Source organism: Rana temporaria, chromosome 7 (genome assembly GCF_905171775.1).
Source record: "Rana temporaria chromosome 7, aRanTem1.1, whole genome shotgun sequence".
In the NCBI taxonomy this organism is placed as follows: Eukaryota; Metazoa; Chordata; class Amphibia; order Anura; family Ranidae; genus Rana; species Rana temporaria.
In genome coordinates this window covers 106,007,978-106,080,066 of record NC_053495.1, presented here as the reverse complement: position 1 = coordinate 106,080,066, position 72,089 = coordinate 106,007,978, and the positions used below count along the sequence as shown (strand labels likewise).

Sequence of the window (72,089 nt, the reverse complement as noted above, 5' to 3'; positions counted from 1 at the left end):
TTTAAAATGATAGTGTGTGGGTAAAACGATGTTTAAAACAACGTTTTTAAACCCGCACATGTTCAGAAGCAAGTTAAGACGCGAGCTTGAATGGAAAAGAGTGCCGTCGTATGTGCTGAACGTAACCGCGCTTTGCTAGAGCATTTTGAAAAAATGATGGTGTGTAGGCAATGTCGTTTTTTAAAATTAAGTTTGAAAAACGTTGTTTTTTTTCATGAGAAAAAACAACGTTTTTTTACAAGACAAAAAATGACTGTGTGTACGGGGCATTACACCAAATCAGCTGGAGGCCAGGGCAGCTCCAGAATATGTAGAAATGTGCCTGTAGCTTGGCCCCTCTATCCCTAGAGGAATTATAACATGTATACATATTCTTACTTTAGGTTCATTGCACATTGTGAGCATCTTACTGCTACATCTCACTGAGCATCTCACTGTAAGATATCCATCATCATCTAGCACTTTCCACCCCAGACGTAATGTCCCTGGTCTGCCTCTTTTATTCATTGATTTCATAGACATTATGAAGCAGCTGTGAAGCTACCAAGCTCCAATGCTTGTTTGATTGACTCAGAAGTCTGCACAAATTTAATTTGGGGCATCCTTGCATCCTCTGTAACAAAAACTTTGCACATGGACACAGACAAACAGCTAGTTCTTCACAAAAACAAAAGGTAGGAATATGCAACAATGTTAAAATCCCTGCAATGTACAGTGCCTTGAAAAAGTATTCATACACCTTGAAAATTTCCAAATTTTGTCATGTTACAACCAAAAACATAAATGTATTTTATTGGGATTTTATGTGATAGACCAACACAAAATGGCACATAATTGTGAAGTGGAAGGAAAATTATAGAATGTTTTCAAAACAGTAATGGTAATATTGTATTATCACAAAATATTTTTTTTGAATGCATGAAACTTCTTTTTTTTTTTTACAGATTCCATGGTAACAAAATAGAATGTGTTAGTTGGCAATTTAGAATGCATTTAGCAGTTTTTTTTTCAGAATGCAGCATGGAATTACAGAAACAAAACAACAATAATTTAAGGTCAACCGTTCAGCCTACTGACTAAATGCAGCAAAAACAAACTGGTACACCTGTTGAAATTATGATGTTTTCTGAACTTCAAAATTTTAATAGACTATAATCATTTTGGCCAAGTAACAAAATGAAAAAAAGTAAAAATTTACATTACAAAAATAGTGCACTTTTCTCAGGTATAGTGAGGGATTATGATTATTTTTAGTTTGAAGCATAGCTATGGTTTTATCTATGGATGTAAAATTATTATATTAATTTCCACATTGTAATTCAATTATTTATGGCCCACTCCTGTTATTATGAATGATATATACGTTTGTAAAGCTGAAGTCTTAGTAATCCCACACATTTATTTCTTTGAATTATTTGATATGTCACACATGTCACAGAGCCTACCTTCTGAATAGAGGTGCTGAGAAGAGGAGTTTCAGGAAGCACAGCTTGTAGGCAGCAAGGTACCATGAGATATGTAATCATTAGAATTTGAAAGTAAATCAAATGAATCAGCAGAGGAGAAGCTTCAAGCATTCAGGGAATCCAAGAGGTTATGGAAAGAGATGGCCAGCAGATAAGCAGAACAAACAGATTCCTCTATGAGCTGCCTAATAGGGACTTATTCCTGTCATGTACAAAAATAGATGCACAACCCAAACAAACTAATAATGTGTAAAAACAAACATATGCTTTGAAACAATATATGTGCAAACAACAACAACAAATATGTGCTGTGATTAACTAATTGCCATATTATGTGTTTAGTCCATAATAATGCTATAATCCATGCACATAGTAATCAAACGATTACTATGTTCACCAAAAAAAAACTAGGAAAAAAAAACAGCCAAAAGAACAAAGCGCCGCTTACCAGATATGATGGATCTCAAATTATAGAGATTGTATGGGCACACACAGGAGGAATCACTCAGGCAGAGATGCGGTTCGTCCAATGTCCGGATCCTTCCTCCTAAGTCTGCTCTTCCAATGCGGCAAAACGCTTTGTTGGACCCTTAACAGGGCAGGTACACTCATGGAGTGTATTATAGAAGGTAAAAAAGAGGCTTCATGGTGCAGTACTAAAATCAGGGTTTTTTCCCAGTTGATGCCTAATACAGAGAAACATGTCGGGTGGAGCTATAGGATCTGATGTCACCACGCACCAGCTGGCTGGCTTGAGCTCATGGAGTGTATTATAGAAGGTAAAAAAGAGGCTTCATGGTGCAGTACTAAAATCAGGGTTTTTTATCTCTAAAACTGATACGATACTGACATCCAAGTAAACGGTTTTCAGTGTATTAATAAAATTACAGCCGCGGCTCAAGCCAGCCAGCTGGTGCGTGGTGACATCAGGTCCTATAGCTCCACCTGACATGTTTCTCTGTATTAGGTATCAACTGGGAAAAAACCCTGATTTTAGTACTGCACTCTTTTTAGTACTGCACTCTTTTTTACCTTCTATAATACACTCCATGGGCCGGATTCAGAAAGAGATACGATGGCGTATCTCCTGATACGCCGTCGTATCTCTGAGTTCCGCCGGTCGTATCTATGCGACTGATTCAGAGAATCAGTTACGCATAGATATCCCTAAGATCCGACAGGTGTAAGTGTCTTACACCATCGGATCTTAGGCTGCAATTCCAGGCTGGGCGCTAGGTGGCGCTTCCGTATTTTTAGGCGAGCAATATGCAAATGAGGATTTACGCCGATTCAGAAACGAACGACCGCCCTGCGCTTTTTTTTAAGTCGTTTGCGTTTGGCTTTTTCCGGCGTATAGAACCCCTGCTATATGAGGGGTAGCTAATGTTAAGTATGGTAGTCGTTTCCGCGCCGAGTTTTGAAATTTTACGTTGTTTGCGTAAGTCGTTTGCGAATACGGCTGGATGAAATTTACGTTCACGTCGAAAGCAATGACATCCTTGCGACGTCATTTAGAGCAATGCACACTGGGATATTTTACGGACGGCGCATGCGCCGTTCAAATAAAACGTAGAAAACGCGGGGTCTACACAAATTTAAATAAAACACTCCCCCTCCATACACATTTGAATTACGCGGCCTTACGCCGCAACAATACGTTACGCCGCCGTAACTAAGGGCGCAAGTTCTTTCTGAATAAAGAACTCGCGCCCAAAGTTAGAGCAGCGTAACGTATCGGAGATACGTTACGCCGGCCGGACAGATACGCCATTGTATCTGAATCCGGCCCCATGAGTGTACCTGCCTGAGATTCCCCATGATATTCCTCCTGTGTGTGCCCATACGATCTCTATAATTTGAGATCCATCATATCTGGTAAGCGCCGCTTTGTTCTTTTGGCAGTTTTTTTTCTTGGATGTTTTTGGTGAACAGAGCAATCATTTGACCATTTGAAGAGTCCAGTCCTCACGGATTTGCATGGATTATAGCATTATTATGGACTAAACACTTATAGCCAGATTCAGGTAGATGGGGGCATCTTTGTGCCTGCGTAACGCAACGTATATGCGCTACGCCGGCATAAGTCAGAGAGGTAAGTACATGATTCACAAAGCACTTGCTCTCCACGTTGCGCTGGCGTAATGTAAATGTGAAGGCGTAAGCCGGTGTAAGTGTAAGTGGGTGTGAACTTATGCAAATGATGGCCTGAGCATGGAGCAGTGGATTACGCCCGGCGTATCTTCCACGGAACATGCGCAGTGATGTCGACGTATGATCACTTCCTTGTGCGCATGCTCACAACTACGACGGCCAAACTTCCTGTTTTACGCCGGCCTACCGGCTTACGCCGAGTGCATAAATACGCCCAGACATGCGCCCGTCCTAGGCAAAATTATATCCTGCTTTTTCCCCCCCTGAACAAGGTAATTTTTCTTTTCTTTATTACTGCTCTCTTTTGCTGTGCTATGGCTGCTCCAGTCAGCAAGAGGAAGATACATTTTTCTCCCCAGGAGAGGGCAATCGTGATTGCTGGCATGGAGAGATATGAGACCTTCCTCCATGGTGCCCAGAGTCAGGATACCAGCCACGCCAAGAAGCAGGAAATCCTGGATACGATCGCTTCTCAAGTTAGTGCCCTTGACAATGGCACCCGCAGCGCCAAGGACATAAACAAAAAAATAATTTACTTGAAGCTCCGTGTGCGGGAGAAGCTGTCCACCATTCGGAAGCACCAGAGTGGCACGGGGGGTGGATCACCCTGCAATATTGTTTTGACCCCGGATGAGGAGATGGTCGCCCGGTGTATACAGAGGGAGCAGTTGGAGGGAGTTGAGGGCTTCGATTCCCGTGACGATGCCTCGAGGACAGGTATGTGTTTTATATCCCCTATCCGGTGTGTAGCATGTGAGGGGGTGGAAGGGAACTTGTGACAAGTGTGTGGGTCCCCCAACATGTGACTGCTTATGTCATGCACAGATGTGCAGGAGGAAGAGGGCCCATCTGCTGGCGGTGGCCGTCCCACCATATCGTCCCCGGAGCAGCCTCAGCAAGACCCCCAAGATCCAGCGGGGGAGGGGAGTGCCCACACCTCTCCTCTCAAGGAGGTGGTGGAGGAGTCGGTGGACCTAGGGCAGATAGGTCTGATTATAGAGGAGTCTAGTGTCCTGCCTGGGCCCTCTCACAACTCCCCTCCCATCAGGGGAAGCCCCTCTGTTTCTGCCACCAGCAGGGGAACACCCTCAAGGGGCTCACCCTACACACGCTCGCAGACGTCTTCTGCCACAAGAAAGGCATCAAGGAAGAACAGGGGTGTACCTATCAGTGTCCAGGACCAAATAGTCCTGGACCAGGGCCAGCAGACCCGGCATATGGGGGCCATCCAGGAGGAGGTGGCCAAGGTTGAAAGCCTTACTGAGGCCGTCAACGCCAACATGGCTGCCATCCAGGAGGAGGGGAGACAGAGGCAGCGTAATCAGCGGCATAACATCACCCGCCAGCTAAGGATGCAGTCCCAGACAAATGTCTTTCTGAACCAGATTGCCGTGGCCTTGGAGAGCAGGCAGCCATCACCTGCCAGGAGTGGCCCACCCGGGGATGAGCCACCTCCAGATGTCCCATCCCCCCCACCCCAGGCTCCCCCCAGGCAGCTGAGGAGCCAGAAAGTGCCTTTATTTTTTTAGACTATTATTTCTATGCTCAGGTCATGAGTTTTATTTTATTTTTCTATTTCTATGCTCAGGTCATGAGTTTTATTTTTTATTTTTATTTCTATGCTCAGGTCATGAGTTTTATTTTTTTATTTTTATTTCTATGCTCAGGTCATGAGTTTTTTTTTTAAAGCACACAGTGAGGAGTGCTGGCTACAGTGTGACTGGTGTGTGAATGGGGGGGGGGGGTGACACTCCTGCCAGTAAGGGGTGTCACCCTCAGTCGTTGGGGAGAAGTTATCCCCACAACCCGTGTGAATGTGGTATGAATGTACAGCGACATAATTGGAGCCTTGGCGTGGCTCCCAAGTCCTGCATGGTGGACTTGGGCTAATCCAATATGATGTGGATGTGATGTGTGTGTGCTAGGGACCACAGTGGTGTGCATGCGTGCATTCTCCTTGTGCCATGATGAATGTGTGTGTTTAACGTGCAAACATGTCTTCTGTGAGGCGTCTCCTGACTGCTGCTCCCTCAGCAGACGGCTACCCTCGGTTAGGGGGGGACTGTGTGGTTCGGGGGTCAGGTCATCACGTAGGCCAATCTCCAGGCCCTTTTGCATGGCGTAGTTGTGTAGAATGCAACATGCACCGATGATCTGGCACACAAAGTTTGGGGAATACAACAGGGTCCCCCGGGACTTATCCAGGCATCGGAAACGGGACTTCAGGAGGCCAAAGGCGCATTCCACCACTGCACGGGTATGTATGTGTGCAGCATTGTAGTTTTGCTCTCCTGTGGTTTGGGGAGTCCGGTATGGAGTCATTAGATGGGGTCCAAGTGCATATGCAGAGTCACCTGGAAGGGAAAAGACAGAAGGATGTTAGTCGTGCATGTGCCCCTCGTGATGTCTGCATCATGGGGTCGGACAGTCATGCCTGACACCCATGTCACTCACCAACCAGCCAGCTGTCCCTATACACGTTCTGTTCAAAATCCGTTGGGATGCTGCTTTGACGGTATATGTAGCTGTCGTGGCTGGACCCTGGGTGTTTGGCACGGACATGCCATATGAGGCATTGGGCATCGGCTATCACCTGTACGTTGATGAAATGCCAATGCTTCCGATTGCAGTATATGTGCTCTGTGTCACGGGGGGGGGGCGTAGTGCAACATGTGTGCAATCAATGGCCCCCACGGTGCGTGGGAATCTGGCAATTCTGTAGAAATCCTCCATTGCCTTCTGCTGCAGATGCTCCTGGGTGGGTCTGATGAAGTGGTGGGACATGCTTTTGAGGATTGCGGGGACAACCTGGTGCACACATCTGCTCATGGTGGATTGTGACATCCCAGCCACTACTCCACTTGTACGCTGACAAGATCCACTTGCAAGAAAATGCAATGTTGCCAGTACCTTGACCAGTGGCTGCACTGCATGTGCACGATGTGTCTTGCTGGTGATGTCATCATGCAGGGTTCTGGCTAATTCGAGGATGGCATCAGGGCTGAATCTGAAGATGCGATACACCTCTTAATCACCCATGCCAAGACGTCCATGCGCGTGCGGTATATCCTCTCCCGTGCCCTCCTACGGGTCGGTGGACCCATTAGTAGTTCTAGGACCACGGCTGGCCCTGGCATGTTGGCACACAGATGTGTTGTCCTGCAAGTGTGGATGCTCAGCTTGCTCAGCTCGTCCATAACGCTGCTGCTGTAGCTGCTCTCCAGCTGACCTGTGCACGCCTGGTGCAAAGATATTCCAGCTTTTTGATGGAATAACTTTAGGCCTGACGTACGACTTACGCACACCGCGCGTAGCCTGCGTCAGGCGCACTTACATGCGTGAATTGGCGTATCTCCCTCATTTGCATATTTGAATAGGAAATCAATGTGAGCGCAAGATGCGTCGAGCGTAAATATGCGCCCACGATACGCCGGCGTAGGAAAGTTACGTCGGTCGGAGGAAGCCTATTTTCAGGCGTATCTTGTTCTGTGGGTACGGAACATAAATGCGCCGGCGCATATTTACATTTACGCCGCGTAAGTCTTTCTGAATCTGGCTACTAGTATGGCAATTAATTAATCACAGCGGGCCAGATTCTCAAAGGGCTTACGACGGCGCAACGCCATTTGCACCGTCGTAAGTCCTAATCTGGCCCGGCGTATCTATGCGACTGATTCTTAGAATCAGTTACGCATAGATATCCATTATATCTGACAGGCGTAAGGCTCTTACGCTGTCAGATCTTAGATGCAATTTTTTTTCCCGCCGCTAGGTTTCGCCGACGTCGTTTTCCCTATCGTCAATGCAAATTAGCTATTTACGCGAGATTCCCGAACGTACGCGCGGTCGACGCAGTGAATTTACGACGTTTCCGTAGCATTTGCGATGCATAAAGTTGCCCCTGCTATATGAGGGGCAACCATTGTTAAGTATGGCCGTCGTTCCTGCGTCGAAATTTAAAAATGTACGTAGTTTGCGTAAGTCGTCCGTGAATGGCGCTGGACGCAAATTTACGTTAACGTCAAAACCAATGACAACCTTGCGACGTCATTTAGCGCAATGCACGTCGGGAAATTTTAGGGACGGTGCATGCGCAGTACGATCGGTGCGGGAACGTGCCTAATTTAAATGGTCCACGCCCCCTACCTGGATCATTTGAATTAGGCGGGCTTGCGCCGGAGGATTTACGCTACGCCGCCGCAACTTTACAGGCAAGTGCTTTGTGAATCAAGCACTTGCCCGTAAAACTTGCGGCCGCGTAGCGTAAACGAGATACGTTACGCCTGCATAGTTTTACGCCAGGATACGAGAATCTGGCCCAGCATGTTTATTGTTGTTTGCACATATAGGGCCAGATTCTTGTATCCTGGCGTAAAACTTACAGGATACTATAAATGTGGTAAGTGTCAGGTCTGCTCCCTCAATGGTTGCAACTCTAGAAGGACTACTTTTAATTCTACCCGTACATCGAAAAGTTATGCCATTAAACCATTCATTACATGCTCCACAACTGGGGTAGTATATATGCTCCAGTGCCTTTGTGGGCTTCAATATGTGGGCAGGACCAAGCGTCCCCTACAGGTTTGTTTAAACGAGCATATTAACAACATTCGTTTAGGCTATACCAAACATTCTGTGTCCAAGCACTATTTAACTGTACACAACAGAAATCCCAAAAATACTATTTTTTTGGGGATAGATAAATACAGTCCCCACTGGAGAGGAAGTCATCTGGTGAGAACCATCTCCAAGTTGGAAATGTCTTGGGTTTACAAGTTAAAGTGCTATACACCCTTCAGCCTAAATATAGAAGTGGATGTCAACTGCTTTATAGCCAATTCATAATGGTTAGTGTCTGTATTTTTATATTTATTCCTCACGTTTGTTTTTTCAGTTTTAAAATGTTTTAAGAAAGTTTTTTTTCCTACATTGGGATGTCAAATGTTTTCCATGTGTGGGAAGCAATTTTTAATAATATGTTTGTGATCATGGATGAATGTGAGCTCGATGTGGTGTTTAATCAGTTAATTTTTGATACTTGGGCGGATATATATGTTTTATTAATATTGGCCCAGATTCAGGTAGATTTGCCCATTAATTACACCTGTCCAGCTCAGCTGAATTGCTCTGCGCCGGGGCAATTTGGCAAGATTGCCACCTGATTCAGGATGTCTTTTGTGTGGTAATTTGCTCCTGTGTAAGGCAAAATTGAGGGCGCAAGTGAAAGTGGGTGTGCCCCTATGCAAATGATGGTCTGTCCGCTCAGCAGTGGCTTGCGCTCGGTGCACGCATGCGCAGTTCGACCGCTCCCGTGTGCGCATGCGTGCAACTGCGCCTGTCCTACTTTCTGGGCAAATCCTGCCCACCTGCTTGCACTGAGCAAATAAATAGGGGCAGACCTGCGCAGGTCCTGTGCAAAATTACATCCTGCTTTTTCCACCCCCCCCTGAGCAAGGTAATTTTGTCCTTTATTGGAGATGGCACCTCCTCAGAGGGAAAAAAAGAGGAAAGCGAACTTTAACTCCTCTGAGATGGAGGTAATGCTGGCGGCACTTACTCGCCATACTACTGTGCTGTATGGTGCCCAGCGGAAGCACACCACCGTAGCCCAAAGGAGGGCTATCTATGATGCCATTACTTTGGACATAAATGCCCTGGGCAATGAGGAGAGGACCTGGGAGGATATTCAAAAAAAGATGAACGATATGCGGTGTAGGGTCCGGGATAAGCTGGTGATTATCCGGAAACATACCAGGGGCACGGGAGGAGGACCAGCCTGCCCAATACGTTTAAATCCGGAGGAGGAGATCATATCTCAAAGTTTGCCGCTGGAGCAGGTGGAGGGAGTTCCAGGATATGACTCCACTGTTGGGGACTTGGGGACTGGTAAGTGTGTTTTATCTCATATTTGCTGTGTATCATGTGAGTGGGTAGAAGGCAGGGCCGGACTGGCCTACCGGGATACCGGGAAAATTCCCGGTAGGCCGCCTGCTGTCAGTCAAACTAATCAGCTGTGGGCTACGGCCGCGGCCGCCATCGCGGCCGCACTTTGCAATTATGCAGGGGTGGACGCCTGCCCTATGCATAGGTGTAGTCACTCCAGTGTCAAGTTATGTCACATTATGTGAATAAAAAGCAGCGGCGGGCCGGCCGCCGGCGGGTTGCGGCTGCCATGCTCGCCGCTGCACTTTCCTTCCTGCACTGTGTGGACTGGAGGCTGGAGCGATCATGTGTCGAGGGAGGGGAGGAGCCGAGCAGGAGAACTGATCATCATATCTAGTTCCATCGTCCCGTGCGGCGCCAGCACCGCCCACACGCTGTGGGGGGGGGTCAGACCGGTGCACCCCCCCGACTGAAGCAGAGAGCGCCGCGAGGTAAGGCAGCGGCACAGAACACACAGGGAGAGCCCGAGATTGTGGCTTGGGGGGGGGGACAGTAAGCACACCCGGCCCAATTATCCCCTTCTCTCCGTGGTCGCGGCAGCGAATGTCACAGCCGAACCGAGCAGAGAGTAGCCGCCTCCCCCTCCTCCTGCATGCACAGCACTGTGTAGACATAAAGGAGGAGAGGGAGGCGGCTACTCTCTGCTCGGTTCGGCTGTGACATTTGCTGCAGCGACCACGGAGAGAAGGGGATCCCGGGTGTGCAGACTGGCACAATGCACCATCTTCATTACCTTTGTTTAGTGTGCAAGTGACACAGAAAGTGGTAAAGCTAATGCAAGAAACAGAAGGGTGATTTAGCAGATATGTGAGTTAATCACGAGTGGCTGACAAAAACTAGCAATGCTTTGGAATGAGAAATGGTTAATGAAGAAGTCTCACTTCTATTTTTAATGATGTGTTCTGTTTGCCAGGGAACGAAGTACATTTAATACTTTGCCCTATCTTCCTATGTGATATCTAAAACTTGCTGTAGAGTCCTACAGACCACCCCACTTCCCTCCATCCAACAGCACTGTGTAGACATAAAGGAGGAGGGGGAGGCGGCTTCTCTCTGCTCGGTTCGGCTGTGACATTCGCTGCCGCGACCACGGAGAGAAGGGGATCCCGGGTGTGCAGACTGGCACGCACCCCCCCCCCCTGCCCCTGCAAAGTCACAGGCCCTCCAGTCTCCATGTGTGTTTTGATGTAGGGTGGGGAGGGGGGTCTGATGATCGAACTAAGGCCCCTTTCAGACGTACGGACGAACGGTCCGTTTATTACAAGTCCGTTTACGGACTTGTAATGGTTCCCTATGGGATTGCAGACGTTAGCGGATGATGCATCCGCTAACGTCCGCAACCATCCGCGTCCGCAAAGATCTGCTTTTGCGGATGGAAGAAAACCCTATTTTTCTTCCGTCAGGCGGAACGGATCGGATGAATACGGACACACGGTCCGTATTCATCCGATTCCCCATAGGGGAGAGCGGAGGAGAGACAGGGCGGTCTCTCCACTGTGTGCGGGGACCGCCCTGTCCGCCGACAGCTCAGCGGGGATCCCCGCTGAGCTGACAGACACACACGGATCGGATCAATTACGGATCTGCTCCGTGTGAAAGAGGCCTAACCCCAGGAGAAGTCAAGAAAGCGCCTTTGCTCCTGCATGCCAAACCTGGCAATACTTAGCCCAGGTATTTTGTTATGATTTCATGTAGATTGAAACTTCAGAAGCCGTAAGATGTTTCACTTCATGGCCACTGGTCTGTTTTTAGCCTTATGAATTATATGTATACCAAAACGTTTTTTTTTTTAGGGGGAGTAGAATAAAGAAGGGTTAGAACCTCATTTTAATTTCTGTCTGTTTTCCTACTAGGTAGCTTCTCTGTCTGTCCCAATGATCACTGAATGTGAGGGAAAATTCAAAGTTGTAACCAAAACAAGAGGTGATCCTGAAGCCCAACTCTGGGGCTGTACTTGCACTGCAAGGGTTACTTTCTGGCTTTATCTAGGGGTGAAATAAACACTTCTACTCATCTGATCCTCTGCTTCCCAGCAGATGGCTCTCCAGGGGTCTGTACTGTAGTGGGGACCTACACTGTAGGGTGGTATGTGTAAAATGCAGGGGTCCAGAACTGTTAGGGGGGTATCTGTGTAACATACAGGTGTCCAGAGCTGTGGGGGGCTGTGTAATGTAAAGGGGTCCAGAGGTACAATGGCTGTGTAATGTAAAGAGGTCCAGAGGTGCAGGGGGCTGTGTAATGTAAAGCGGTCTAGAGGTGCAGGGTAATGTAATGGAGTTCAGAGGTATAAGGGCTGTGTAATGTAAAAGGGTCCAGAGGTGCAGGGTGCTGTGTAATGTAAAAGGGTCCAGAGGTGCAGGGTGCTGTGTAATGTAAAAGGGTCCAGAGGTGCAGGGTGCTGTGTAATGTAAAGGGGCCCAGAGGTGCAGGGTGCTGTGTAATGTAAAAGGGTCCAGAGGTGCAGGGTGCTGTGTAATGTGAAAGGGTCCAGACGTGCAGGGTGCTGTGTAATGTAAAAGGGTCCAGAGGTGCAGGGTGCTGTGTAATGTAAAGGGGTCCAGAGGTGCAGTTGTGGAGACGGGGTACACATAAGTGACAAAAAGATATTGAAGGATGCAGGGAGCACAGTGGGGTGTTTTTACATGTTATGGTGGGGGGGAGGTGCCAGATATAGGATCCGCCCCGGGTGGCAAATGCTCTAGGTACGCCTCTGTTAACAAATGCTATGTGTAGGTGAGAATTAAAATAATCATACAGTGAATGAAAGTATATAGTCCAATTGCAGCCTCAGGTCTAAGGCTATATGATGTCTGACCGGTAAGGCCACATGAAGGAGATCACATAAAAACATAAAACACAATAGTCTCTAGTGGGAGAAGTTCTATTGATTACAGTCAGGGCTTATGGATGCAGGTTCTTGCAGTGAGGAAAGGTGTTCCTATACAGCTGATACAGCATTCGCGGTGGTCCCGGTGCTCCCCCACAAGGGTCCCCACTCACCAGATCCAACTCCCCGCCAGGAGTACACAGCATGTAGTATAGGCTTCCCAGTTTTCCACTATACCTACATATACCTACTACATGCTGTGTAGCCCTGGCGGGGAGTTGGATCTGGTGAGTGGGGACCCTTGAGGGGGAGCACAGCGGAGTCTGTGTGTTTTCATTTGTGTCATATCTTTACATAATACACTCTTCAAATGTGCTTTAAAATGTTTCCTTTTTATGAATAAGAAAATAATGACGTTATGCTGTGGGGCTGGTATGAAATTATTTCCAGGGCTGGTTTTCATTCCCAGTCCGGCCCTGGTAGAAGGGAACATGTAACAAGTTTTTTTTTCTCATATTTGCTGTGTATCATGGGAGGGGTTAGAAGTGAACATATGAGGGGGTAGAAAGGAACATGTAACAAGTTTTTTTTCTCTCATATTTGCTGTGTATCATGGGAGGGGGTAGAAGTGAATATATGAGGGGGTAGAAGGGAACATGTAACAATTTTTTTTCTCATATTTGCTGTGTATCATGGGAGGGGGTAGAAGGGAACATGTAACAAGTGTGTGGCTCCAGCAACATGTGTTTTTTTGTGTCATCCACAGATGTTGAGGATGAAGCTGGGCCGTCGTCGGCTGCAAGGTGACCCACGCCATCCCCACATCACCAGGTGGTACAGTCAACCCCCATGGAGATACTGGCCATGTTGGTGGAGGAGGAGAGTGAACATAGGCCAACTATGGAGGAGGAAGTGGAGGAGGAGTCCATTATCCTCCACCTGGAGGACTCTGTCTTCCTCCAGGAGGATCCCACCATCCCTGACCTCCCCACCACCCCTCCGACCATAACGTCATCCCCCTCCAGGGCAAGCCCCTCCAGTGTCCCTCCCTCCAGTGTCCCTCCCACCATTGTCGCCCCCTCCAGTGTCCCTCCTTCCAGTGTCCCTCCCTCCAGTGTCCCTCCCTCCAGTGTGGCCCACTCCCCTTCTTCTCCCTCAGTACGGGCCCCAGCCTCTCCTCCCAGGAAGGCTCTTTGCAAAACGAGGGGTGTACCCTCCAGCCTCCGAGAGGGGCTGCATGAGGAACAGGCCCAGCAGACCTGCCATATAGGGGCCATGGTGGTTGATTTGAGGCGGGTGACGGACAGCCTGGCATCCTCCTCCTCCTCTGTGCAGCAGGCCCTCACCCTGCATGCTGACCAGGGGAAAAGAGACACAGAGAGCCTGGAGGAAGTCAGTGCGAACTGTGGAGCCATGGTCACCTGCATGGTTGAGCAGCAGGACGCCACCGCTTTGCTCACAGCGGAGGTGAGCAGGTTGGCAGGTGCGGTGGAGGCCAACACTGCTGCTGTGCGGGAGGAGGGGAGACTTACCCGGTGGCACCAGAGGAACAATACCACCCGGCAGCTGCGGATGTTGGCACAAACCAACAATGTGCTCACCCGCCTGGCCAACGCCATGGAGGGCAGACAGGCACCACCTGCCAGGAGTGAGGAAGTAGGGGATGCTGCTCCTCCCCCCTCCATCCCCACCCCATGCTCCATCCCCACCCCAGGCTCAACCACGCCGACTGAGGAGCCAGAGCCGGGGCACCCTTGGCACGAGGATGTCTAAAAAAAAAAAATTATTTTCCTGTCCCTTTTTTTTTTTTTTTATCCCTTGGTGCTCAGATAAGGAGCTTTTTCTATTTACTTTGATTATGCTCATAATTTTTTGATTTTTGGATATTTTTTTTTTGCTCAGGTTATGAGCTTTTATATTTTTATTTTATGCTCAAAGTTTGAGTTTTTATTTTTTTTGTAGTCCCTACACACGGTGAGGAGTGTATACTACAGTGTGACTGGTGTGTGAATGGGGGGGGGGTGTCGCTCCTGCTTGAAAAGGGGTGTCACCCTCTGCCATGTGAAAGGTGTATGAATGGACAGCAACATAATTGGAGCCTTGGCGCGGCGTTGCTGCTCCCTAATACCATGGGGTATCCTTGGGTCTAATCCAATTTTGGGTGTATGTGGGGTGTGTGTGCTAGGGAACACAGTGGTGTGCACGCGTGCATTCTACTTGTGACATGATTAATGTGTGTGTTTAACGTGCAAAGAGACGTTCCACTAGACCACTCCTGACTGCTCTTCCCTCAGTAGATCGGGTAGAGTTGCTTGGGGGGGGGATTGTGTGGTTCGGGGGTCAGGTCATCACGTATGTCAATCTGCAGGCCCCTTCTCTCTGCAAAGTTGTGCAGAATACAACATGCCCCGATGATCTTGCATACAAAGTTTGGGGAATACAACAGGGTCCCCCCGGATTTATCCAGGCATCTGAAACGGGACTTAAGGATGCCAAATGTGCGTTCCACCACTCCACGGGTACGTGCGTGAGCTTCATTATATCTTTCCTCTCCTGGGGTTTGGGGGTTCCGGAATGGAGTCATGAGATGGGGTCCCAGTGCATATGCCGCGTCACCTGGAAGAGAAAAGACAGGAGGATGTTAGTAATGCATGTGCCCCTCGTGATGTCTGCATCATGGGGGGGAACAGTCATACCTGACACCCATGTCACTCACCAATCAGCCAGCTGTCCCCATACATGTTCTGTTCAAATTCGGTGGGGATGGGGCTCTGACGGTAGATGAAGCTGTCATGACAGGACCCGGGGTGTTTGGCACGGACATGCCATATGAGGTCATGGGCATCCACTATGACCTGAACATTGATGGAATGCCAGTGCTTCCTATTACAGTATATATGCTCTAGGTCACGGGGGGGCCGTAGTGCCACATGGGTACAATCAATGGCCCCCACAGTGCGTGGGAATCTGGCAATTTGATAGAAATCTGTGATTGCCTTCTGCCGCTGGACCTCCTGGGTGGGTTTGATGAACTAGTGGGACATGCGTCTCAGGATTGCAGGAATAACCTGGTGCACACATCTGCTCATGGAGGATTGTGACATCCCAGCCACAATTCCACTTGTGCGCTGAAAAGATCCACTTGCCAGGAAATGCAGGGTTGCCACTACCTTGACCAGTGGCTGCACTGCATGTCCACGATGTGTCTGGCTGGTGATGTCATCATGCAGGATTGTGGCTAATTCCAGGATGACTTCAGGGCTGAATCTAAACATGCGATACACCTCCAAATCATATACACATATTCGCCAGCACACCAAGGATCATTTAAAAAACGTCCAAAAATGTAATGCATGTTAGCGATCCAGAAAAAGCAACGTTTCGAGGTCACGCAGGACCTCTTCGTCAGGCAAAAGATACAAATACAATACAGCAAACAAATATATATATAGGAAACTGTCACCAATAAAATCATGTGAAAAAAATAAAACCCACCCATCCCAATCACCTCCTCCCCCTCCCCTCCCCTCCCCTCCAATAAGGAACCTTCATTGAGTGCCTATTAGAAACCAGCTGATTGTAAACCAACAAAACAACACAAGCTGAGAGTCACATGGGGTACCTATCCCCCGCTGTACTCACGCTTGCCGTGGTGATCGCACAACTATTTCATTGTATATTACCCCCAGAAGGATTAATCAATCCCATACCTTTAGAAGGAGCCAACAGTCCACCCTCAAGCTGTATCAGCGATCGCAATCACGATCGCACAGCTGTTGCCTCGTGTACTGCTGTGGGAACGCCATCAGCCAATGATATCCTGCGATATCACAGAAGGCGCCGTTGTGCGGCCGCCGTCGTCATAGAAACAATGATATCGAGGCGCCGCACGTCGGCTCGGCCTATCAGTTCAAGCTGATGTGACAGCGAGGCTTGGAAAGCAAGCTGAGGTCACATGGTAAAAGGGGCCAAGGAGAGTCACTAAAGGGAGGAAGTGCGCTGCTTACCCTGGATAAGAAGTACTAAAGAACAAATCAGATATAAGAAAAAAGAATTAAGAAGAAATACATGCTATTAATCACCAGTACAAATAAGCAGACAAAAATAAAATTGAATGATAACAAAAGAAAAAGAGATTCAAAAAGAAGAGGGGGGGGGTAAAAAGAAGGAGGGAAAAGAGATGAAAAAAAGAAAAAAAGAGGAGAAGGGGGAGAAGAATAAGTAGAACAAAAAGAAAGGAAAAGGAAAAACGTATGGATAGCACTCACATGGGCCACATCTGTAGTAGTATGAGAAAAAAGAACAATATCTAGCAAGTGGACATTGATGGTCAGACTTTCAGGCCAAGGAAGTATTTTTTTTTAAAATTATATTTAATAGCATATAAATACATAAACAATATTACAAAATGATTTAACAAAAAATGACCACTGTATATTCCTCAGAAGTCGCCAACGCACGTTTCGCCGTGGGGCTTCTTCAGGATGAAGACGAGGAATGCATGTTTAGCAGTAAAACAGAACTTTATCTGTAATGATACAGTGTAAGAAATTAATAACGTACATTTATAAAAAAATCAAATTAAAATAGATGAATGTCTTAGTATATATATTTACATGACAAATGGTCCTTCAACGGAAATATCCATGAGGCATATATGACATATGTAGAGGTAGAAAGCAGCAAAGTCAGCGATAAACTTTGGTAGAAGTTTTTTTCAAAAAAGCCAGGAATCTGATTTAGAAAGGTATACATATATATATATATATATATATATATATATATATATATATATATATATATACAGGCATACCCCGCTTTTACGTACACAATGGGACCGGGGCATGTATGTAAAGCGAAAATGTACTTAAAGTGAAGCAATACCTTTTTTCACTTCTAAATGTGTGCACTGCATTGCAATAGTCATTTACAAGCATAACTGATATGAATAATGCATTGATAACTAAAATAAACACAATATTCAAATAAAAATTGTAAGCTTACCCCATCTCGTTGTTGCAAGGCCAGAGCAGCTGAGATAATTCATTGTGGTAGGAAGGGTGAAGGCATACAGGTATCTTCTGTTTCACTAGTCAAATCTTCAAAGGCGAGACGCTTTCTTGCTGGCGAAATGGGTATACTACAAGAAGAAATCAGAGTAGGAGCAGGACTTGATGGTGATGTCAGAGCTGGAAATGGACTGTCAGGTATGCAGGTATCTTCTGTTTCACAAGTCAAGTCTTCAAAAATGAGGCGCTTTCTTGCTGGAGAATTGGGTGTACTACAAGTAGCAATAGGAGCAGGACACGGTGGTGATGTCAGAGCTGGAAACAGACTGTCAGTTGATGATGATCCGCGTGCTGATGGACTTTTAGAAAAGTATGTTTCTATGGAGGTTTGAAGTGTAGCTCTCTTTTTCTCCCTGTAGATTTCTTTGTAACAGGCATAAGCCCCTGAGATGTTAGCATTGACTTTGGAACTTCTTTCAAAATCCCTATCATGCTTTTCAAATAGAGCCATGGCGCTATCAAGATGACAGAAAGCTTCAAAGAGAATTTTTGTTGTTAAACCTTCAGGCTGATGATCAATGATCTCAACCCCATCCTGCACATCTTCTTCTCTCTCCTCTTCAAGTTCTAGAAGATCTTCATAGCTGAGGGACTCAGTGTGGGACGCAAGCAGTTCAGCAACATCTTCTGGCTCCACTTCCAGCTCTAACTGCCTTGCCATATCTACAATATTTTCAGTAACAGTAGCTACATGATCTTCACAGCCTTCTGAATCATCAACTAACTGTGGGCATAATTTGTTCCAGGCCCTTTTCATTGTGGTTTCCTTTATGTCATTCCAAGCATCTCTTATAGTTTTAATGCAATCCAAGATGTTGTAGCTTTTCCAGAATTTGGATAGGACTTCTTTACCGTCTCCTTCTTCTTTGTCTATTGCTGCAATACACTTACTGAATGTTCTTTTTAAGTAGTTTAACTTGAAGGCGGCAATGACGCATTGATCCATTGGCTGCAGTAGTGAGGTAGTATTTGGTGGTAGGAACTGCACTCGAATGTTAGGGTTCAGCTCATCTAGTGTTCGAGGGTGTCCAGGGGCATTATCAACAAGCAGCAAAATGTGGAAAGGGATATTGTTGTCCTTGCAATAGGCTTTCACCTCTGGAACAAAGCAGGTGTCAAACCAATCTTCAAAAAGGGCTGCAGTAACCCATGCTTTTTTGTTAGCTCTCCAATGCACTGGAAGCCTAGTTTTAACGTAGTTCTTCAAAGCTCTTGGATTTTCCCATCTGTAAATTAGCAAAGGCTTTAGCTTTAAGGTACCAGAAGCATTGCCACCTAACAGAAGGGTTATTCTATCTTTAGCTGGCTTGTAGCCTGGCATTGATCTTTCCTGTATTGCGATAAAGGTTCTTGCAGGCATCTTCTTCCAGAATAGACCAGTCTCATCCACATTAAAAATCTGATCCATGGAGTAGCCTCCATCTTGAATAATTTTGGCAAGCTCTCTTGGATAGCTTTCTGCAGCCTTATGATCTGCAGCAGCTGCCTCTCCTTGTATTTTAATGTTATGTAGGTTAGACCTTTTCTTGAACCTATCAAACCATCCACGGCTTGCAGAAAATTCTGCATCCTTTGCTGTCTCACCTTTCTTAGCCTTCAGGTCATTGAACAGACTTAAGGCTTTAGTTTGTATAATTGCCTGGTTGACAGGAACATGACGTGTAGTCTGATTTTCTATCCAAAGTATTAAGAGTCTCTCCATGTCTGCAACAATGCTATCTCTTTTTCGAATTGTTGTTGTGTTAACAGGTGTAGCACTCTTAATTTCTGCAAGAAGTTTTTCTCTGTTTTTTATGATGGTGTTAACTGTAGTCCGAGTGTAGCCTAGCCTTCGGCCTATTTCAGCTTGAGTTACACCTTCATCATACAACTTAATCATTTTAGCCTTCATATCCAAAGTAATTGATTTACGGCTTTTTTTGGTACTATCTGCCATTATTCAATGCGTACCTGGCAAGCAATGCTGGGCTGGCTGGCGGACACCTCTGGGCAATGCTGGGCTGGCACCTCTGGGTCTTGGTGCTGGCTGGCAGGCACCTCTGGGCCTTGGTACTGGCTAGTGGGTACCTCTGGGCCTGCCCATGTGGAAGTAAAATATATTTTAAATATATTTTAAAAAAACATTCTTAATATATTTTTCTCAAATATATTGCCATATATTTGAAATGCTACAATTTTGGCCAGATTCAATATATTTCAAAAATATATTTCAATATATTTGTGAATATATTATGGAATGCATTGTGAAATATGTTGCAAATATATTCATAAATATATGTTAAATGTACTTCTGAATACATTTAGCAATATATTTATGCAACCATAAATATATTGCAATGTGCATTTTGGAATGCATTGTGAATATATTCAGAAATATATTGCTAAATGCATTCAGAAGTACATTTCACATATATTTATGAATATATTCACAATGCATTCCAAAATGCACTTTGCAATATATTTATGGCTGCAAAAATATATTGCTAAATGCATTCAGAAGTACATTTAACATATATTTATGAATATATGTGCAACATATTTCACAATGCATTCCAAAATATATTCACAAATATATTGAAATATATTTTTGAAATATATTGAATCTGGCCAAAATTGTAGCATTTCAAATATATGGCAATATATTTGGGAAAAATATATTAAGAATGTTTTTTAAAATATATTTTAAATATAAATGTAAATGTACTTCTGAATGCAAAATTTTAAAAAATACATTCCTATTACATTTTGAAATGCTGTGTATTTATATATTGTATTTTATATATTGTAGGCTTATAAAACTAGCAAACATTTGGAAAAAAAAAACAATAACACAGTACAATACACACAACTTTATTATCATGTAAATATACAAAAACTACAACACAGGGAATAGAAAGTGGTGTTAACTGTGGTAAATGACATTAATGACATAAAAGTTTGTGGTATTCTGCAGAGGTTCCTGATGTTTCCCTTCAGGTGATATTTCAACGCCGCAATTTTTCTCGTAACAGCGTCACTGATCACAGCTTATGAAGTCCCAGGAAACTTTGCCAAAGTAGCAGCTTTAAAAAGAAAATGGAAAATATTAGACTTCTTAGATTTTCCCTGTGAATCTAAAGCCTTAGACCCTTTTCACACTGCAGCGCTGCTAAAGCTCCGGCGGTTTTGCAATGTTTTTGTAGCACTTTTTAGGCGTTTTTTTTTTTTTAAAGGGAAAAAGACCAGTTTTTAATGCGCTTTTAGGGTGCTTTGGAAGCACTGCCCATTAATTTCAATAGGCAGGTGCATTTTAGGAGCGCTATTTATAGCGCTCCCAACCCGCCCCAGATGCTGCTTGCACGACTTTTTATAATGTTGCGCAAGCGCAATGCCCCAGTGTGAAATTACTCATTGCACTGAAAGGGATGCAGTTTTATGAGCTTTTTAGAGGCTATTTCTAGCACTAAAACGCCTGAAAACTGCCTCAGTGTGAAAGGAGTCTAACAGATGCAGCTGAGTAAATAAAACTAACAAAATTAAGCATGTATAAAAACATCAAAATATTGTAGACTTTTCAAAAATCAGTATAAAAATCAACATCTTGCCTACAACTTGCCTTATTAGTTCAGACTACTACCAGACTGAGCAAGATATCTCATTTTGACACAACAGTCAAATTGGCTTACAGTCTACATGTCAAAGCTGATGTTTTCATAGGGTCTAACTGTACCTGCTTCTCTCCATCTGTCAGCCGCTTGGAGGCACTGCCTTAAAGGTTACTTTCTATTGAAGTGGTTGTAAAGACACAAGGGTTTTTACCTTCATGTATTCTATGCATGAAGATAAAAAAAAAAAACTTCTGTGTGCAGCAGCCCCCTATACTTACATGAGCCCCCTCTCGATCCAGCGATGTCCACGAGAGCCTTGTCTCTTCAGGGACTTGCACTGCTGATTGGATTTCTGTAGCGGTTGGAGCTATTGGCTCACGATGCTATCAATCACAGCCAGTGAGCTAATTAGGAGATGGGGTCAAGGCAAGGCTCAGTGTGTGATTGCACACACAGAGCTATGGTTCAGGAGCACTGGCATGGGACCTGAGAAGAGAAGGATCTGAGCTGCTCTGTACAAAAACCCTTACACAGAGCAGGTAAATAGGAGTAGGACATGTTTGATATTTAAAAAAAAAAGACGTTTTAATGTTTCGGTACCAAAAGAAAACCTACCTGTTTAGGCCTTGAGTACGACACTTGACAAGGAGATGAGCTCAACTCTTCAGACGGGACAGAAGGTGATGCACACGATACACCCACACAGGATGAACTTCCACCATCATTCTTCAGTGCTATTAGCTGCGCTCTTGTGGTTTTCAAAGTATCCATTACACCAGGCAAATCTATGGAAATGCATAAAAACTTTTTAAGTAACATAATGGCCTATTTTCTCACTATATCCATTCATTTCATTTGTTAGAAATTAATGACTTGTGGAAAAATTTACTTTTACATGATTAGAGGGTTTCCTCCAGTCTGCTGCTGACCCCCCCACTAGATCAAAAATATTCCAGGAGGGTTCCACCCAAGGTAAAAGTAAGGATGTTCCACAAAACAAAAATCCTACTTGTGTATATAGTATGTAGTTACCTCACTGATACTATAATGAATGTAGTACAGTAAACTCCCAGTTACCCAACGAACCCCATTGGTACTGTTGTTTCTGGTTGCTTGAGAGCTAATAGTAACTCTCAAGCATCCACCTCCTATGGCACCCTGACCCCCACTTAGAAGCTAAAGGGGGTAGGGATTGGGGGCAGGGTTTTACCACCCCCAAATTCACATGTGAATGAGCCTTAAAAGTGCTATTGCCAAATGCAACTAAGGGCTCATTCACAAGTGCGGTATGCAATGCTCCTCTGAGAAATTCTGCAAGGTGGTGAGGAGGCAAAATGTTAACACCCATAATTGCAGTGAAAGGCACGTGATTGCAGCGCGGTAGTACGGCAATTATAGGTTTTAGTCAGGTGTGAGGAGGCAACATTGGAGGACACTGTGCCCAGTGATCTTTGACTTCTCCCATGTTGTTCAGGTAGATCTCCACCTCTCTAAGGCCCCGTACACACGAGGGGATATCAGTTGGAAACGGTCCACCGGACCGTTTCCAGCGGAGATTCCTCCTCCGGATTTTGATCCGATGGCTTGTACACACCATCGGATCAAAATCCGCGCGGAATACATCCGCGGTGATGTGTCGCCGCGACGATGACGCGGCGACGTGCGCGATGCTGGAAGGTAAGTACTTCCACGCATGCGTCGAATCATTACGACGCATGCGAGGGAGGGGAGCGGACGGATTGATCCGGTGAGTCTGTACAGATGACCGGATCAATCCGCTGGACACGATTCAAGCGGATAGATTTCTTAGCATGCTAAATATAAATATCCGCTAGGCCGTACAGACGACCGGATTTGTCCGCTGGAACTGATCCGCGGATCAATCCCAGCGGATAGTTTCGGTCGTGTGTACGAGGCCTAACTCTGCCATAAAACACTGTAGAATGAAAGGGAAAATGATTGGTCAAACAGAAAATAAAGATAAAAAAAATCAGTACTGGTGGAATAACACACAATAAATAGATAAAAAATGAAAAGACTGCGCCAATATAAAAAATTCGATTAAAATACAAAAATTTCACCAATACCAATTCACATTGAAATATTGGCATCCAGGGGCTGATATGCCAAAAACGGTGCACAATAATTAACCAAAACAAAAAATCAGAGTGCACGGAAAAATTAGTATATAAATTCACAAAATGAATGTCCAATTATATGTATAAACATTGAGAGGTTAATACGCCAAATTGGTGATCCCAAAATTGTATGCCAACAGCACACAATTGGCAAACCAAACCTCAAAAGTTCTTAATGATATCGCCACAAAACTCAAACACTGATGACCAAATGAATAATGAAGGATGATGCAGATATGATGATCAGATATGATGATCAGATACAGTGCCAGTTGAATGCGGTGATATAAAAAAACGGAAGGTGCCCACCACCGTAATTAAGTTGTCCGCTTACCAAAGGCAAGTTGTCTCAGTTGTTGGTTTCCTTCTTCCAAGTGCCTATTCTGGTTTTCCATTCACCAGCTGTCAGTCTTGGTCAGGTGCTTTGACAGCGGCTGGCGGCCCATCTGTCAGAATCCCCCAAAAAAATAAAAAAAATTAGCTTTCCACCTCCACACCCCATCCACCCCCCCTCACACACACACACCCCATCCACCACCCCCCCACACACCCCAGACACCGCTAACCTCTTTCTGCACACTTTATTTGATGGCAGCTGAATGTAAACAGCAGGTAGTGGGGGAACCATAGCCAGACTGCCATTGGCTGTTTAAATTTTAAAATTAGGCTGACTATTGCGCCCCCTTCCCACTGCCTGCTGTCAATCAGCAGAGGAAGACCTGAAGAAGTTCTCCTTTGCTGATTGACAACAGGCAGTGGGCGGGTGTAATAGCCCACTAGCTATTGGCTACTGCAATTTAAAATAGTCAATAGCAACCTGGTTATTGATTCCCCTGCTATCTGCTCTTTTTTCCTGTATTCTGACAGTGGCCAGTGGCTGTTAGAATACAAAAAAAGGCCTAGGTGTCAACTGATATCAGGCTACTTCTGGGGCAGCTGGATGTAAACAGAATATCAGTACCTCATATTGTTATCGGCCTGAAAGGTGGCCCATAATTGGTATCTGTATGGAAAAATCCATATCTGTTGGCACCTAGTAGCAGGGCAGATAATAATATGCAAAAGGGGAGGGAGACATAAAACATTGGTAGCACTGTGCCCTGACATTATAATGGGGTATATTTACTAAAGGCAAATCCACTTTGCACTACAAGTGCACTTGGAAGTGCAGTCGCTGTAGATCTGAAGGGGACATGGAAAAAAAAAGCATTTTTGCTTGTACATGATTGGATGATAAAATCAGCAGAGCTTCCCCTCATTTCAGATCTTCCCCTCCGATCTACAGCGACTGCATTTCCAAGTGCACTTGTAGTGCAAAATTGATTTGCCTTCAGTAAATCAACCCCTATGCTGCATGGTGAGTGGATATAGAATGGAAGCCGTATAATATTATATGCAGCAATGTGCACTGAAAGTATGCTACACAGTTACTGGATATAACATGGAAGCCATATATATTATATCAAGCAGGGTGCACTGAAAGTATGCTACACAGTTACTGGATATAACATGGAAGCCACACATATTATATGAAGCAGAGTGACATGCTGTGGAAGAGGAGCTCTATAATATTACATTACTGTGCACATGCTGCATGGTAACTGGGAAGGTAAAAGCACACAGAATGATAACTATTCAGCAGGAAATAGACAAATACAACTTAACTCATGCACCAAACTGTCACAATTCTAATATTATTTGATAGAAGACATACCTTTAATCCAGGAGAATCCATCCAGGAGAATACAGAGTATCTCCACCATGCCATGCTTTCCTTTTCAGACTAGGCCTTACAGGAAGTGAGAGGTGGAAGTTCACCACCCCTCTGGTTCCCACCCAGCTTACTTCCTGTCTTCCTGTATTATGATAGAAGTCTGTCTGTTTGAAGAGTTTTTCCCAGGGCAGGATTTACATATTAGAAGATTGAAGGCACAGAAATCACAGACCCACATCCCAATAAAAGGAATGAAAAAAAAGAAATGAGAAAAATATTTATACATGTAAGTAAGTGATGGGAGAGGCATTCTAGCTATATATATATATATATATATATATATATATACATACACACTGTATCTTCATTCTGCTATATGTGTGTGTCAGATATACTCTATGTGTGTGTGTGTGTATATATATATATATATATATATATATATATATATATATATATTATATACACACACACACACATATATACTGTGTATATACACACACAAGAATGCAGCTCTCATCACTTCCATATTTATCTTCCAGCCTAGTATTGGCACATGACAACAGTGCAGCTTGGGCAGGGATATGACACTTAAAGCGAAGTTCCACCCAAAAGTGGAAGCTCCACTTATTTGCCTCCCCCCCCCCCTACTTTGCCACATTTGCCACCTTTCGGTGGAGGGGAGCAGGTTCCTGTTTTTGACAGGTACCTGTCCCCACTTCCGAGAGATCTCGCTGCGGCAGATGCGTTTCCGATGCTTTTCTGCATGCGTGTTTTTGATGCATTCCAGGGCATGTTTGGTGTGTTTTTAAAGCATTCCAGTGCATTTTCCTCCTTTTTTTTCTTAACCTAAGATAAGGACATGTGTGTTCCAGTGCGTTCAGGTGCATTCTAGTGCGTTTTTGATGTGCTTTACAGTGTTCCAGTACAGTCCAGTGCAGGAAAAATGCAGAATGCTCTACTTTTTTTCTGGAACTGCAAGCACTGGTGTGAATTATGCCATTAAAAAACATATATCCTACTTTCCATGCAGAAAAAAACCGCACTGGACTGCATGTGGTGTGAATTGGCCCCTATAGGGAATGGCGGCAGCAGCAACCGAGAGCCAATGGAAACATTGGCTGGGGTACCAACATCGCCGGATTCCAGGACAGGTAAGTGTCCTAATATTAAGTCAGCAGCTGTAGTATGTGTACAGTATGGGGGTTATTTACTAAAGGCAAATTCACTTTGCACTACAAGTGCACTTGTAAGTGCAGGCGCTGTAAATCTGAGGGGTAGATCTGAAATGAGGGGAAGCTCTGCTGATTTTATCATCCAATCATGTGCAAGCTAAAATGCTGTTTTTTTATTTTCCTTTCTCCCCTCGGATCTAAAGGGACTGCACTTCCAAGTGCACTTTCCTTGCAATTTCAAGTGCACTTTGCATTTGTAGTTTGCACTTGTAGTGCAAAGTGGATTTGCCTTTAGTAAATAACCCCCTTTGTGTAGCTGCTGAGTTTTAATTTTGTGCTGGGGAGAACTTTAATATCCCAATTCCTTTTATTTGGCTGCTGGAATTACCCTTCGGCAGGTCCAAACAATGGACTGGACTTAGTATAACAATAATATACAGTATATATACTATATATATACTATATTGCCAAAAGTATTAGGACACCTGCCTTTACACGCACATGAACTTTAATGGCATCCCAGTCTATAACAGATTCAATTCCTCTGGGAAGGCTGTCCTATGGGAATGTTTGACCATTCTTCCAGAAGCACATTCATCCCAAAGGTGTTCTATCAGGTTGAGATCAGGACTCTGTGCAGGCCAGTCAAGTTCCTCCACCCCAAACTCGCTCATCCATGTCTTTATGGACCTTGCTTTGTGCACTGGTCCAAATCATTTGGTGGAGGGGGGATTATGTTGTGGGGTTGTTTTTCAGGGGTTGGGCTTGGCTCCTTAGTTCCAGTGAAGGGAACTCTTAAAGCGTCAGCATACCAAGACATTTTGGACAATTTCATGCCCCCAACTTTGTGCGAACAGTTTGGGGACGGCCCCTTCCTGTTCCAACATGACTGTGCACCAATGCACAAAGCAAGGTCCATAAAGACACTGATGAGGGAGTTTGGTAATAATAGTGTAACTTCTGATTCATGGATTAAACAGAACATTGATGATTTCTATCCGGAGTTTCTCTCGGTACCCTGTAAGCAGACAAGACCCTTGGACTGTGGAGGTGGATGTCTGTGAAGGTTCTTATTCATTCAGGACAATCAATAAATCAAACTAACTGGACTTGCTGTATTTTAAGACGTTTTGCTGGTCCGCCGACAAGTGTTCTCAATTCAGAATGACATTCTTTGGGAATGGAAAGTGGATGCGAGAGGTTTATCTGCTTTGTATTAAATGGATTATGTGCTTAATATCTTATAAAAAAATAATAATATTTTATTTGAATCTTTTGGTTTTTATTTTATTTTTTTATTTTAAAAGGAGTAAAACAAACCATTTTAAAATGGGAGTGGCTCTCTTATAAATGTATTCAGAATGTTATCTATGTCATAGAAAATGTCAGAAAAAATATATGTTGAAATGTCTTTATTAGACATTAAGGGGCAGATCCACAAAGATCTGCCCGGCGCATCGTATCTGAGATACACTACGCCGCCGTACCTTACCTGGCTTTGGTTCGAATCCTTAAAGATTTCGCGCCGTAAGTTACGGTGGCGTAGTGTATCTCAAGCGGCGTAACGGCGTGGAATTCAAATGCGGCGAGTAGGGGGCGTGTTTCATTTAAATGAAGCGCGTCCCTATGCCAAACTAACTGCGCATGCTCCGTTCCTAAATTTTCCGCCGTGCATTGCGCTAAATGACGTCGCAAGGATGTCATTGTTTTGACGTGGACGTAAATTACGTCCATCCCGATTCACGGACGACTTACGCGAACGTAAAAAAAAAATTCAAATTAAACACGGGAACGACGGCCATACTTAACATAGCAGGTTTAACTATATTCCACCAAATAGCAGCTTTAACTATACGCCGAAAAAAGCCGACTAGAGACGACGTAAAAGAATGCGATGGCCGCTCGTACGTTAGTGGATTGTCGGAAATAGCTAATTTGCATACTCGACGCAGAAAACGACGTGAACGCCACCCAGCGGACGCCGAAGAATTGCATCTTAGATCCGAAGGCGTACGAAGACATACTCCTGTCGGATCTAACCCAGATGCCGTCGTATCTTGTTTTTAGGATTCAATACAAAGATACGACGCGGGAAATTTGAAAGTATGCCGCCGTATCAGTAGATACGCCGGCGTACTCGCTTTGTGAATCTGCCCCGAAATATTTTCAGAAAAACATATTTTAAAAATATATTTTCTAATATATATCTTTGGAAAATACATTTAAATTATATTTTTGGAATGAGAGGTTACAGCAGTATGCTGAACCTGCATGGGATAGCGCAGAGGGAGAAGTGGGCTGCCGCGCTCCGGGGTAGTAACAGCATCTGATTGGTGAGTTGCGGCAGCCCCCTTCCCTGATAGGTCCGTTCGCGTGAGGTATTCCCCGCGCTGAGCGAGCCTATATAAGGGAGCGGCTGAGGCGATTCGCTCAGTCACGTCTCCTGACGAGCAGCGACGCCCGCCTCTCCCTCTCTCTCTCAGGATGAAGCGCGGGATTCCGGACAGCCGTGAGGAGCTCCTATGCAGACTCCTTGAGAAGGCTGAGAGCAGGGGAGGGGAGGAGTGGTTGAGGCGATGCCTGTCAGAGGAGGGTGGCTCTGCCTCGTCCGTTCCCAGCCCAGCTGCAGTACCAGCAACGAACGAGGGCGCCCCCAGGAAACAGCCTGGGAGAAAGAAAAAATGCAAAACCAACAATTTAGCTCCTCAAGCTGAGGGAGCAGCAACAAGAAGTGCTTCTTGCCAGCAAGGGAGCAGCGCTGCCTCTTCCCCCCCTCCTGGGGACTTGGGTGAGCATGTTTTACCTGAAGTTGTGTACAGAAATGTTAACCAGTTGTCTACATATTCCAGTCTGATTGAGTCTTTATCTGTCATTGTGCAGCAGTTCAAAGGGGCACATAGTCATGGTGCGGATTTTGTTTCACAAAATGTCAATATGTATGTACAACCAGGTGAGAGTCTGAGTACTCAGACAGGCACAGCAAGTCAGAGTGCACAGGAGGCTGGTGCTGGAAATAGCGATAATGCTCTTGACATGGAGGAGATTGGTGTGGTGTGGCATGAGGCTGGTAATCCCTTTCTGCTGGATAAAGATGCTATTGTCAAATCAAATGTGAGGTGTCCTTCTATACAAAATACGTTACCCCTCAGAGCCTCTGCTGCTATGGTCAGCGAGTCATCCTTTAAGGAACCCCTCCCTTGCAGTTTATCCCCGCTGGGTTTTCATCTGGCAAAATCAGTCAAGGAAAAAATTTGGAGGGGTGAATATCTGGACATGTTATCATTATTGCCGTCTTCCAAGGAATTCTTGGATAAGTCTGACAGACAGTCCAGCGAAAGTACGGAGGAGGATAGGAGGAGAGCGGTACCTAAGACCTTCCAAAACTGGCTGCAAGCATTCTGTATTTAGGCAGCAGTTATGGGCGAGCGCTTCCCTGGGAAGTGTTCAGGTTTATTCCAACACCTGGATATCATTGCGGAGGCCTTTCGCCACTTTGGCGGCTCCGCATGGTTCTCCTATGACGAGAATTTTCGTCAAAAACTGGCTGTGCACCCCTCGTTGCACTGGGGGGCTAAAGACGTGGGTTTATGGCTGAACCTTATGCTGCCACCAAGGCCCCAGTTCACCCCTCGCCCTTCGCCTAATGCTCAGAGTCCGTTTCGGAAGGGTGTATGCTTTGCATTTAATGAGGGTCAATGTAAATTTTTATTAAATTGTAGATACAGACATGAGTGTTCTTATTGTGGTGGTACTCATGCGGCAAAAAGATGTTTTCGTAAAGCTACCGCAAGTTCCTCTCATACAGGACCCAAGGACACACATGGGAAAGGCCCCGACTCCGGTGAGCCTGGCAAAAATGCGCCCCTGGCTCGAGCGCTATCCAGACCTCAGGATGGCGGCTCTTCTAACTGAAGGTTTTGCGGATGGTTTCTTAGTGCCATCCTTTAAGGGCCCAGGGTGTGTACCAGTAAAGAATTTAGTATCCGTATCCATGCACTCTAACATAGTAATTGAAAAATTTTTCAAAGAATTGTCTGAGGGTAGGGTTGCTGGTCCCTTTAATGACCCGCCATTCTCTAATTTTCGGTTGTCCCCGTTAGGCATTGTACCCAAAGAAGAGGAAGGAGCGTTCAGACTGATCCACCACCTATCTTATCCCCCGCGTTCGTCACTCAACGACGAAGTTGCCTCTGTGGAGGCCCCGGTCTGCTACGCCTCATTTGATGAGGCTCTGTGTCTTTTGAGGCAGGCAGGACAAGGGGCTGTGCTAGCAAAGGCCGATATTAAGTCGGCTTTCCGCCTTCTTCCCGTGCATCCACAAGGTTTCAATTCATTGGGGTTTCAATTTTTGAATCAATATTATTTCGACAAATGTATGCCAATGGGGTTTTCACTGTCATGCTTTTATTTCGAGGCCTTTTCCTCCTTTTTACATTGGGTCGTGTCGGTCATTATCCCTCAGGGCCTCATCCTACATTATCTAGATGACTTCTTGTTTTTAGGTCCCCGGGGGTCATCAGTGTGTATGGAATCTTTACAGGTTTTCTTTGACGTTTGTCATGACTTTGGAGTGCCATTGGCACATGAGAAGACAGTTTTTCCTACTACGGTTATCGAATTTTTGGGTATTACTGTTGACTCTGAACGAATGGAATTCAGGTTGCCACAGCAGAAGATTCATAAGATGAAGTCAATGATTGCAACCTTTCTTGTAAGAAAGAAGGTGTGCTTAAAGGAGGCACAGTCTTTGCTGGGGCTTTTTGCTTTTGCGGCCAGAGTCATCCCTATGGCGAGGGTTTTTTCGCGCAGGTTCTCGTTAGCCATAAAGGGTATGGTGAACCCTTACGCTCATTTCCGGATTTCAAAAAGCATCAAGGATGATCTAAGAATTTGGGATGCTTTTTTAAATGAGTTCAATGGCTCCTCGGCCTGGCAAATAGACTTTATTAATAGTTCACAGATGGAGTTCTTCACTGATGCAGCTGGCTCTTCTGGGTTCGGGGCTTTCTTGGATGGGCGCTGGTGCGCCCAGTCCTGGCACCCTGATTGGCTCCAGGAGGATATACTTCAAAATCTAGTTCTGTTAGAACTTTTTCCAGTAATAGTGTCGGTGGTTGTTTGGGAAGACATCTTTAGGAATCGTAGAATTTTAGTTCATACCGATAATAAAGGTGTCTTTTTTGCCATCAATACTCTGTCCTCTAAGTCTGATCCCGTTCTGAAGTTATTACGTTTCCTTGTATTACATTGTATGAACTGTAATATATGGTTGAGAGCTGAGCATATTGCAGGTAAAGAAAATAACATAGCAGATTCTTTATCTCGTTCACAGTTCAAGAGATTCCGAGAGTTGGCGCCATCAGCGGATCAACGTGGCACCCCTTGCCCAGACTTCCTCTGGGGCTTAATTTGGGAATAATATTCCGGAATCTCAAGGCTTCAGTAGCAGAAAACACCTGGAGGGATTATAGGCTTTCATGGCACAAATGGTGCTCGTTCTGTCAACCATTGGGTTTGGATCCATTATCTGTATCTTCTTACGTGGCTTTGTCTTTTTTGTCCTTTCTCATTCAAGCTAATCTTTCTCCGGCTTCCATAGGTAAAATATTGGCGGGAGTTTCATTTTTCCTTAAGTTTGCAGGCCTTCCTGCTCTTACTTCTTTCTTTCAGGTCACTCAAGTTCTGAAGGGACTTAAGAGGTCTAGGCCCTCAACGGATAATAGGCGTCCCATATCTATCCCCCTTTTGATCGACCTTCTGGGGATTCTTCAAGATGTCTGCTCGTCTAGTTTCGAGTCTTTTCTTTTCAAGGCCGCTTTTTCTATCGCATTCTTTGGAGCCCTCAGGTTAGGCGAGTTCACAGCAGCAAACAGAAACTCTTTTTCATTTCTCAGTTTTTCTCATGTCCAGTTTGACGACGGTTCTATTCGCCTTTTTTTGTCCAGGTCCAAGTCCTCTCAGGTTGGTCAGTGGTTTTCCCTATCTAGATCTCCTAATGAGGCTATCTGTCCTGTGTTTCATGTTCGTAATTATCTTTCGGTCAGACCATTTAGTATCGATTCCTTTTTTATCCACGAAGACTTGTCATCATTAACAAGGTATCAGTTTTCAGCTGTGCTGGCCTCCTGTTTGAAGCGTTTGAACTTAGCTGGGTACCATTTTTCTTCCCATTCTTTCAGAATTGGGGCGGCCACCACAGCTGATTCCCTAGGTTTTTCGGAGAGTAGCGTTAAGAAGGTGGGAAGGTGGGGCAGCAATAGATATAAGTTATATGTCCGTCCCAGTCTTCTATCTCTATGATTTTCTTTCAGATTTGTCCAGGAAAATCGCTTGGGTCATAGGTCACTCCTACGTGTTCTGGGCTTACAAGCACTCCGGATCCAGATCATACTCTGCAAACCTGGGACTGGATCCCGATTTATTTCTAATTTTATGGTCAGGTGTTAGAGGTATGCGGTGGCGCAATGTAAAAGACCACTTAGTTTATTTGTCCTCTATCTGGCCTCAACCCCAAGTGATAGTTATCCACGCAGGGGCTAATGACTTGGGCAAGTTTAACACATGGGACTTGTTGTGTGAGATAAAAAGGGATCTCCATTCCATAGCCCTAATGTTCCCGGGGTCGGTGTTAGCATATTCCGAGATGGTTCCCAGGCTGTTATGGTCTCCGCATGGCACCCTTTTTTACATAGATAGGATTTGTAGACGCCTTAATAGGACAATCCATGGTTTTATGCCTTCAATTGGTGGCTCTTCCTTTCGCCATTTCGAGTTAGAGGGTTTTTTGCCAGGGTTGTTTCGGGAAGACCAAATTCATCTGTCAGGCATAGGCCTGGACATTTTTAATATGGGTATCCAGAACATGGTCGAATCAGCCACGGTGGTGGGGGGGCCTTGGCCAACAGCTTCGCGGTTGGCCTCGGCCGGTGGGGAGTAGTCGTCCAGCTTTTGCTGGATGGACAGCAATTAATTTGATTTTAAATTTTAAGTTTAGCCAAGTTGGCCTTTTGTAATTTAATTTATTTATTGAGAATTTTTTGTAACCCCACCCCCACATTTTATGGATGACACCGTGGCCAATTTTACCAAAGCTAAATAAAAAAATGTTGTATCAAATTGTTGTTTGGTCTCTTTATTAATACCTCTGTACTAGCCCATGAGAGGTTACAGCAGTATGCTGAACCTGCATGGGATAGCGCAGAGGGAGAAGTGGGCTGCCGCGCTCCGGGGTAGTAACAGCATCTGATTGGTGAGTTGCGGCAGCCCCCTTCCCTGATAGGTCCGTTCGCGTGAGGTATTCCCCACGCTGAGCGAGCCTATATAAGGGAGCGGCTGAGGCGATTCGCTCAGTCACGTCTCCTGACGAGCAGCGACGCCCGCCCACCCTTCCCTGTCATGTTTGTCATAATAAGTCATGTTGTCGTCCGTTTTGGGGAAGTAGTCGTCCAGCTTTTGCTGGATGGACAGCAATTAATTTGATTTTAAAGTTTTAAGTTTAGCCAAGTTGGCCTTTTGTAATTTAATTTATTTATTGAGAATTTTTTGTAACCCCACCCCCACATTTTATGGATGACACCGTGGCCAATTTTACCAAAGCTAAATAAAAAAATGTTGTATCAAATTGTTGTTTGGTCTCTTTATTAATACCTCTGTACTAGCCCATGCATTTACAAGTATATTTAAAGATATATGTTCAAATGCATTTTTTTTATATGTTCAAAAATATCTGAAACATATATTTACAAACATATATTTTCACATATATGCCTTTGGAAAATATATTAAAATTATATTTTTGGAACACATTTACAAATATATGTAAAAATATATGTTGAAATTACTTTTTTTATGTGTTAAAAAAAATCTGAAGAATATATTTTAAAAATATATTTTCCAATATATGTCTTTGGAAAATGCATTTAAATTATATTTTGGAATGTCTTTACAAGTATATTTAAAAATATATGTTTAAATGCATTTTTTTAGATGCTCAAAAATATCTGGCAAATATATAAAAAAAAATATATTTTCAAATATATGCCTTTGGAAAATATATTTTAATTTACATTTTTGGAATAGATGTAAAAATATATTTGCATACGCCAATATATTGTAAATATATTTAAAATATATAAATGTTTTTAATAAATATATTGGAAATATATTTTTCTTCCATATGGGTGGTACTGGCTGGCAGGCACCTATGTGCCTTGATGCTGGCTAGCAGGCACCTCTGGGCCTTGGTGCTGGCTGGTGGGTACCTATGGGCCTTGATGCTGGCTGGTGGGTACCTCTGGGCCTTGGTACTGGCTGGCAGGCACCTATGTGCCTTGATGCTGGCTAGCAGGCACCTCTGGGCCTTGGTGCTGGCTGGTGGGTACCTCTGGGCCTTGGTACTGGCTGGCAGGCACCTATGGGCCTTTATGCTGGCTAGCAGGCAACTATGGGCCTTGGTGCTGGCTGGCGGGCACCTCTGGGCTGGCAGGCACGATAGGTACCTGTAACAATGAAAATAACAGTGGGGGGGTCAGGGGCTATGATGTGGGTAAAGGGCTGGTAGTGGGGGGGGTCAGGGCCAATAGCAGGGGGGGCGTACGGTACTTACGATTATGCAGACTGTGGCTGGTGAACAGCTCTGGGCTGGCGGCACCTCTGAGCAGCGCTGGGATTGCTGACAGGCTGGTGGGTACCTCTGGGCCTTGGTGCTTGCTGGCAGGCACCTCTGGGCCTTGGTGCTGGCTGGCGGGCACCTCTGGGCTGGCAGCCACGATAGGTACCTGTAACAATGAAAATAACAGTGGGGGGGTCAGGGGCTATGATGTGGGTCCAGGGCTGGTAGTGGGGGGGGGTCAGGGCCAATAGCAGGGGGGGCGTACGGTACTTACGATTATGCAGACTGTGGCTGGTGAACAGCTCTGGGCTGGCGGCACCTCTGAGCAGTGCTGGGATTGCTGACAGGCTGGTGGGTACCTCTGGGCCTTGGTGCTTGCTGGCAGGCACCTCTGGGCCTTGGTGCTGGCTGGCGGGCACCTCTGGGCTGGCAGGCACGATAGGTACATGTAACAATGAAAATAACAGTGGGGGGGGTCAAGGGGCTATGATGTGGGTCCAGGGCTGGTAGTGGGGGGGGGTCAGGGCCAATAGCAGGGGGGGCGTACGGTACTTACGATTATGCAGACTGTGCCTGGTGAACAGCTCTGGGCTGGCGGCACCTCTGAGCAGCGCTGGGATTGCTGACAGGCTGGTGGGTACCTCTGGGCCTTGGTGCTTGCTGGCAGGCACCTCTGGGCCTTGGTGCTGGCTGACGGGCACCTCTGGGCTGGCAGCCACGATAGGTACCTGTAACAATGAAAATAACAGTGGGGGGGTCAAGGGGCTATGATGTGGGTCCAGGGCTGGTAGTGGGGGGGGGTCAGGGCCAATAGCAGGGGGGGCGTACGGTACTTACGATTATGCAGACTGTGGCTGGTGAACAGCTCTGGGCTGGCGGCACCTCTGAGCAGCGCTGGGATTGCTGACAGGCAATGCTGAGCACCTATGCTGAGCACCTCTGGGCCAACAGGCAATGCTGGACTGGCTTGCTGGCAACGCGCAGGACGTTTTGCCTCTTCCCTCACAACTCTGGGCGGCAGCTCCGCCCTCCAGATCATACTGCAGCTGCGCGGCGCGGGAATGTCCGTAATTGCGAGGCACTTTACGTACACTTGCGGGCATGTCCGTACTCGCGAGTGTACGTAAAGTGAGTGTCCGCAAAGCGGGGTATGCCTGTATATATATATATATATATATATATATATATATATATATATATATATATATATATATATATATATATATATATATATACATATTAGATAGGCCCCTTATTGCATGGTATCCATTATTCTCAGTGTTATGGAGACATATGACCAGATATAGGGAACGAAAAAAGGCAGAAAAGGAGAGAGAAAGAAAAAAAGAGAAAACAAGAAAAAAAGGGGGGAGAGGAAAGTTAGCACCAAATAAATTTGGAAAAACAGAATAAGTTATAATAAAAAAGAGAAAAGAGAAAAGGGAAAAAAGAAAAGATCCAATTTGTCATTAAGATACTGATTGAAAATTAACAATCAAACCATTCTACCACAGTAGTCACCTTTTCAGTAGTCACTAAGGGTTAAACACAATGGTCCGTGGGTTTAAGGGTAGATCACCCCACCCAAAAAATACAGCTCAAATGCACTGAAAACATAAGAGAACAGAAAAAGATTTAATGACCAATTATTAACAGCCATTGCTGAAAGAGTTAAACTAGAAATGTCCAGAAATAAGGGCCCGAATTTACCTATTCTGAATGGTCTCAGGCTTGCTGGGACAACAGACAGTGGCAGGATAGCAAAACATATAGGTCCAAGGAACGCCTTAGCCAACGGTACCGTCTAAAGGCAGCAGTATTGCAGTCCAAATAAAGGCCTATAAATAGTGAGGCGATATACATATTGTAATAGAGGCCCCCATGTAATCACAACAAGCATGGAAGTAACAACTTTAAAAGGTAAAGGTATTAACACTTACCACAGGGCAGCGTGTAGTGCTCACGTCTGTGTCCCAGGGTGCACACAGAGGCAACACATCGCAGCTGCAGCTCAATCTATCTTAAATAGCCGACGCCGTTGCGTTGACGTTCAGCGTGTGATGTCATCGGAGCGCGCCGTATACTTGAGGCGGCGCATAAACAATGCCCAAATCCCCACAGCGCGCTGAGAAAACATACAGTGCCGCCGCCGACCTCGGCCAATCACAGGCCCAACACCAGGGACACCGGCGCGCACACATCCAGCAACGGCCCAGAGCCACAACAAGGCAGCCCAGGCACGCCCCAACCCCGAAATCTACATAGCAATGGGCGGGCACAGCATGAGACATAGGACAGACATAAAGAGCATCATATCGCCCTGTGCTTGCCATCTAGTGGACAAAAACAAAAATTACACCCCATGCTGAAACACAGAGGCTGACCATAGCCAGGTCATAATCCCCGGAATAGGTATATTACATTTGTAACAGACGCAAACATGTAATTATATAGACAAATAGAATCAGAAAGTATAAAGGGAGGGGAGATATGTCCATACAATAGAACAACGGACATTCCATGCAAAAAATAAAAAGGAGCTCAAAAACTGAATCAAATTTCATTTCCGGAGTTGTCCATATAGGGACAATTTTTGAAAAAAAGATTTTATATGTTTAAGTAAAACACAGCATCGTCTATTAAAGCTTACTAGAAAAAAGGGGGAGGGGGGGGGCAAAACCCTGTCAACAGGGTTATGCTGGTCACATAGGCCCCTAGTGCATCCGCAAAGGGCCCTTCAGTCAAGCAAAATCAACAGAAAGACATCATCTAATTAAAATAATTAATACATAAGCTGTATATATGTGTAATGAACCGCGTGGTTACATATTACTTCCTGTATTGGTATGGTAGTCCCATTACCATTGTGTTGGATTTGACAGTACATATTATACATGTTGTTAATTCAATAAAGACAGTATTATTATTGTTTATAGTTCTTCCAATCATTATTGGGATTGGGGCTAAGAGTAGCACCCAACTACCATAGATGTGTATTTTACTCTTCTACTTAGAGTGAGTAGGGGAGTTTAACACAGATGTTTCGTGTTTACAGAGTTCGTAGCGCCAACTTTAGAATCAGGTACATAGCAAAAATAGATAGATTATCAAATGACAGAATATTTGACCTCTATACATAAAGAAATGACTTGAAACTCAGTGAATCATTAAGTCCTGGCCAGCAATTTGCTTTGAGGCGATAGATCCACTGAGTTTCACGCTGTCACGCGCTGAACGTCGACGCAACGGCGTTGGCTATTTAAGATAGATTGAGCTGCAGCTGCGATGTGTTGCCTCTGTGTGCACCCTGGGACACAGACGTGAGCACTACACGCTGCCCTGTGGTAAGTGTTAATACCTTTACCTTTTAAAGTTGTTACTTCCATGCTTGTTGTGATTACATGGGGGCCTCTATTACAATATGTATATCGCCTCACTATTTATAGGCCTTTATTTGGACTGCAATACTGCTGCCTTTAGACGGTACCGTTGGCTAAGGCGTTCCTTGGACCTATATGTTTTGCTATCCTGCCACTGTCTGTTGTCCCAGCAAGCCTGAGACCATTCAGAATAGGTAAATTCGGGCCCTTATTTCTGGACATTTCTAGTTTAACTCTTTCAGCAATGGCTGTTAATAATTGGTCATTAAATCTTTTTCTGTTCTCTTATGTTTTCAGTGCATTTGAGCTGTATTTTTTGGGTGGGGTGATCTACCCTTAAACCCACGGACCATTGTGTTTAACCCTTAGTGACTACTGAAAAGGTGACTACTGTGGTAGAATGGTTTGATTGTTAATTTTCAATCAGTATCTTAATGACAAATTGGATCTTTTCTTGTTTCCCTTTTCTCTTTTCTCTTTTTTATTATAACTTATTCTGTTTTTCCAAATTTATTTGGTGCTTACTTTCCTCTCCCCCCTTTTTTTCTCTTTTTTTCTTTCTCTCTCCTTTTCTGCCTTTTTTCGTTCCCTATATCTGGTCATATGTCTCCATAACACTGAGAATAATGGATACCATGCAATAAGGGGCCTATCTAATATATATATATATATATATATATATATATATATATATATATATATATATATACCTTTCTAAATCAGATTCCTGGCTTTTTTGAAAAAAACTTCTACCAAAGTTCATCGCTGACTTTGCTGCTTTCTACCTCTACATATGTCATATATGCCTCATGGATATTTCCGTTGAAGGACCATTTGTCATGTAAATATATATACTAAGACATTCATCTATTTTAATTTGATTTTTTTTATAAATGTACGTTATTAATTTCTTACACTGTATCATTACAGATAAAGTTCTGTTTTACTGCTAAACATGCATTCCTCGTCTTCGTCCTGAAGAAGCCCCACGGCGAAACGTGCGTTGGCGACTTCTGAGGAATATACAGTGGTCATTTTTTGTTAAATCATTTTGTAATATTGTTTATGTATTTATATGCTATTAAATATAATTTTTAAAAAAAAATACTTCCTTGGCCTGAAAGTCTGACCATCAATGTCCACTTGCTAGATATTGTTCTTTTTTCTTAAAAGAAAAAGAGAGATGCATGAAAGAAAAAATACAAAATAAAATAAATAAATAAATAAATCATAATGAAAATGCTAGTAAATAAATAAATAAACAAATAATAATAAATAAATAATAAATGAAAAAAGAAATGAAAAAATATATAAATAAAAAAAATAAAAAAAATAAAAATAAATATAAAAATAAAATAAAATAAGAATAAAAATAAAAAACAAAATGAAATGAACAAATACTGATGAAAAATATATGTGAATAAAAATAAAAATAAAGAAAAAGAAAAAGAAAGAAAAAAACAATAAATAAAAATAAAAAAAAATAACAATAAAATACCTAAAGAAAAAAAAAATACTAATACTAAAAATACTAAAGAAAACTAATACTAAAGAAAACTAAAAGAACATAATAAAAATGAAAATACTAAAGCAGAAAAAGCCAAAGGAGAAAAAAAGAAAAAAAGAAGAAAGAAAAAAAGGGAAAAGGACGAAAAGGGGAGAAAAAAGGAAAAGAAAAAGAAAAGAAAAAAGGGAAAAATTACCATAGAACAGAAAGAAAAGACAAAAGATAAAAAGTAACCAGGGTGTGCAGCCTAAAAATGAAAAGTGCACGATATAACATGCAGACACAATGCAAAGAGCTAATCATCCGGGTGAAAACACCAACAGAAAAATGGTCGCTACAAACGAGCTATATCAATGTACACCCTGTCAAAACCTGCCCAAAGGTCAAAGTTGATGGGGTCATCGTCCATACATAGCGAAATGCACATTGTCTACATTGTTAACCTGAAAAAAGAAAACAAAAATATAGTCTAAAAGAAGCCCACAGGGGCTTGAAAAAAATCAATGGTATAGGCAATACCATATGGTGTGCTATTCATAATAAGCAATGGCAAAACAAATCACTCATGTCAAAGATGTTCCTGCGCACTCGGTATATCCTCTCCCGTGCCCTCCTACGAGTCGGTTCACTCAGTAGTATTGCTAGAACCATGGCTGCCCCTGGCATGTTGGCACACAGATGTGAGGTCCAGAAAGTGTGAGTGCTCTGCTTGCTGAGCTTGTCCGTATTGGTGCTGCTGTAGTTGCTCTCCAGCTGACCTGTGGCCATCTGTTGCTAACTTGCCCCTGCTTTTATAATGTGCAAGTTTGCCCGGGCCGAACAGCTTGCGCGCTTGTTGTGCAAACTGCGCCTCACACGCGCAGATTTTTGAATCAGCGTTAGTTCCTCATTTGCATATTTGCTGAGGGAAAACAATGAGAGCGCAAGTTGCCCCCTGCGCAAAAATGCCCATTAATTGCGCCGGGGCAGAGAAACTGCGTCCCTTGAAAAATTCCTAATTTCAGGCTTAGCTTGTTTTCTGGGTCATCCGCATATTTGCCTGGGCGCAAATCCGTACTTGCGTGGCGCATATCGCGATTGCGCCCACGCAAGTCGTACCTGAATCTGGGCCACTCAGTATTTGCCAGGTGATAAAATTAGATTTATTTATTTTTGATGCCTGACTAGTATGGTGCAGTCAATTACGAGTCATTTGTATTTATTTCCTTTTTATCCAACTTGTTAGATGCCTGTGATTCCATATAATTGGGCACACATTACCCATATTATGTCAGTCTTATTTTCAATTTTTGTTTTTAAACCATCAAGAGATAAGGACAAACATGTCTGAGGGCTGACGACATTTAGTTTATACTGCTGGTGGCGCTGTTTTTGCGGTTTCCATATTGTTACTAGGCAGCTGGTGTCTTGTGTTGTCGTTATAATTACCCAACACATTTGAGACGCTGCTAACATGTATTTACAGATAGCGCTATTTTTTATTTGCAATTTAAATTAGTGTTTTTAATGTTTTTATAATTTCCCTTACTTAGCTACATTCTCTCCTGTTACAACTGGTAGAGGTTTCCATTAGTTAAGATGTCCGACATGCGATCGGATGTTTCACCACATCGAGGCTACATCCGACGTTTTTTGTATTTACTCGGTGATTCAGAGCATCGCCTGTATCCCGTGACCAAGTCCTGTCGTGACGAAACGTAGGGAGGCGGCGTTCTGACGTCACTGCGCATTTTCTCTACCCGGATACGGGCTGTGTGTTCCTAAGCTGGCCGGCTTTTATATGCTCTGCATTCTTGAACAAATTGTAAGTGCAATTTCACTTATTTTTACTGAATAAATTAAGGTTTTACACTATGTGAGCCCCTTTTATTCTTACATACCCTCGGATGGCATATCGGGAGTCTTTTTATCCACACCAAGGATACGGGTTACCAGGTTTCCATCATCTGTCCAATTTCATATTGGACACCATCGATCCATGTCTCTTACCAGGCTGTTTTTGATCTCTTATAATTTTGAGATCATCTCCATTCGGTAAGAGGCTTTATTTGACTGTGGTGGAGGTTCTTTCCTTTCAAGCACTTTCTCGTGTGGATTTGCTGTATACACTTGGGAGACTGTTTACACAGAATTTGCCTTTTTTGGCGGACTTATCAATTTATGATTTTTATTATTCTGAACATTCATGTGTTTTTACCACTCAATATTTCTACACTTTAGCACAATCTTTTCTCTTTTTTTGCATATTGTTGGTGTGGTATAACACTTTTTTGATCGCTGCTTCTCTTACATTTAAATAAGCGCAATATTTTTTTCCTTACTATTTTGTTCATATACATATTATTGCTGCTGTTTTTCTTCTTGTCACTCATTCATTTGAATATTTGGATCTTGTGTGAATCTACTGTATTTGGACTGATGGATATCTTTGAATTTAGAGCCAACCGGGTTGTCAATACGGAGGGTGTGTTTGAGGCCTTTAACCACTTCCTTACTGGGCACATATACCCCTTCCTGACCAGGTGAAATTTCAGCTTGTGGCACTGCGTCACTTTAACTGACAATTGCGCGGTCGTGCGACGTGGCTCCCAAAACAAAATTGATGTCCTTTTTTTCCCACAGATAGAGCTTTCTTTTGGTGGTATTTGATCGCCTCTGCGGTTTTTATTTTTTGCGCTATAAACAAAAAAAGAGCGACAATTTTGAAAAAAAAACAATATTTTTTACTTGTTGCTGTAATAAATAGCCCATTTTAAAAAAAAACATTTTTTTTCTCAGTCTAGGCGATACGTATTCTTCTACATATTTTTGGTAAAAAAAAAAAAAAATCGCAAGAAGCGTCTGGTTTGCGCAAAAGTTATTGCGCTTACAAAATAGGGGACAGAATTATTATTATTTTTTATAATTTTTTTTTACTACTAATGGTGGCGATCAGCATTTTTTTCATGACTGCGACATTATGGCGGAAAAATCGGACACTTTTGACACATTTTTGGCCCCATTTACATTTATACAGCGATCAGTGCTATAAATATGCACTAATTACTGTATAAATGTGACTGGCATTGAAGGAGTTAACACTAGGGGGTGAGGAAGGGGTTAAATATGTACCCTGAATTATGTTCTAACTGTGTGTGGAGGGGGGTGACTGGGGGAGGTGACCGATCTATGTCCCTATGTACAAGGGACACAGATCGGTCTCCTCTCTCCCCTGACAGGACATGGATCTCTGTGTTTACACACAGAGCTCCACTTCTTGTCCCTGCAGCCGCCGATCCCAAGTGCCTGACGGACATCACGGCCGCCAGGCACTCGCATCAGCATCGGCATCTCAGCTATGCGGCGAGCACGCGCGCGCCGCCGCCGGACGCGCGCAGGCCGTAAAAACACGGCCAGTTAGAGAATTAGAACCACCCTGCGGCCGTATAAAGTCGTACGGCTGTCGGGTAGTGGTTAAAGATGGGGACGGTGACCTGGGGAGTCTCTTCATGAGACTCAGAAATCTCACTGTTTCAGAATTGCACACCCAGTGGGACATTGTCTTTTTAGACACATATCTGAAACAACAGATAGTACCCCGGAGTCTTCGATGGGAAATTGCTCCCCAAAAAGGAGAAAGCTATCTTATTGGTTGGTACAATGTTTTAATGATGCCGGTTTGAGCCTTCTCAAGTTCCTAGGTGAGCGTAAGGCTAGCAAAATGAACAGGTTAGATGACAAAATTAAGTTAATTAAAGACAAACTGGTTCCCTTTATGTCATCAGATGAATATTTAGATAGATCTAAAAACCTGCTTAAAGTGCTGGAAAAAGAGGAGAAGGAACAAAAAAAGAAAAAGAAATACAATAGGGATATTGCAGATTACCATTCAGTTCTTGTCTTTGACTGGCAGAAAAAACTTTTAGCAGAGGAACAAGGTTTGTCTAATTCAGCAATGGATACAATCCCTCCAGTTATGGGTAGCAGCGTTATGGCCGGTACCCCTATGTATTCCTCTGTTGTTAGTGGAACCCGAGGACGACCTAAAACTGGTGGTACCCCGGGAGGGTCCTCTAAGAAGGGCAAACTACCCTTTGTTGCTTACCCTAATAACATGGGAAGTAATGGAGGGGGACAGAGAGGTATTCCTTTTCCTCCTCCTGGCTTTTGCCCTCGAGGTGGGGCATACCCACGCTCAGGAGGCACTAGTGTTCGGGGTAGAGAGGGGGCATTATCGACCGCCAACACCTGTAAATTATATGGTTGGCAACCAGTCAGGAAATCATTATCAGGACTACCAGGGGCCAACTCAAGTTAGAGCACCCAATTACAACTCATTGCCAGTTTACAAAGACAATGATGTCGTCCACTACACAGGGGACTATGAAACAGGATATAATGTGTTAACACACAATAGTTTTTTGCCCCTGGGAAATAATGTCGACTTAGAAGGAGGTGTTTATCAGACCCCGGTGGAGACCTATGGAGACATTGGTGCCAGCAGAGGGCACTACCCCTTTGAGGACATTCAGTTGGATGGTCAGGGACAATCGCAATGGGGTTTTTCCCGCGTAGGACAAGGCGTAAAAAGGTTGGGAGAACTAAAAGAGGGACCAGAGGGGGGTGGCGCATTCAGTCCCAAAAGGCCGAGAATGTAGTTGGTGTGGGTATTTTCAATCTTAGCGCCCATCCCGGCCCTGAATTGGCTGTTTTAGACAAAGGTCTTAAGTATGCCCCTCCAAAAAATTTAAATAAATTCACCACCTATATGGATATACACAAGTATGTTCGAAAGCTAAATGTTCAGCGCTATATAGCTTCTAATCCCTTTAATCCCTCCAGAACTCTCCTTCACAATTATGTTCATTCAGGTTTATCAAACGCCTCCACCCACAATCCACCTGGCCATTTGGCGCCCTCTTTGAAGGTTTTTAGGGACCTTGTTTTAAAAGATTTGGAGGATATCCAGGTTAAAAATGTGAGGAATAAACAGAATATTGAATTGGGTATAGAGTCCCTTTGTGCTAATAAAAATTTTATCATCCGCCCCGCGGATAAAGGTGGGGGTATTGTGGTCCTTAACAAAGAGGACTACATGAAGGAGATGTACCGCATACTGGCGGATACTGATACCTACACTCCTTTACCTCTTGATCCAGGCAACAAATACAAAAAGAGGTTAGCCAAGCTTGTTACTAAGGGTTCCAGCCTTAATATTCTCAATAAAAAAAGAAAAGGCCTTTTTGATTCCTGAGTCTCCTCGGACTCCAATTATATATTATCTCCCAAAGGCACATAAGAATCCTACTTGCCCCCCGGGATGGCCTATAGTAAGTGGAATTGATTCCATTACCTCCCGGGTGGACAAGTATATAGATTTTTACTTACAACCTTTGGTGCGCAACATGCCTTCATATGTCAAAGACACAAGACATATTATCAATCTGTTGAGGGATCTCACTCCTTCTGCCAACCTGTGGATGGTTACGGCAGATGTTACCTCATTATATACTGTGATTCCCCACCAACTAGGCTTGGAAGCAGTTTTACATTTTTTAAAAAGAAATTCAGACTTGCCTAACAAACAGGTCCTGTACATCATGGAGTTGTTGGAATACGCTGCCTCCCACAACTACTTTTGGTTTAATGGCCAATTTTATAGGCAGGATGGAGGTGTCGCCATGGGGGCTAAGTATGCCCCCAGCCTGGCGAACCTCTTTATGGCCAAGTGGGAGGAGGATGTCGTCTGTGTTGATGCTAGGCCCCAGATAGTTCTGTGGGCCAGATACATAGACAACATCCTCCTCCTATGGGATGGCACCAAGGTCGACTTGATGCAATTTTTGGATGCTCTGAATATGAATGACCGAGGTATTCATTTAAGTTGAGAGGTGAGTCAGGAGAGAGTTAATTTTCATGACCTGACCATTTCTGTTACTAATGGCGGTTTTGTTACATCAACATTTTTTAAGGCCACCGACAGGAATGCATTCATCCCAAAAAATAGCTGCCATCATGTATCGTGGCTTAAATCAGTGCCTAAAAGCCAATATCTTATGTTAAAACTTAATTGTACCGAGAATATTACTTTTGTTGAACAAGCTGGGGTTCTTACCCAACGTTTTTTGGAAAAAGGCTATTCAAGTGCATTTTTGTCTGATACCTTAGCTGCAGTCCATGACGTCAACAGGAGTGATCTTTTGACTGTCAGAACTGATAGGGATAAAGATAACAAGTTCCGCAATCCCTTCATTACCAATTATTCTTGCCAACATGCAAATGTTAAACATCTAGTTGGCAAGCATTGGCACATTCTAAAAAATTATAAGATCTTAAGGGGCCTATTACCGGATAGGCCACAGGTGGTTTTTAGAGGGGCACCTTCCCTATAGGATAAATTGGCTCCCAACATCATGAACCATGGAAGCATGGATTCAAAATTATTTTCTGGCCTTACAGGATACTATAAATGTGGTAAGTGTCAGGTCTGCTTCCTCAATGGTTGCAACTCTAGAAGGACTACCACTTTTAATTCTACCCGTACATCGAAAAGTTATGCCATTAAACCATTCATTATGTGCTCCACAACTGGGGTAGTATATATGCTCCAGTGCCCTTGTGGGCTTCAATATGTGGGCAGGACCAAGCGTCCCCTACAGGTTTGTTTAAACGAGCATATTAACAACATTCGTTTAGGCTATACCAAACATTCTCTGTCCAAGCACTATTTAACTGTACACAACAGAAATCCCAAAAATACTATTTTTTTGGGGATAGATAAATACAGTCCCTACTGGAGAGGAAGTCATCTGGTGAGAACCATCTCCAAGTTGGAGATGTCTTGGGTTTACAAGTTAAAGTGCTATACGCCCTTCGGCCTAAATATAGAAGTGGATGTCAACTGCTTTATAGCCAATTCATAATGGTTAGTGTCTGTATTTTTATGTTTATTCCTCACGTTTGTTTTTTCAGTTTTAAAATGTTTTATGAAAGTTTTTTTTTCCTACATTGGGATGTCAAATGTTTTCCATGTGTGGGAAGCAATTTTTAATAATATGTTTGTGATCATGGATGAATGTGAGCTTGATGTGGTGTTTAATCAGTTAATTTTTGATACTTGGACGGATATATATGTTTTATTAGTATTCAGTATTTGCCAGGTGATAAAATTAGATTTATTTATTTTTGATGCCTGACTAGTATGGTGCAGTCCCTTACGGGTCATTTGTATTTATTTCCTTTTTATCCAACTTGTTAGATGCCTGTGATTCCATATAATTGGGCTCACATTACCCATATTATGTCAGTCTTATTTTTAATTTTTGTTTTTAAACCATCTAGAGATAAGGACAAACATGTCTGAGGGCTGACGACATTTAGTTTATACTGCTGGTGGCGCTGTTTTTGCGGTTTCCATATTGTTACTAGGCAGCTGGTGTCTTGTGTTGTCGTTATAATTACCCAACACATTTGAGACGCTGCTAACATGTATTTACAGATAGCGCTATTTTTATTTGCAATTTAAATTAGTGTTTTTAATGTTTTTATAATTTCCCTTACTTAGCTACATTCTCTCCTGTTACAACTGGTAGAGGTTTCCATTAGTTAAGATGTCCGACGTGCGATCGGATGTTTCACCACATCGAGGCTACATCCAACGCTTTTTGTATTTACTCGGTGATTCAGAGCATCGCCTGTATCCCGTGACCAAGTCCTGTCGTGACGAAACGTAGGGAGGCGGCGTTCTGACGTCACCGCGCATTTTCTCTACCCGGATACGGGCTGTGTGTTCCTAATCTGGCCGGCTTTTATATGCTCTGCATACTTGAACAAATTGTAAGTGCAATTTCACTTATTTTTACTGAATAAATTTAGGTTTTACACTATGTGAGCCCCTTTTATTCTTACATACCCTCGGATGGCATATCAGAAGTCTTTTTATCTTCACCAAGGATACGGGTTACCAGGTTTCCATCATCTGGGTTTCATATTGGACACCATCGATCCATGTCTCTTACCAGGCTGTTTTTGATCTCTTATAATTTTGAGATCATCTCCATTCGGTAAGAGGCTTTATTTGACTGTGGTGGAGGTTCTTTCCTTTCAAGCACTTTCTCGTGTGGATTTGCTGTATACACTTGGGAGACTGTTTACACAGAATTTGCCTTTTTTGGCGGACTTATCAATTTATGATTTTTATTATTCTGAACATTCATGTGTTTTTACCACTCAATATTTCTACACTTTAGCGCAATCTTTTCTCTTTTTTTGCATACTAGTGGAGACATGACCAAGTCAGAAAGCAGGGAAAGGCCCACCCATGCGCCCCAAAGCAACCTCCTTTTGCAGTTTCTCAGAAACCACACCAGGATGCTGCATGGCCGACCACAGATTATGGGTCAACGGGGGGGCAACCTTCAAATTACACGGAATACTAAAACCCACAGTGAAACCTGCCTCCAACACCTGAGCCGCCGCCCTGTCGGGATACCTACCTAGGAACGGCCACATCCTTACCACCATCACCGGCGTTTTCCCTCTTGTTTCCAGAGTCACCGGTCTTGCCTTTTCCTTGCTTGAAACACCTGGACCCCGGGCGAGAACCCCCACACCCCGAGCACTCGTGCTTGTATCGGCAAGAACTGCCAAACTTACAGGTACCTGAATTGTACTGCCAACACACCACTTTTTTGTTTCTGACTGACTAACCCTGGGCCGAAGGTCCCCCCCCCCCCCCCCCCCAGAAAAAAACAGATTCGGAGCACGCAGAGACGTCATTAACCGCATCCACACGGTGATATCCTTATGGTCCCGCATGGCCCTACACTGCCTAAACTTTTCATCGTACCTGAACCACCCCGTAACCCCATACACCCTATACGCCTCCCCAATCGAGTCCTGATAACAGAAAAGCGCCAAACAATATTCTGGGTGCTTTTCCCCAATCACACTGGCCATTATACCGAATGCTTGCTGCCAATTAGTAAACGTTCTCGGGATCAACCTGTACCTTCGCTTTTCCTCATCCTCCTTCTTGGAATCATCGGGCCTAACCCTATCCAAATTAAACTTTTCTAAAGGCAGCAAAGAGAAGATATCCACATACTCACCCTTCCACAGCTTCTCCCGCATTTCTTGCTTCAGATGCAACCCCAACGGTCCCTCATAACAAATATACACCTCACACTTCACCGCGTCAGCCAGCCTGATAATGTCCTGCCTACCAGCAGACTTCCCCACCGCCACCACCTTAGCCGACCCCTGTGGAACTACCGGCGCAGGGGACTCCACTACCGGCACTGCCACCGGAGTCGGCGCGGCCTCGCTCGAAGCCCCGCCCACAACCGCACAGGCCCCCACCGCCCCCCCCAGCCGGCGGGACCCAGGCAGCTGCGGACCCGTCGGCAGTCTTTCCGCCACCTCAAACTTCTGCACCAGCTCCTTAAACCCTGCCAAAAAGGCCAACATCCCCGTATTACCCCCGGCAGCCTCCCCGACCACCGGCGTCTCAGACACTACCCCCGCCTGGCACCCCTGACCTGCATTGCCAGACTCACCCCCCACAGATAAACGTGAAAGTGACTTACCGGGCTGCACAGGTGCTGACCCACCAGCCGACCGTCTGCTCTCCACCGCAGCCACCCTCCTGGGCAGGGGATCCGCCTTCTTCTCCGACACCGACATCTCGCCCACCGACCACGGACTGTGCACTTCTTCCTCCTCTGATGAAATCCCGCCAGGCATAACAGCCACAGCTGTCGCAGAATCCGCTGTCATCCGGCCCCTCCTCCGCGCCGCGTAACCACCCGACGATTTTTGGACAGCTTTGCCAAGACCAGTGTGTGGAGCCTCAGTCCTGCCGGCCTCCGCTCTGCCTGCACCGCCATCCGATCTTCCGTCACTGCTTCTGTCCACTGCCGCGGAGCTAGCAGGCCTGGGGACACATGCTGCCACTCTCCCTGGGCTAGGCCTGATCACCTCTATTCCCGATCTGGGGGCTCTACTAGGCCGCACTGCTACACCCGCCCCCCCCCCCTCGCTCCACCGCTGGCCTGCTCGCCTGCCCGGGGATCCGCACAGGACTCCCCACAGCCTGAACTGCTGCACGCTTCGCCGGCGGGCCCGCCTGAGAGCCGGAACCGCCCCCCCCCCCCTGCCGCAAAATGATCCGGGGAGAACCGTTCCGGCGGCCTGGACCTACAGGCCCTACCCCCCATGCACCCCTCTGAGAGTACCTCACCCTCCGGCTGCCGAAAAACAGGCCCCAAAGACATCCTGTAGCCAGTCCTGTTCCCTAACCTCAGCCTGCTCCCTGAGCTGTGAAAAGAGCTGCTCCACAGATGACACGGGTCTAAAACTTTCCCCTGTGCTGTGCTTGCCTCTCATAAGGAAGGGCCAGCTTTTATCTACCTCTCCCATACAAAACTCCTACAGCACCTCCTACCTAAATTTACTTCCCCTGTTAACCCTGTCATGACCGCCCTGCGCATATGCCAATACATTATATTGCTCTGGGCTTTTCTGGAGGGGAGAAGCCAACCAGCTGCAGCTGTGCCGTCTTACTGATTATTTCAGGAGAACAGACATGCTGACAAGCAAAGATGGCGCTGACATGGCGTCCCACGCTCCTTCACCAACTGCCAGGTACTCACCAAAACACTTTGATGGCCCTGAGGAGATGGACAGCACAGCCTCAGATGCAGAATCCTCTCAGCCTTTACCAGCTAATAGAGGTAAGGCTGAATCACCAGCCCTCTCTCCAGCCAAAGCTCCCCTGCTCAAAAAGCAGCACGGAGAACCCAAAGTAACTACAGGCCCTGCATTACCACATTCTGACTCTCTGGCAACACTGCCTGCCTCTGACCAGCCAGCATTAGAATACACACTTAAACGTATGCTGCAGTCACTGCAGCATGACATGCGTAATTAATAACCGTACTGAGGACATTGAAAAACAGCTCACTGAGCACACTGCGGACTTTAACAAAATGGTGGATGCTCATGATCACCTCGCTGAGGACAATAACTTTTTGCATGCCAAAGTTGTAGATTTAGAAGATCGCTCAAGGAGGAATAACATTAAATTTAGAGGTGTATCGGACAACTATTCCTCACACTTATTCCTCAGCTGTGCCAAACTGATATGATCATTGACCGAGCACACTGCATCATAAAACTGAGCCACCTTCCTGCATCGGTACCAAGAGACATACTAGCTTGCATCCATTTTTTCCAAGTGAAAGAAAAGATCATGGCGGCTGCCAAATCCACCTCTCCACTACCTGACCCTTACTCTACTGTGTACCTTTACACTGACATATCCGCTGCTACGGCTCAAAAAAGGAAAAAAGGAGAGAATTCTCTCAGACCACCACTGCCCTCAGGAAGCGCAACATCCCATACAAATGGGGCTTCCCTACTAAATTGGTGGTCACGTACCAAAACCAAAACACCAATATCTTGACCCCTAAAGATGGAATCAAATGCATGCTCAACTGGGGCCTAATCTCCTCACCGCCGCCTGTACCTCTAACCCAGCGGTCCTCAACGCACAGCCAGGATTCCAGGCTCCTAATGCCTGAAGGTAAAGACTTCCTATGTCTCCTCTCACCTCATCTCCCAGGTGCCCCCTGGAAACCTTTACTATAACAGTCTGGCACTCCCACGTCTAAACGTTGTACCTAATGAGCACACTACTACCTACGCTCTTTACTCTTCCCCCGAGAAAGGAAAGTGCCAAGCACTTTGTAGTTCCTTTGTTGTTACCAGTTTAGAGTTACAGAGGAGGTCTAGTGCTAGAAATATTGCTCTCGCTCTAACGCATGTGGCGATACCTCACATGTGTGGTTTGAACGGCGTTTACATATGTGGGCAGGACTTACGTGCGTGTTCACTTCTGAGCGCGGGCTACTGGGGACAGGGGCGCTTTAAATTTTATTTATTTTTTACTTTTTTTTTTTTTACTTTTTTTTTATATTTTCTTTTGATCACTTTTATTCCTATTACAAAGGAATGTAAACATCCCTAATAGGAATAGTGTGTGACAGATCCTCTTTATGGAGAGATGCAGCGTTAATAAGACCCCAAATCTCTTCCAGGCTGGAAAGCATGAGAACGGGGAAAAAAATTCACAGATCTCATGCTTTTCAGCCGCGATTGCGGCTTTGTTTACTTCTGGGTACCCGGGCGTGACATCATAATGTTGCACCCAGGCCTCCAACGGTCAGAGAGATGACCGGATGACCAGATGGAAATCTCTGTCCTCCTCATCCAGCGGCGGCCGATTCATTCTCCGGGCCTTCGAGAGCCCGGAGAAGCACCACCGCCTTTAAGAATGATCAAGCGCTGGAACCGCCACTATGATCATTGTTATGGTGCGCAGAATCGCCACCTGAAAAGCAGGATATCTGAATGTTGGCTATAGCTGCAGGCATCATTCAGATACCCCCCTAAAGTCCCCCTAAAGTCCAGGACGTCATATGATGTCCTACAGTAGGGAAGTGGTGGGGTTCCCCCCAAAAATCCATACCAGACCCTTATCCGAGCATGAAACCTGGCAGGCCACAGGAAAAGAGGGGAGATGAGAGAGCGCCCCCCCTCCTGAACCATACCAGGCCACATGCCCTCAACATGGGGAGGATATCCCCATGTCGATGGGGACAAGGGCCTCATCCCCACAACCCTTGCCCGGTGGTTGTGGGGGTCTGTGGGCGGGGGGCTTATCGGAAACTGGAAGCCCCCTTTAACAAAGGGGAACTCCAGATCCTGCCCCCCCTATGTGAATTGGTAAGGGGTATATTGTACCCCTACCAGCTTTGATTTTGTATTCTTCCTCCAAATCGCTTAAATAAAAGGTTATGGGACACCCAGAGCCAGAGCCAGAGGTGTGTCTCACTGGCCCTTTCGTCACATGTTTAGCCACACTGCATATGCAAATCTTTGGGGTTGCTCCAGACTCCTCCACACACATGCTGTAATTTTTTAAAAAAACAAGCACTATTTACTTTTTTAAAATTCAAATATATTTAACCTTAAATAATGCATCATTCCTTTAAATAATGTGCCTAGGAAATGCGTTGAACATGTATGTGAATTGGCACATCTATACGATGTATTCAGCCTACTACAGAAAAATGTACATAGATAAAAAAATGTAAGTGTATATTAAAATTACACCTCCTGGATACTTTTTTGAATGTGTAAACAGTGGCCGGGGATTCCCCTATTCTATACCAGACCCTTACCTTAGATGAAGGTATGCTATAAATGTCCAGGGGGACCCTCACACACACAAAAAAAATGGCATGAGGTCCTTTCCAAGTTCAAAGACTGAACCTTTGGGCCTGGAATGAAATTTAGGGGGGTCACACACACACACACACACAAAAAAAAAGCATAAGCCCACCCCCCCAAAAAAAAAAAAACTAGTCAGACTCTTATCTGAGCATGCAGCGTGATAGAGTTATGTCAAGAAAAGAGGGGACGAGCACACACTCCTGAACCATACCAACTTGTTAAAATATGAGAGAGTCTTCAGTCTGCAGACAGGAGGACCTGTTGGTGTCAAGTATCGGAGTAAGTACCCCTACCCATTTATACAAAAAACAAATAGTAAATAAAGACACAAGTCCTTAAAGCGGTGGTTCCCCCTAAAACTAATTTCTAACAATAGATTCCTAAGACCCGTTACACTGCGGGTAGGCTGGCTTTTTTTTTTTTTTTTTCGTACATACCGAGATCTCCCCGTCTCGTCCCTAGGCGGTGGGCGGAACTAGTTGATTGACGTTCCTCGGAGGGGCGCGTACGTGACGTCACGACTTTCCGAAAGAAGCCGAACGTCGCTGCGCATGCGCCGTATAGAGTCGGCTCTATACGGCGCATGCGCAGCGACGTTCGGCTTCTTTCGGAAAGTCGTGACGTCACGTACGCGCCCCTCCGAGGAACGTCAATCAACTAGGAACGCCCACCGACAAGGAACGAGACGGGGAGATATCGGTATGTACTAAAAAAAAAAAAAAAAAAAGCCAGCCTACCCGCAGTGTAACGGGTCTTAGGAATTTATTGTTAGCAATGTGTTTTAGGGGGAACCACCCCTTTAATTAAATTATATTATATACAACATTAAATTCAAGGGAAAAAATTATATGATATTTTTAGATTTTGGTCAATTAAATCAATTTGCTTTATGGGTTATTTGCTAGACATCATTGCAACTATTTCAGTACAAATTGTAATAAAAAGATATACAGTAGGTTGGTAATCAGCCATGCTTTATTAATACAGTTTGCCCATCACATTATTATGTCTATTTTTATATGTGATGTTTATATGTGATACTAAACCTTAATATTTCTGGATGAGTGTTTTATTGCAGTAATGTGTTATCATGATTCCCATCTGTCACTTTCCATTATAAAATGTAACACGATTTGATTGATTCCAATAGACAGAATAGGTTGCCTAGGATATCGCTCTACAAATTGAAATAACATACTACCCCCAGTTTCCTGGAACTGTTAGACACTGCACCAGCTTTCTCTGCAGATACAATGCTACATGTTTTTTTTTTTTCTTATTGAAGTCAGAGATATAAATTAAATTTTCTATTTTGCACTTCAGCAGAATAGAAAAACAGTAATTTGTATATACTGATGGATGATTTTTGAAATGTTACAGAAAATAAAGTGACAAGGTAAGCAGTCAATTACTATAACAGATATTGATTAACCACTTAAAGACCGAGCCTCGTTTTGAGACTTGTTGTTTACAAGTTAAAATAATTTATTTTTGCTAGAAAAAAATTAGGACCCCCAAACTTTATGGGCCGGATTCAGGTAGATCGGCGCATCTTTCTGCCGGCGTAGCGCATCTCATATGCGCTACGCCGACGTAACACAGAGAGGCAAGCAGAGTATTCACAAAGCACTTGCTCCCTACGTTGCGCCAGCGTAATGTAAATTACACGGCGTAAGCCCGCCAAATTCAAAGTAGGTGGACGGTGGGCGTGATCCACTTAAATGAACCGTGACCCCATGCAAATGATGGGCCGAACGAACGGCGCATGCACCATCCTGACGGCTGTGCCGTGGTCCATATCTTTGCATGGGATGCGCCTCCTTTAGGTGGAAAAACTTTACACCGGACGCACGCCTTACGTAAACGGCGTATATTACTGCGACGGGCATTTGCATATTCGGCGCGTAAATCAATGGGAGCGCGCCTTGCGGACAGCGTAAATATGCACCCAAGATACGACGGCATAGGAAACTTATGTCGGTCAGATGAAGCCTAATTTTAGGCGTATCTAGTTCTATGGGTACGGCGCAGAGATACGAAGGCGCACATTTACACTTACACGGCGTATCTGTAGATACGTCGGCGTAAGTGTTTCAAGAATCAAAGGCCTATATGTATATTTTTAAGACACCTTAGAGAATAAAATGGCGGTCATTGCAATACTTTATGTTACACCATATTTGCGTAGCGGTCTTACAAGCGATTTGTTTTCGGAAAAAATACACTTTTTTTAGTTGAAAAACAAGACAACGGTAAAGTTAGCCCAATTTGTTCCTATATTATGAAAGTTAATGTTACGCTGAGTAAATTGATACCTGACTGGTCGCGTTTTAAAATTGCGAAGGTAAAAAAAAAGGCATCTTTCCCTCATATTGCATACAGGCAGTGAGGGGAGTGGACGCGATCACCTCCACTACTAACGGCAGGTCCAGTAAGCAGAGGAAAAGACCGGAGCACGGCAGGAGAGGGGCCCTCTCCCGACACCCATAAAAGGGATCTCATGGCTAATCTGCCACAGAGCCAACTTTTATCTTAAAGAGAACCACATGCCGTTCCTGAAAATACCAGGGTTATAGCAGCTACCAAGGTACAAGTACGTTAATTTGCATAAAGTGGTCAAGCACAATGCTAAGGACAAAAAACAAACTAAAAAAAAGCGTGAAAACAGTCTTCAGTTGTCAACATTTTTGTTTGGGGATTTTATGTTGTGTTGACCTATTTTTACACAATAATTCATATCTGTACAGTTATGATTTTAGGAAAGTAGCTAAATATTTTCGGTAAGTGTAACTCTTTAAAGGTGTTGTTTATAAGGCAATTTATTAGGTGCAAGTGGACATTTTCATCTATTATTTCATTATTTATTTTTTTACCATTTAAATTTGCCTAATTCATAAAGCTAGTTTGATTTCTTTTTGTAATTCCACTTCTTTCATTACTTATTGCAGCTGTTTTGTAGTGTGAACAAAGCAGCATATTTATAAAAATGTATATTTTTCAGACTTTTGTTGAGATAGAATGTAAAATACTCTTACTTAACACCCTTTAGGACTATCTATTTTTCAAAAATAGACATTTAGAGGGTATTTGTACTGTCCTGGCATTTTAAGGGGCCTCAGGAAATTAGATCAGGCTATCGGTGCATCAAGAGTGATCAATTTTCAAATACAATATATACCATAGTGTGTAGACGCTATAACTTTCACACAAACCAATTAATATACACTTATTGGTATTTTTTTTCACCAAAGACATGTAGCAGAATACATTTTAGAATCAGTTTATAAAGATTTTTATTTATTTTATTTGTTATGTATTTTATAGCAGAAAATAGAAAATATCCTTTTTTTCGTTTATAAAACAAAACAAAAAAAAACAGCGGTGAGAAAATACCATTAAAAGAAAGTTTTATTTGTGTGAAAAAATTATATAAATGTAATTTGCATACATTGTTGCATGACTATGCAATTGTCAGTTAAAGAATCGCAGTGCTGAATAGCAAAACAATGGCCTACTCATGAAAAGTGTAAAACCTTCTGGATCTTAACGTGGTTGTAAAGTCAGAAGGGTTTTTATCAGGAGTTCAGGAGACGAACTATAAAGTCATGACACGATGGTATCGCACGCCAGCCCTCCTCAGTAAACTGTTTCAGACAACATCGGAATTGTGCTGGCGGTACCAGAGTGAGACAGGTATGCTGCTCCATGTCTTTTGGTCCTGCCCAAAACTGAGACCCTTCTGGTCGGAGGTCAAGAAGATCTCCCAGAAGTTTATGGAACGACAGCTCCCTGACGACCCGGCCTTCTATCTGCTACACGCTAATGACATCCCAGCCCGTGTGTACAAGAAATCGATTCTTCGACACCTTTTTGACGCCGCTAAGGCATGCATTCCAATCTGTTGGAAATCCCCTGACCCGCCGACCGTGGCAATGTGGCTGCGGAAGGTGGACGACATTGGTAGGTTGGAAGATTTGATTTTTTCAAGTCAGGACAGACAGGAAGCTTACAAAAACACATGGCAGATGTGGAATGTTTACAAATACTCAGATGAGGGACAGAACCTCAGAGACCCGCCCTTGAACTAATAAAAACTGACCGATACTCCTGTTTAAGTAGAGACAGACGTGACAATCCAAGCCCGATACAGATGGGTCTGCCGGGCACGTGGGACCGTACACGTGGGTCCATGCTCGCGGGTCCCCCCCCCCCTCCTCCCCACCCCGCTACTCTTTTACTTCCCCTCTCCTCCCCTTACACTAGACCCCCTGGGGGGAAGTCTCCCCACAGGGTGTCACCCCCCTCCTTCTAACTATGCCTCGGGAACTGCTGCTGTCCGCTAGCCCCCCTTCTCTTTCCACTTGCTATTTCTCAGAAACCAGGAAAATGTGGGCAAGCCCATGGATCCTAACTACAAGAATCTGATGGGAATGTATGTTTGACTGGAATCCACTATACTTACATGTTTGAAATTACCATTGTGTTTTGCACTTTTATTGTGATCCGTGCGGAAACGCCCGTTGTGTTGTACAAATAAAGAATTTTGAAAAAAAAAAGAAGGGTTTTTATCTTATTGCATTCTTTGCATTAATATAAAAAGCCTTTCGTGTACAGCAGCCCCCCCCTAATACTTACATGAGCCCCCGCTTTATCCAGCGATGTTGTCGCATTGTCTCGGCTGCCCAGGATTACCCTCCTCATTAGCTGAAACAGCAGTGAGGCGCCATTGGCTTCTGCTTCTGTCAATCAAATTCAGTCAGAAAAATTGAAGAGAAAGGGGGCGGGGCAAGGCCGGGCCACAGCTCTGTGCATGAATGGATACACAGAGCTTCAGCTCAGCTCAGGTGCCCTCATAGCAATCTGCTTGCTGTGGGGGTGCTCGTCAGGAGGGAGGGGCCAAGAGAGCCAAAGAGGGACTTGAGAAGAGGAGGATCCAGGCTGCTTTGTGCAAAACCATTACACAGGGCAGGTAATTATGACATGTTTATTATTTCTAACAAAAAAAAAACAAGACTTTCCAATCACTTTAAGTGGTCAAAGCACAGGAAAAATAATGATTTATGGCTACCTGGCCTTAGTCTCAGGTCAGTCGCAGATTGTTTTTCTCCTAAATCAGAAAAAAAAGTTAAAACAGTCTCTAGAAATAGGACGTTTTTTGAATGTCTACAGAGGAGCATCATATATAAAAGTTCAGCTTACCTAAATTACTTTTTTAAATATTTGATGGTTAAGAGAATAAGATATACCCCCCTTAAAATTCCCACATTTTATATTATATTGTCTCTAGTTTTATTACCTATCAATCTTGCTAGAAAATCTGTTATTGTCTTCTTTACAGTTAAAGTTTTGGCTCTCCTGACATCCACCCCCTCAAAATAATCACTGTAAAATAATTAAAGACATACAAATCAAAATGCTCTTTATAAAATTCAGTGAGTCGATGGAGGGTGTCACGAAAGAAGGAGACTTGTTGCCTGTTAGATGCATATAGGTTGGCTAGAGTAATGGGTTTGTTGTGGAGAGTCCCCTTGAGGAATAGATATCTACCATTAACGTCCCTTTTAACCTCTGAGACTTGAAAAGGGCAGTTTTTAGATATTAGTATAGCAACACCTTTAGTTTTTGATTCATAATTGGAAGAGTGGAATACGGTAGGAAAGTGTTGGTTATAAAGTTTGGGGATGTTATCCGAGCGGAAGTGGGTTTCTTGGATAAATGCTATTTGCGTTTTGTTTTTCTGTAGAGTGTAGAGCAATTGAGATCTCTTCTCAGTGATGTTGAGTGAGCATAACATCACCTGAGAAGTGGTGGATCTCCTGTCGCATCCTGTCAGGTTACGGGTTGGTGTACTCGTCGCCATTATGGGGCAAGGGGAGGAGTGTGTGGAGCATAGACGTGGAGGAGGATAAAAACCTGGGATTTGTCAGGAAAGTGGGTAGGCATTCGGCTAAAGAGAAGGACCTTATGTGGTAGGGGGGATGAACTAACCCTCTCTACAAGGAGAGGAGTAGGGATGTACAGTGAGCTGCCAGTGGAGTCAGGCCTAGGTGTAGGCCTAAGCTGTTCCACTGCACTATGTGTGGATTGGAAAGTACCTAACTTAGAGGATACTTCCAAATAGCGGGCTAGCCCGCCATTACCATACATAGAGTCTGATAAATAGAGGACAATGGATGTGGGAATAGGTAAGACCATGCATAAGACGATGTATATGGGGGTGGTGCCTGTGCGTGATCTTGGTGGCCATAGAGACAGTGAGGTCAAACAACATATTATAAATAAAACATAGCATGATATGAACCTTGTAGCGAGTCCAAAACAATGTTTAAACATGTAAACTATGAACCATCAGGTTTCCTCAACTGCAGGTGAACATCCTAAAGCTAGCGGTGTAAAAATCACAATTCTCCGCCTCTATATGTTCTTATTGGTCTGTCCCCTCAGCTACAGCCACCCTTTCTACAGTCATATGCTTATGACATATGTGTATAAAGGTATACCCCCGAGGTATGTAGGCACTTGTATGTATTAAGCCTGGTTCAGCTAACCGAGAGTTAGTAGAGGTTTCGTCTGTGTGCATTCGTGATTTTCAGTTTCGTGCAATTTTGTTTGTTTCTGATTGTCCGTTTGTCAAGCAGACATGTTGCGCAAACTTGACCCACAAAAAAATATAGAAATATGTTTGATTCATATAACCAAAATACACTAATCCAAAGTAAAGACATTTGTTTTTACTCTGTCAGTATCACCAGCAAAGCAACTTTTAGTATTATCACATTATAAAGAAGAAGAAGAGAATGTGCGCTGCTTTTCTTGATTTCAGAACTTGCCGCATCACAAATGTGCTCTTTCAAATACGAACGCTAGTTTTACCAGACAGAACGCTTCCGGCTGGTCTTTGCTTTTGAGCATGCGTGTTTGTACTTTGTCCAAAAGTCTGTTTGCTTGCTGTACACACGGTCGGACTAGGCACTATTGGACTCTTGTTGACGTAAAGTTTGTCCCTTTGCAGACCAAACTTTTTCTCCGATGAAACCCGAAAAAGTTTGTCCGATGGAGAGTACACACTGTCGGACTATTTTGAAAACTTGCTCATTTTTAAGTTTGTTGGCAAAAAGTCAGACCGTGTGTATGGGCCTTTATAGTAGAGAGAATATGAGGCATCAGTCATAAAATGTCAAAGCTTGTGCTTCTGAATCGGAAACCTCTGTGTGTGTCCGTTTGGTCTACAGTGCACTTTCTATCAAATCCCTGAAGTCATGTAAATAGACTAGTTCACTGTAGGGCAGACGAAAGATATGTGAGGGTTGAAACAGTACTGCCATAGAACCCCGTCCGCTTTCTGTACCTAGTTAGGTTAAGGAAGAACAGCTAATGTGTAAACGGCGCCTGTCACCGTTTTGCGTTCCACGCTGGAACGTATACGGTGACCGCGCATTGATGTCATCTGCCCGTGCCGTCCGTGTTCCAGCGTGGAACGCGGAAGTGCGTCATATCATCACCCTCTTTCCACATGCACCTGTATGCTGCCTATAAATGGTACCAGTCCACAATTCAACAGCGTTCTATTATTGTCAGCCATAGCCGGCCACGTTACAAGACTATTGGTACATCAATCACTAACCTGGAAACCATGCCATGCTGGATCCCTCCACAATCAAGCTAATGCTCTAGTTGGATCCATGCTGCTATGCATACTGCCATTACTGGGACACCCTAAGATATCTTCCTCCTGGAGACCCTGCACTACAGAATCCCAAGGCTGCTACTAGCTTACTGGAAAAACACTCATCCCTGCAAACGGATAAGTTTTATTACTACTCTAGTATTATTCAAATCTTATATACCCCTTACAAAGTGCTGTATTTGGATCTGGTATAATAACAGTATCCTGTTGCTTCAGTTTACTTTAGTGGGCCTTCAGCTGACAGTTCTGCAATATCTTAAAGGGACATACACCTTGAAACTATCTGAGCTATATTTGCCTCTCTCATGCAAATGTTAGTTGCATACAGTATTCTCATATGCTACGTGCTTGACATGTGTTGTTAAACTTATATGGGGTTGCACTTTTTTGCAGATACTAGTATATGTACCCTTGATCAGCTCCTGATGAGGGGAAAGAGTCCAGGAAATGAGTAGAGCCTTTCTTTGATGCTATGCTATCACCACCATCTGATCCTACTTGCTTTTACAATAATTATTTATTATGGACTTTTTTTTTTATATTACTTAGATAGGTCTTATTTGCCAACCAACACTGCCTACACCACTGTGGTGGAGCGATGTGTATGTATATATACTGTATATATATATATATATATATATATATATATATATATGTACCATGTGTTACTAATGAGCAATACTATGTATTCACCATATTTTGTTATTACTCAACATGTGTATATGCACCAATAAACCATTTATTTTTTCATCACTGTATCTTTGTCCCAAATGTCTCCTCTGTTTTGTATTGTACCAGGGATAGGGGCATATGACACTACCCAGTCACTCCCTCATGGTTATAAAAACACCTGCTGAATGAATTAGGAGAGGTGGAGCTGTGGGGAAGGGGGTTACATTTTGCTTGGAGATGGGCTTTGAGTAAAATAAGTAACCATTTTTTATTGCACACAAAATTTTCAATGCTCGAGGAATAGTGTTCCTTGTTACCTATAAAATTTATATTTTTGGGGGGCGTGGCTTGGCGCGCGGCGGACATGGTCGCACTGTGAGGCCTCGTACACACGACAGAGATTCTCGGCAGAATTCGCCGAGAAACTCGGTCAAAACCCGGATTCTGCCGAGAATCTCTGTCGTCTGTACAGTTTTGGCTCGATGGAGCCGCCGAGGAGCTCGACGAGAAAATAGAGAACATGTTCTCTATTTTCTCGTTGGCCGCGTTGTTCTATAGGAGAAGGCGGCCCGCCGAGCTCCTCGGCGGCTTCATCCCAAAACGAGACGAGGAACTCGACGTGCCAAGCACGTCGAGTTCCTCTGTCGTGTGTACGGGGCCTCAGAGAGCTCCGGAGCACACACGGCCTGCAACGCACAATTTCCCCGACCCACAGCTCTCAGATGCCGGGCAAGCGGCTCTATAGCACCCCGCACTCCCGCTCGAAGAAAGGAGCATCCGCCGCGCCGGCTAGGATCATTACGGACCTGTTTAAACCATCGGCTGGAGCCCGCAGCACAATGGGGAAAGCCAAGATGGCGCCGGAACCACGACATGAGGAGGACTATAGCGAGGACTCGCAATCCCTCCCGGAGGACTCAGGTAGGGAGGTGACCCGCTCCAACCATCCCCTCACGCTGGCAGACATGTCAGTGATAGCTGCAGACATCAAGTCTGCCTTTTCAGCCGCTATCACAGACATTAAATCCAACCTTCTAGCCCTGAATGAGCGCGTGGCGGGAGCTGAATCCGCCGGAAAACAAAGGGATAGAGCCATTCATCGCCTAGAAAAAGCCTCCTCATCTCATAACTACCACTTTATAGAGATAAATAGGCATTTGGAGGACTTGGACAATAGGGGAAGGAGAAAGAACATACGTGTGAGAGGTATCCCTGAGTCCGTGGAATCGGCCCAGATAATGCCTGCCCTACAACGTGTATTTAATAGCCTGCTTGAGAGACAGGAGGACGTTGTGATTGAATTTGTCAGAGCTCACAGAGCCCTCAGGCCGAAAGGCCCGGACTCTGCTCCCCCCCGAGATATTATTTGCTGCCTGCAGAGCTTCCCACTTAAGGAGGACATAATGAGAAAGGCGAGGGGGAATGATCACATAGTATTCAATGGGGCCACCATTATGCTGTTCCAGGACCTCTCTCAAATTACATTAAGGAATCGAAGAGCTCTGCGCCCCCTGCTGGACAAGCTGAGAGAACGTGATCTGAGATATACCTGGAAGTTTCCTTTTGCCTTGTCAGTGACCTCTGGTGGCCACCAATACACACTACGAGATCCGGATGGGTTGCAAGATTTTTGTACAGCTTTGGATTTGGACTATGTCCCGCTCCCCGACTGGTATGCTGAGTTCCAAAGCCCACGGCAAGAGGGCTCGCCCCTCAGATCCCCTCTCTCCACTCCGGAGAAAAGATTCCACAAGAGAATGAAACCACATCGCCCAGATGGCTCCAAGGCGGGCACCCCGCGCACGTCCAGGGAGGATCGCAGAGAACGTGGGGATGATTGATCGAAGCTGTCCTTCACCGGAGTTTGACCCACCGCATCACCCCATACCCGGCAACCCAGCACTTTTTTTTTTCTTTCTTTTTTTTCTTTTTTTGTTTTTGTCTTCCCTCCTTCCTGTTGCCCGGGGAGCGCCTATTGACGATGTGATGTCCACACTGACTACCTTACGGTTGCCTTTACTGCTCTCACTGTGGTGCCTCGAACGTTGACCTGGAACACTTGCTTGATCTAGACACACGGGCCGTCAGACAATGCCCCCTCCTTTTTGAGTATTCATCGTTTAGCTTTGCCCTCCCTGCCTGTTTTGCTAAGGGGGACCAAATGTATTACTGCGCTCTGAGGGGCAGCTCTCTGCAGCGCAGCAGGTCGTTCACTGGATTCAAACCCCACAGCTGTCCCTGGCAGGTGTCTCTAAAGTGACTCAACTTACAAGAGGGAGAGTATGATAGCCATTGTCTGTCTGACTGATATATACAAGGCATGGGGGCAACCCGGGCGGGATGGGGGGCTGCGGGAAGGTAGGGGGAAGAGAAAAGTTTTTGCTAGAAAGGCTGGAGATAGGTTGGATGCTGTGGGAGGAGGGGAGTGTGGTGGACTCTCTGGAGTGCATTATACTACCTAGGTCGCCCACTAGTTGGGAGTGTTTTCTTTGTTCTTTTTCTTTTTTTGGCCCTCTTTTTTGGGGTCGGGGAAATTACGTCAACTATGCATAGTAGTTGGCGTTGCTTCATTAGCCTTCAATTGCAGGCTGTGTGTGTTTGTTTGCTGTTAACACATATTGTGTCTAAAGTTATTTATATTTGCTTAAGAATATACCGGTAAGGTTGACAGTCTATCGTTTCGTCGACTGCCTCTCTCTACCCCCCCACCCAGGGCCTCCGCACCCACTGATTGGCTGTGGACGCTCTGACAAACTCCACCCCGGGGAAGGACTTCCTACCCGGGAGGGGAAATCTGCTGTTCTCTTTGTCTTACTTTACTCCTCATCTTATTCTTATCTCTATCTTTCTCGCTCTTTCTTGCTCTGGTCGGCTCTACGACCTCCCCCTTTTCTTTTTTCTTTTTTTTTTCTCCTGGTATAGTCGGTTTTGTTTTGCAATTGTGCCTGAACCCTCATAACAGTACTTGTGTTGTGTGATTCTTTACTGCAGGAGTCCTCCTACCCATCTCGCTCTGAGTCCTGAACATGGCATACTCCGACCTTGGACGAAACCCGTTCGTTGTGTCCCACAATGTGAAGGGACTGAACATTCCTGAGAGGCGCTCCACTCTGCTGAGGGAGCTTAGGAAAGGTAGGCCTCAGTTTGTGTTTCTTCAGGAAACTCATTTTAAAACACATCATGTCCCCCGATTGACAGACTCCTGCTACACAGAGGCCCACCATGCCACTAGCGATGATTCCAGGGCTAGGGGTGTATCCATCCTGATAAACAAAAATGCACCCTTCGTTCTTCAGGAAAGGCATATTGACCCAGGGGGTAGATTTGTATTTTTAAAAGGTTTGTACAATAATTCGCCTGTGACCCTGGCTAATGCCTATTTTCCCAACAAAGGACATGTGTCTTTCTGCCAGCGGATGGTCCAGGATTTAATGGGCTTCTCCTCTGGTTGCCTGATCCTTGGGGGAGACTTCAACGTCCCTCTCAACCCGTTGTTGGACACATCGAATGGGAGGACTTGCATTACATACAGGACTCTCAGGCGCATTAAGACCCTACTCCAATCCTTACAACTAATTGATGTATGGAGGTTTCTAAACCCAGAAGGACGGGATTTTACCTTTTTCTCCCCTCCACACGACCGACACTCACGCATTGACTACCTTTTTGTGTCTCAACGGGATTTGACAAGGGTCGAGGGGGCGCGCATAGGGATACAATCCTTTTCGGACCATGCCCCAGTATTGCTCTCCCTAGGAGATCTTGCATCCCCACCCAGCCCTCCAACGTGGAGACTGAATGCCTCCCTCTTAACAGACCCTGACCTTCTGACAGACCTGACTGCGTCCTTGAACGAATTTTTTAAACACAACGCGACGCCGGATGCCGACCCCCTGATGGTATGGGAAGCGCATAAATGTACGATACGTGGTGATTTAATACGGATGGGGGCCCGCCGCAAAAGAGATAGAGAAAAAAACATTAGAGAATTGACTGAACGGATAAAATCCCTTGAAACTCTCCATAAACAGTCTTTGTCTATTCAGACGGCTGCCGAATTGCTGGAAAAGAGGAGAGCCTTGCAACAGCTTTTTGATGAAAGGTCGAGGCGGTTCCTTTTCTTCAGGAAGCGGATCTATTATGAATCGGGCAATAAATCGGGGAAGCTCCTGGCCAGGGCTCTGAGGGAGCAAACAAATAAAAATTTTATACACGGTATTCGGCAGCATGACGGCACACTTGATGTCACTACCGAAGCGATTGCGGGGCACTTCCACGATTTTTATTCAAAGTTGTATAACTTACCATCTCAACATAGAATGGAGGATATGGAGGGCGATAGACACCAGATAATACAAGATTACCTAATTAAAAGCGGCTTACCCTCTATTTCGGAGTCAAATATTGCCCTTTTGGAGAGCCCGATCACGTCCGATGAGATAGCCTCTGCCATTGCACAATTAAAATCAGGGAAAAGCCCAGGCCCTGATGGCTTCACCTCCATCTACTATAAAACTTTCCAACAGATTCTGGTGAACCCTCTCAGAGCCGCTCTGGATTCTCTATCTGATCCTAGAACTGTCACGCCTGATTTTCTATCAGCTCACATCACGGTGCTGCACAAAGAGGGTAAAGACCCTGCTGAGTGCTCCAGCTACCGCCCCATTTCGCTTCTAAATCTCGACGCAAAGATACACGCAAAGGTGCTGGCGACCAGGCTAAGTCCCATACTCTCGGATCTGATTGGCCCGGATCAGGTGGGCTTTATGCCGGGACGCGAAGCGCGGGACAACGTAATTAAAGCCCTACTACTTACACAGGCGGCACGGGATGGGAACATTGAGGGCCTTCTCCTGTCTACGGACGCGGAGAAGGCCTTCGACCGCGTCGCGTGGGATTTTATGCTGGCCGTGTGCACAAAGGTGGGTCTGGGCCCCCATATGCTAGCTAGGATTTCAGCGCTGTACCAATGCCCTACAGCTAAACTGAAGATTAACGGCTCACTGTCGGACAATGTCTCGATAGCGAATGGCACTAGGCAGCTCTGAATGTCTCACTACCAGACACAGTTATGGCGCAGGTGAGGGAGTCGTCCTCATTCAGGTGGGAATCTAAAGCTCTGAAATACCTGGGAGTGTGGCTAACGCCCGAACTGACAGACACGTATAAACAAAACTTCCCCCAGTTCCTTAAAAATGTCGAAGCGGACTTAGAAAAATGGAGATCAGGACGTTTCTCCTGGTTTGGGTGCGCGGCCATCATTAAGATGGTAATTCTCCCCCGTTTGCTCTATCTCTTCCACACTCTACCCCTCAAAATCCCTCGGACCTTTTTCAACTCATTGAAATCTATCATCCTAAAGTTTCTTTGGAACTCACAAAAACCTAGAATTAAATACACCTTGCTATTGAAACCTAAGGACCGCGGGGGGATGGGTCTACCTGACTTCGCGTTGTACTACAAGGCCGCCCACCTAACTAGGATTATCGATTGGCACTGCCATGGTTCACTGAAGGACTGGGTGTCGCTGGAGACAGATTTGTGCCCGCTCCCACTTAAGTACTCTCCGTGGATTCCATGGGAGAGTTGCCCGCCTAGTCTCAAATCGCACCCCGTTACGGGGAGCACTTTGGAGATCCTTCACAAGCTAGCCAAAATGCCCACAATCACCTCCCAACCGAGCCCCTTGACTCCCCTGAAAGATAACCCAGATTTTGAGCCAGGCCTAAACAACTCACACTTCAGATCACCTGCCACCCTGCGGCCTGTCTTGGCCGGGGATTGCTTTAAAGATGGGGTGGTGAAGGAATGGGATACGCTCAAGAGGGACCTGGACATATCACAGTTACCTCTATGGGCCTACTTCCAGTTACGTAGCTACTTGGGGGTGGCCCTCAGAAAGGAGGTATGCCGTAGGTCGCCTACGGCCTTGGAGTTGATATGCCTTGAGGGCACGAGATGTGTGAAACCTACTTCTCAGGCCTACGTCTGGCTACAGAATGCCGAACACGGGGCCGCCGATGCACTCAGAGCGAGATGGTCAAAGGAGCTGGACATGGAGATCACACCTAAACAATGGAGGTACGCCTGTATCATGATACATAAGTGTTCGATAAGTACTGCTATGCAAGAAACGGCATACAAAATTATGACTCACTGGTATAATACCCCGGCCAAGATGCATGGTTGGAACCCTCAAATTGCGGACTCTTGCTGGAGATGTGGAAGTGAAAAGGGCACCCTGGTCCACATATGGTGGCACTGTCCATATATTGCACGGTACTGGGAAAAAGTCATTCGGCTAATTAGACAAATCACTGATACGAGCCTTCCCCTAAATGCAGCCAACTGCTTACTTCATGTCACAAATTTCTCTCTAAAAAGATATAAAAACTCCTTGGCGAGACACTTATTGAACGCAGCAAAGTCCCTAATACCGCTATACTGGAAATCGCAAAGGGTTCCTTCCATAGCTGAATGGCTTAGGAGGGTCTCGGATGTGCATGCCATGGAAGAGACCCTAGCCCAGGCTTCCGACCGAGTAGAAAAACTCCACAAAATTTGGCAACCCTGGGTCGCTTTCAGGTATTCCTCTGCATACGATGCTGGGGTGGCGCAGACGATTGCCTGAGAGGTTCCTGGGGAACTGTCTGAGCACGGATATGTTACATTGACTATTACCATGTCTCTTTTCTTCTTCCCCTCTTCTTTTCTTTTCCTCATATCTTTAATGGCTATGTTTACTGCGTATAGCAGCGGCTGCTTGTTGGAAATAGTTTGCTATGACCACCATAGGTACGTGTTATTCTGAGGTACTATGTCTATGGAAGGATAAGGTCCGGGGCCTACTGCTCCGAAGTACCCAAAGTTAGTGGCTCTCGCCCCTAGGCATCCTTGGTACTTAACAAACAAGGTTTAGTCTGGAATTTCCGGCCAATTTATATAGGTCGTATTTGCTGTGTTTCTGTTTTTTCTTTACTCCTTTTTTTTTTTCTTTACGTGTTTTATGGCTTACTATATCATGCCCATATCATAATACTGCTCTGCGAGCAGCGGTACTGCTATCTGACTTACTCTGTACTGCTTTTGTTTGTTACAATAAACTTGGAATGATAAAAAAAAAAAAAAATTATATTTTTTTAAATATTGACAAGAATTCTCTATTGTTGCTTAAACCCTTTTATAAACAATGTTACCCCAATAATGAAAAGGTTGACATGGCAGTACATGCAATACTGCCAGACTGAAGTTCACAATAGTTCCATGATTATTAGAAGACATTAAGGTAACTTTAGAGAAAAATATAAAAACGTATACATTAGATGAATCCTTAGTAATACGGCTTAGGCAGGTAATCTATTTTTGTATGTGCAGAGAAAGAGAAACATTATTTCATTATTGACTTCTATACATGCAGCCTGAAGTTATTCCAGATAAGAATAGTAATTAGCTTGTGCTCACCATGACTGCACATCCTGAAATGTTTTTTAGTCATTTGGAAGCATGTGAAATTCCTAACAGGAGTGAAATTTCTATTTATTTCTCAATAGGGAGCAGATTGCACTGTCTAACTGGTCTACAAGCGATTTACTTTTGCCTTGTTAAATAATAAAAAAATAAAAATAAAGTAATAATAAAAAATAAACATTGCCATTTACACTAAATTCAGGGTGTATTATAAATCTCCAAGTAGGAGCCCTTGAGAATTACGAATTTGTAGTATTGAAAGTGAGGTATATATGGACCTCGCTATAAATGCTAAGAGATGACCATTTGTGTCTCCAAACTCAAATATCCAGCTTCTTTGATGCAGTTGACCTTTACTGGACTGTTCCGCCATAAGCAAACGATAAGCACAAATGTACAGGTCCTATAATTGTCAGGAAGAATCGCTCACATAGAAATGTGCTGCCTACACAACTTGTTACTCCAGTTTCTTTGTATCAGCCTCCAGACTCCTAGAAAAGGTTTTTTTTTTTTTATTACACTTCAGACTCCACCAGAAATAAACATGAGACTTGCTCACGTTTTAATTGCTTATAGCGTCTCTACTGTGGTTTTGCATCATTTTTGGTTTTCCTGTTATCCCCCCTTTCGTGTTTTTTTTTCTTTCCTACTAGTCGTAGATACTCCAATGCTTTTCCAAGGTATAAAGTTGACACATATATAACCGTATACATACATTTAGAAAAAAAAAGAAAACCAATATTAAATGGTCAATTCCCTGTTTTATTCCACCACTGTACCTCCCCACCCCTACCTTTACCCCATTGCTACCCCCGATCCCCCTCATCCTCCCCCACCCACCTCACTGTTACTACTCTTCTAACCATGTTTTGATAATCCTTCCTACATTGGCACCTATTTAGGCCTTAGCCCATAAGTTTTCCGCATAACTCCATGATATCTTGAATTCCTTCCAGTGTGCCCATTTCTCTTTTTGAGCTTAATTTCCCTCCTCTATGCTAATCTTTAGGCCTTCCATGTTGTACGTCTCTTCTACCGTATCGATCCACTCCCACATAGAAGGGCACTCTACCTCCTGCCATTTTTGGGGAATCAGCCTTTTAGCTGCATTTAAACATACAAATTATAACACAATAATTCAAACTATTTAAATAGAGTCCATATAGTGCAAAGTGATAAAGGTGCTCCGAAAAACACAATAGTGATAAATGGTGCAGAAATCTTCATCAGATCTGTGACCCATAGGACAGGATTATCCTCCACCAAGGCTAATGGGTGGCCTCTCACCTCAACACTTCGACCTGTGGCTAGGTCAAAGGGCAAAAAGCAAATGCCCCAGGAAACTGCCAGCGTATAATTGGCCAGCTAGGGAGAACATTTTTGAGTGAATTCCAACTTGTTTCAGAGGTTTTCCTTCTTCAAGGGAGTTAAATAGAACTCTTTGATCTTTTTTAGCTGCTGATATGGCAGGAAGGAAACACTCTGTGGAGGAAGAAGAAGCCAAAAGAATAGCTGAGATGGGCAAACCTGTTCTTGCCTTGGTAGTAGGGACTCATTCATGGAGGGATCAGTTCATGGAAGCAATCACCGTCAGTGCTCAGCAGTGACATATAATACCACAGACAGTCCACAATGGCTCCTATAGACACCTGGCTAAACTTACCTATCACATTAGCAGAACTGAAGGAAGCCTTGAAAGGGGCCACGCAACATAAATCCCCAGGTCCAGATGGACTGCCAGTGGAGGTATATTCTCAATATGGGGAGGTTATATTGCAGCCTTTGCTGGAAGCATTATCCGAGGCTGAGGATACGGGAACGTTGCCTGATAGCATGCTAGAGGCCATAATTATATTACTTCCCAAACCAGGTAAAGATAAGCTCTCTCGAGATTCATACCGTCCAATTTCTTTATTAAATACGGATGTCAAGCTTTTAGCAAAAATTTTGGCTAAGAGGATAACCCGGGGGGTAGGGCTATTCTGTCACTGGATGCTACCAAAGCGTTCGATAGTGTGGAATGGCCCTACCTCTTAGAAATATTGACTAGGTTTGGATTGGGGAGGAGGTTCATAGCATGGGTAAAAGTGCTTTATTCCAAACCTAGAGCTAGACTCCGAGTCAACAATAACCTCTCCCCCCCCATTTGAGCTACATAGAGGCACCCGTCAGGGATGCCCATTATCCCCATTGCTGTTCGCCTTGACAGTTGAGCCCTTGGCGATATTGTTTAGAACTCCCCCGGAGGTGGTCGGGTTTTGCAGGGGTCAGAGGGAAGAAAAAATGTCCCTATATGCAGATGATATAATGATATATCTAGGAGACACGGTAGCATCATTGCGAACAGCAATGGGGATAATAGGAGAATTTGGAGGCTTCTCTGGGTTTAACATAAATTGGTCCAAATCAATATTAATGCCTATAGATCTGTTGAGGGAACAGTTACCCGTAGGAGCAGAGCAGATTACTATAGCAAGCAGTTTTTGCTATTTGGGAGTGGTGGTTTCTCCGGATACACTTGAATATCTCCGGCTGAACCTGGGTCCACTACTAGTAAAACAAAGAGAGAAATGTAACAGCTGGTGCAAACTCCCTCTATCAGTGGTAGGTAGGGCCAACTTAATAAAAAGGATATGGGCTCCACAACTCCTATATATTTTCCATAATTCACCGATGTGGATACCGAACAAATGGTTCAAAAGAATTGAGACCCAGATGCGGGAGCTGATATGGAAGAAAAGGTAGCTAGGATCAGTTTAACTACTCTGCAACATGAAAAGGACAGGGGGGGACTTGCGGTCCCCCACCCTAAAATGTATTTTTTGGCCTCTCAGATACAACAGTTGGCGGGATGGGACGTGAAGAAAGGGAGGACCCGAACAGAAATGTTGTGACCAGTACGGTTCCCTCATTACAGGCAGCCTCTCATCTCGAGATGGACCTGCCTTGTATGCCACATTCAGCACCCACAGGAATCCTTCTCAAAAAGGTATGGGGGAGTTACGGATGACCCTGAGGATAGAGGATGTGTTACCATTCACTCCAATATGGAACAATCCCAGATATGTAGAGCTACAGGAATTATCAGGCTTCACCTCCTGGAAAAAGAGGGGAATCTGGTTCTTTTCGCAGTTATACGAAGGCGAGGTACTGAAAACATACGCACAGTTATGCAGGGAATACCAATTAGCACCGCTGGGCTTTTATCAGTATCTCCAGCTTCGGCACACTCTACAGAAACAACAACAAACATGATCGCTGGTGGTAATATCACCGCCACCTTTGATGACGGCGGTTTTGCAAGCAAAAGCTCGGAGAGGACTGATAACAAAAATATATGAGGGACTGCTTATAACAATACAGAACCATGCCGCCTTCAGAAGTCGTAGGAAATGGGTAGAAGACATTGGGGAGATAAACGAA

At 44.6% G+C, this 72,089-nt stretch overlaps 1 protein-coding gene and 1 long non-coding RNA gene across 2 annotated transcripts; both read right to left on the bottom strand.

The window, feature by feature from the left end:
* Nucleotides 1-17,180: 17,180 nt before the first annotated feature.
* Nucleotides 17,181-19,524, bottom strand: LOC120945558 (tigger transposable element-derived protein 1-like). The gene has a single exon (XM_040359815.1). It carries the CDS (start codon nucleotides 19,390-19,392, stop codon nucleotides 17,431-17,433), a length of 1,962 nt encoding a protein of 653 aa, XP_040215749.1. The 5' UTR covers nucleotides 19,393-19,524; the 3' UTR covers nucleotides 17,181-17,430.
* Nucleotides 19,525-21,798: 2,274 nt separating this feature from the next.
* Nucleotides 21,799-25,068, bottom strand: LOC120944840. The gene is made up of 3 exons (XR_005750498.1): nucleotides 24,896-25,068; nucleotides 23,516-23,627; nucleotides 21,799-21,828 (listed from the first exon to the last, which is right to left on the bottom strand). It is a non-coding gene; the product is annotated as an uncharacterized LOC120944840 (long non-coding RNA).
* Nucleotides 25,069-72,089: the final 47,021 nt, after the last annotated feature.

What these genes read in the sequence shown, in the direction of transcription:
- LOC120945558 (XM_040359815.1), bottom strand. Translation starts at nt 19,392, where the DNA reads ATGGCAGATAGTACCAAAAAAAGCCGTAAATCAATTACTTTGGATATG.